General features: G+C 39.6%; 1 protein-coding gene across 3 annotated transcripts; it reads left to right on the forward strand.

The window, feature by feature from the left end:
* Positions 1-7,020: 7,020 nt before the first annotated feature.
* LOC115340728 (desmocollin-2-like) lies at positions 7,021-33,995 on the forward strand. 3 transcript variants are annotated; one of them, XM_030012703.2, is made up of 17 exons: positions 7,021-7,262; positions 9,888-9,972; positions 12,586-12,788; positions 13,261-13,386; positions 14,631-14,786; positions 15,730-15,874; positions 17,107-17,273; positions 18,946-19,080; positions 20,344-20,529; positions 21,989-22,248; positions 22,466-22,608; positions 24,365-24,580; positions 26,205-26,438; positions 28,475-28,596; positions 29,896-30,132; positions 30,749-30,794; positions 30,879-33,995. In XM_030012703.2, the coding sequence occupies exons 1-16, from the start codon at positions 7,224-7,226 to the stop codon at positions 30,782-30,784; spliced, it is 2,490 nt and encodes an 829-aa protein (XP_029868563.1). In that variant the 5' UTR covers positions 7,021-7,223; the 3' UTR covers positions 30,785-30,794; positions 30,879-33,995. The 3 variants fall into 3 exon arrangements, with proteins under 3 accessions (XP_029868563.1, XP_029868560.1, XP_029868562.1); XM_030012700.2 differs by lacking the exon at positions 30,749-30,794 and having other exon boundaries at positions 7,026-7,262; positions 30,879-33,989; XM_030012702.2 differs by lacking the exons at positions 7,021-7,262; positions 30,749-30,794 and having other exon boundaries at positions 9,914-10,162; positions 30,879-33,989.
* Positions 33,996-72,089: the final 38,094 nt, after the last annotated feature.

Below are 72,089 nucleotides of genomic sequence, written 5' to 3' on the forward strand. Positions count from 1 at the left end.
CAGATTATAAAAGCTCTCCAATGTGTTAGGGGAGCGCTCTTGTTCTTTTTAAAATAACCTCTTCTTCGAGTGATTTCTATCTAATTGTTCTCTTACACATAAGTATATATGGATATAGGAAGTTTCAGTTTTGATACCTGGTGTGAGTAAAAAGGAGTCATAGGATTAGTAAAGATAGTACATGAAAAAAAATTTGATGAATCATACTCAAGCAACTCCCATATCAGCCCTTTCTATGCAATTTTATTATGCATCATTGATGCAAGACAAAATAAAGCTGTGCATAACAAATATTCAACAAGCTATTTCATTCTGCTATAATTTTTTTCCATTTAGATATACTACTTTCTTAAATAATTTTCTTAATATGTAACTAGGAAAATAGAGAAGAAAGCATGATACGGAACTAAATCCAGACTTTAAATGTGCCCTATGAACTTTTTAAAAAGCAAGAAATCACATTTGTCTCATATCACTTAACACCCTTACCTCTGCTAGACTTCTAGGAAAATTCAACAGACAGACTTTATGAGAAGAGAATAAAATCAAACTGCTTTACCACATCCTATTGAAGGTCCATTAAATTCATCCTATCTCTCACAGCAGATAGTTAACTGATGTTTAGGGGGAAATTATAAGAAGCAAAGCGTGTGTCGTACGGTCTTTTCCCTGTATGCTCTCCAACTACGCCCATCAGTATTTAGGGACTTCTACAGTCAAGGGTTCAGACCTCTGTCTGTAGCAACCACTGCTGAGCACACCCTCTGTTACTTTTTTCTTATCCTTTTTCTGATGTATTTATGCTTCTGTCCTCCATAATATGACAGCAGTGAGTGGCACCATTTGATTATTTACTGTAAAAATAATTGCCTGCTTTTATTTATCTCTAGTGGCTGATCATTTCCTTTGATACCTTCTAAATTCTCTGCTTGCAAGAAACTGTGACTAAACGTTCTCTATTTTTCTCTATATGTCACTTCTTACACTGCAAATCTCTGTTATAGTCCTTTTCCTCACACATCTGACCTTCCATCCACTGTCTTCCATTGCTGATACTACCTTTAGTTTCATATATGAAAACCACTCATTTTTATTTCCATTCTTGACAGCTTCTCTACCTCCTGTAGGTGTTTTCTGAGATGACTGGACCAGCAATGCAGTATTCAAAGTGTAAATCTGTGGATTTACATAGTGGCATGACTGTGTTTTCTATTTCGCATCCTCTCTTCGATACCTAATAGTTTTTAAGATTCCACTTGCTTTTCAAATGCCCGAGTCATGACTTAAGATTTTCTGAGAAACAACAGTAAACTTTACTGTGAGGGGTTTCTGCACTGAAAGCTGTTTATGCTCTTTCTTCTAATTCAGGACCGAGCGTGTACACTTCTAGAAAACAAATACTTATACTTTGGTAATAGTGAAGATTAGTTATAAGTACCATTAGTTCTTATCATACCTACCACTTGACTGTCTAGATCGTATCACCTATGGTAGATCTTTCTCTGTCATTTCCCATATCAAAAGAAAAGAGGAAGAAGCAGCATTTAGAGGAACTTGTTTAACACACAAAAAAGCTCCACTGAATTTCTTATTTACAAGATGTATTTTGACTCCTGCTGAATTTTCTCCATTAGGTTAATTTATGTCACTTTGTCACCAACCACCTCCTTTTAAATTCTTTTGTTTTGGACCAAGTTTTTGATCTAAGTTTGAAGAAGCTACTTTTAACATGAGCTCTTTGCTTCCTTTTGTTCTTGGTTTTGGCCTGAACATGACAAGAAAAACTTTAATATTTCCTTTATTGTCACTTAGAGGCAGAATATTCTGGTTCCTCGCTTCCAAATAAACTGGCCAAATAAACTGACATGGCAGCCACTATTTTCCTGGCCTTTCACCTGAAGAGACATTTTTTTTATCCAAGTGTTAAATATGCCCATGCAATATTAAATATTTTTTCAATTTAATTTAAACATTAATTATCTGTATTTAAACTGATTTTATTAAAACAAAAACATTTAATAAAATGTATCAATTTCTACAAAGATCTTTTTATATAAAGATCTGGAGGTATATATATTTAAATGGCAAGGAAAGAAATTATCTAGCATTTGTTTGAAATAGCAGAATGAAATATCTGATTATTTCCCACTTCCAAAAAAGAAAATCAAGATCTGCTGTGACAATAGGTACACTGAAATAATGAAAAGCGTACCTTCTGTTAGGCAAATAGTGGTTTTCATATAAGAATAATAACGAGAATTATTAAGCACAAACAAGAAAAGCTAGCTTAAGTACAGAAGGTGCATTTTATTATTCTGTGATGTAAAACTTAATGTTTAGACAAACATTTAAATGAAAGCAATTTTAGTATCAGAGATTTCATCTTAAATTTCAGAGTATGCTTGCATTTTATTATGAGAAAAAGAGAAGTGCAAAAGCATGAGGCTATAGGCTCCAGAGTCTTATTCAATCCAACCCTGGTATGGGAATGAGTAATGTGTAAAGCTTCAGACCACTGATAATAATTATTCTCTAAATTAAAGATGACCTTTATCCCATCTTCTTTGATGATTAAGAAAGCCAAATTTTCAAAGCTAATTAGTTTCTCAGTTAGGGTCATTGTTGTTTATTGTTCAGGCACCCTTAAGGTAATTAGTATGTCTGACCTAAATGAAGAACATCTAGCACATTTTATTAACAATGCACAGTAACAGAAACCCCTGACCAAAATACGTGCTGGGCCTCTGTCTTCTGAGGTGGCCTCCCAAGGAAGCAAATTTCACATCCAAGCATGCTTCCAACATAAACATCTGGCTGGAGGTTCTCAGTTACTTGACTAGCATAGGTTGCACCATCGCGCTGCACAGGCAAAAGTTGCCTCCATGTTTTCCCAATCCTTTGTCGGTGTTCTATTGCTCCATGTGTTGTGAGGAGTTGAGCACAGCCAGCCAGGAAAATGCTCTGAACTACCGAAGGAAGCAGTAAGAACTGGTTTGCTCTTCTAGCTCAATCGTCTGCTGCCCTCAGCAGCAGAAAGTAGCTGATTTTTAGAGAAAAGGAGTAGAAATCAGAAAACATTGAATGTTCCTTCCTATCATATACCCTGCCAGCTTCCAACAATAAGGATTTTATAACTTTCTGAACCAAATGTGGCACTGCTTTTAACATCCATGGTCTAATTATCCTGGTACTTGGATTATGAAAAACAGTAAGCAGTCCTTCCCAACTCATCTTCTCTGTATCATTACCAGTTGTGTAGACCTCTATCATACCACTACTTTTTTCCAAGCTCAAGAATCCTGCTCCACTTAGTCTTCCTAACCACAATGTTTTCTTGTTGCTTTTTTGTACCGTTTCTGCTTCTACTATTCCTTTTATGAAATGGGTTACTAGAATTGCAAACTGTTTTTAATATATGAAGGTATCTGTTGTTACAAAGAATATATAAAATTAAAGAGGTTTGTGTTGTTTCTTTCCAAATAATTACTGCTGTTGTATTTCTCTTTGAGTGACATTGGTCACTAAGCTCATGATATATATTCCCAGAGAACTATTCCCAAATCTATTCTCAGCGAGGCAATGGCAAGGCTAGACCCTGTCATTCTGTTCTTACCACTGTAGTTAATCTTTCCATTATTACATTAATTTAAAATTTCAGTTACCAATTTATCACCTGTTCACTCAATATGGTAATATTCTTGTGCAACTTTGGGTAGTCATACTTAAGATTTTGGCTGTCATGAATATGACTAATTCTCAAATGTTACTGTGTTACTATTAATCTCCTTTCCCACATCTTTTATGAATATATGGACAGGTTCCAGATGTCAACCTCCCCTACAGCAGAACTTCCCTAAGTCTTCCTTTCCCCTTTTTAAACCACCTATGATCACAGTAATACCTCTCCTCCTATTGCAACTGTCACTAGGATTTTTCTGGTGATGGGCTTTATCAAACTTTTCAAAAAGTCTCCTGCACTGATAAGGTGAAACTTAGCAACACGTTTATTGAGTCCAGCATTACACTGCAGTTGAGTTGTGAGACATAACTTTCCTCTACAGCAGCCACACTAATTCTTCTCCAATATTTCATATGTATTCATGTGCTCACTGAGCCTATACTTTAATAATCCCATATACTAAGTGTGGTCCAAGCTAACCAAATTGCAAGTAACTTTTTTTTTAAATTTTTTTTTCCAGGTCTATGATGCATAACGATATCAAAGTTTGACTTAACACTGTTGGAAGATTCACTCTGCAATCATGTCACTCTGTTGTGAACATTTGTAGGGTCTCTGTGCCTAAAGTAGCATGAAACGAAGGATTGCTTCTCCCCTCATGTTCTTGTTCCTTGGCTCTAGCCCTAAGAAGGCACTCACAGGAACTTTAAATATAAGCATATCCATGCACACCCGTGGTCAAAAGCACTGCGAAGGAAGAAAGTTAATTCAGAGCTCCAGCTATGAGAAATTCCTCACGATCAAACGAAAGCCTTGAAATGTGTCCATAAGCTCACGGATACATAGCAAATAGGGCAGGGATTTACTGCAGTTACACAACAGAACTCTTCCGATGGGCAGGCCAGCCCATTTTCAAATACCTCTCTGCTGCACAAATGCTTCCTGGTGATGAAGAAGGCATGAATGACTCTAAAAGTGCTGCGATGGAAAGGCATTTACTCACTCGGGTGGAATTTCCAACTGGATTTTTGAACAGCAGAGCAACTTTGATGCTACCGACACTATGGAAGGCTCCAGATTTTCTGGGAGAAGCTCAGGGAAGCACAGGAGCACATGAGCGACCAACCATGTCGTGTCAGACCCAACGGCCTATCCAGCCCAGCGTGCCTTCTCCAGCTGTGGCCGTAAGCCGATGCACAGGAAAAGTAAGAACAAGGCTGCCAGCTGTGACGCTTCCAGCAGCCCTGGGCTGAGGATACCGTGACCCCATCCCGTTGCTATTCCTGCCTGGATCTCTCCTGCCAGTATTTGCCCAGTTTCCCCTTGAACTCCTGCAGGCTTCTCGCAACCACAGAAGGAGATTCACGTTCGCTGCAGGGGTCCAGTGTGTTACTGCAAGCACTGAACGGCATGTGGGGGGAGGAAAACACGAGTGGTACAAAGCCAGGCCAGAGTTTTAAGATTGTTAATCAGGGCTTTGGAATAGACTGTCTGGGTCAACCGACTCTAGGCACCTATTCTGACAGCTGTGGGTTTGTCCCACACTGACACTAAACAAAGAATTAAAAAGCTCAAAAAATGAAGTTCTGACCACAAGGTTAGTATTCTGGGTTATTACGTTTGGAAGTTATTGCAGGTTCAGACAAATTCATTCCCTTTCCATGTCCACAATTACTGGAACGGAGCATAATGAATTAAAATATTTAGAAATTAGGCCCCGTGCTTCCCACCTAGCTGCGAAACCCACTACGGCAAAGTGAAGGGTTCGGTATGGCTGCAGGGGACTGCTGGGGGCTGTGGGCTCTCGCAGGGTGCTTACATGAACACCTGAGGTGGGACACGCCAGGTTAAGCTAACCGAAGGCCAGGGGTACGAGGTTGCTTCTTGAGACAAATCAGGCTTTACCAGTTCAAAGGAAAAAATTAAACATTGCAGCTGTTTTCCCTCTGCTGCCACCGAGTCTGTACAATGGAGTTTGCTGCAGTGTTGTACGTTTACGGTGCGACAATCAGCAAAGCCAGCCTGCAACACCAACGTGCCATGGGGTACTGCAGCACACAGCTGCAAATGTTATCACAGGTTAACACACGTTACCACAGGTTATCACACTGCCCTGTGCCCAAGGAACTCTTCCAACGCACCTCTCGCTTTCCCAGCACACTGAGCCCAGGATGCACTCGGTTGTAACCAATCCATAGGACACACACCTCTAGAGGGTGGGGGGCATGGCCGTGGTTTTGGCCATTCCAGCGTTTCCTGTGTCTGCACAAACGTGCAAGCGTCCCACCGCAACCGCCTGATGGTTACACCTCTCCCTACCTCCTTGCCGCCTACAGTATTGGTGACCTCAGGAAGTGAATGTCTCACGCTTTCAGATGCAGCAAGGCCATTGATGCCCCTTATTAGCTTGAAATAGTGAGAAACAGGAAAGGTTTTTTCGGATTTCTCCTTCTTAATTGTGCATTTAAACGTAAACTAATATTGACCTGTATCCAACAATCCACTTGATCTCCTTTTTGACGTGCTTTGTGATCGGCAGATAAAAAAGGTTACAAATCAGTGGTAACCATTTCTGAAGCAAAGCGTGAAATACAAATCCCTGTACCTACTACCTTGCAATAGAAACACCATTCCCCGCTCAGGCTGAAAGGTTTTCCAACTGCAGGGTGTTTCCTTAGAAAGCCCACCTCCAATGTGCGCAACCAGGTTTCTCCGTTTATTTTTGCTTTTATTCATCTGAAGCCGCTCCGAAACCGAGGAGACGCAGGTGAGCACACGCTCCCTGGAACAAAGCAGAATACCCCCCCCCCCCCCGGCAAAAAAAAAAAAAAAAATAAATTCGGCCGAAAAAACCCGAAGGGTTCGCCGGCGGTAACCCCCCCGCACTCCTCCAACCGGCCTCCCGACCCGGCCGGGCCTGCGTGCGCGATGGCGGCCGGGGGCTGACACCGCCCCGCCGCGACGGGACCCGCGGTCGCTGCGCGCGTTGCGGCGCGTTGCTCCCCGCGCAGCGCGGGACGGCGGGGCGGGGCGGGGGCCGCGCCCGGGAGCTGCTCACCGGGGCAGGCCGGCCGCGGGCCGCGGACCGCGGCGGGGGGACGGGGTCGGGACGGGCGGGGATGAGCCTCCCCGGGCGCATCCCCGCGCTGCTCCGCGCACAGCCGGCGCCGCGGCGGGGCGGGGCGGGGAGTGGAGTGGAGGGGCGGGGAGGGAAGGGCCAGCGCCTCGCCGCGGCGGTGGGCGGGCAGGGCGTCCCAGCGCCGTGCCCGGGACAGGCATTACCCAAAAGGTGGAGGGGAGGGGGGGGGGGCGGTGGAAAAAAAAAAAAGAAGTAATTAAAGTCGCCGCCGCTGCGCGCGGTCCCACCCTCCCCACCGGCCGGCTCTTCTGGCAGACGGGAGGGGACAGAGGGAGACGGCCCACCGCGGAGACACGGCACCTCCGCCTCCTCCGGCACCGCCACCGCGCACTCGCTCGCTCGCCGCGGCAGCACCGACGGCGGCGGCTCCCGCCTTGCGCACCCCCTTGCGCACCCCCGCGCACCATGGCCTCCGCAGCCCCCCGCCTCGTCCTCGGCCTCCTGGTGAGTGAGCGAGCGAGCGAGTGGGGCGAGAGGGTGGGCGCCGGGGGGAGCGGAGCGGAGCGGGCCGGCGGCGGCGCGCGGCCGCGCAGCCCGCGGCGCTTTCCCTCCGCGCGGTGACTTGCTTCACCGCGGGTGCGCAGCGCCGAGGAGGAACTTTCGCGGGGTTGATCTCTGGCTCTCTGTCGCCAGGACGCTTTCCCCTCGGCGGGGTCCGCGCTGGGTGCGGGCGCAGGAGCGGCCGGCAGCCCGCGGCCCGCGCGGGGGAGCGCGGTGGCTGGGCGGCCCCGGGGCGCATCTCGGGGTGCTGCAGCCGGGGGGGACGGGGACGGGGGCGGGGGGGGGGGGCCTCGGCGGAGGGAGAGGACCGGTAGGTTGTTGGGTTAACTCTGGGAGTGATGGTCGGGCGGCTCTTGGCGTGTGTCGTGAGGTTACGCGGTGCACACATGCTCCGGTCGTTCGTGCTGCTTCTGGTCATTCACAGAAAAAACTAAACCGCAGTTCATTTTAGTTAAATCTTCCTCCTCTGTTTCCCCCCCCGACGGTTGTCCCTTTTCCGTGGGAAGGGTTGTGCGTATGGTGTGGAGAGTGTTAAGCTCCTCTGGAAGAGTTAGCTGTGCATTGAACAATTTCAGGGATTTCCTTTACTTTGAATTTACCGTGTTTGTACGTAATTATCAGCTACAGAAAGGCCATCGTCGGGGAGAGCGGGGGAGTTCTCTCTTTTTTTTTCTTTTTTTTTTTTTTTTTTAGTGGATGAGTGATTTGTCTTTTGTTTCTTACCCCCTTCCTTCCCTATTATCATTGCGCTCACGAAAAGAGGGCAGGTGATCGTTTGAGCCGGAAAGAAAAATGCTCGGTAGTGTTGAAGCACTGAATTTATTATTTTTATATTAGTTATATATGCACATTTTAATGAAGGTGTTACTATTCCAGACACTATGCATGCCTGCCTTTGCTAGGATATTAATAATAAAACCCAAAGAAACCCAAGCGAGTTTATTCATATATGTAATTAAAAAAAAAAAAGTGAAAGAAATTCCCCTGTCAAGTAGAAAAAACCAACACCCAAACCCAAAAAACTGCTGAAGTGCCTTTTTTGTATAAAGTGAAAGGACATCACAGCTTATTTTTACCTGGTGTTTCCTTGTATCTTGATATCCATGAATAACTACCATTTACACTTGTTTAACTCCTCAATAGTTCTTCGTGCTGACATCAGACTAGCTTGGCATTACTATTTCAAAAATAGATGTCATTGATTCTTAAAATATCTTAGAACAATGTAATGAGATGTTGTGATTTTAATAACTTAAAAACTAATGCAACATCTATCAGGAGAGAGTGTCTGTCTAATACATAAGCAGGGATGTTTAAATTGTTTTATACATACATATTTTTGTATCTGTGTATATAAATAACGAACAGTATGAAGAGCTTTTATGATGTAGACACAGCATTTAAATTGCTTTAATGCAATGATTAAATTCCACATTTCAACTTTATTTTTTTTAGGTGGTCATAGTTTTTCTAAAGGTTCCTAATGTCCTAAAGATTTTAAAGTATTTTTATTTAAATATTTTCTTAATAAGAATCACAAGTCATTTTCAGAATTTCCATTAGCTATTTACTTTTTTATACCTTTAATCCTAAAGGTATGTGCAAAATAAAAATTACTTTCTTTTTTGCTAGACTTTCATCCTGAGAGAATAAATGTACTTAAAAGGGTGACTACATTTATTTACATTTCTCTATTTCTTTGTTTAATTGGCTGTGTGATTTTTGGATTACAATTTTAAACATCTGGATAGAAACTAGGCAAGATATATATATACACATACATACATATATATATATATATATATATAAAAATAATCTGAGGTCAGTGCTAAATTGCTTTGTGCTGAGGAAAATCTTTGTACCTCCATATGATTCTTTTTATAAAAATGTCTGGTTATCTACTACTCATTTGAATTTTGAGGAGGACCCCATTTTGTAACTGGTTATATGGGAGTGGACTGCTGTGATACACAACGTTTTATTTATGTCATATCTAATTGGTGAAGCTAGATTTAATTAGTTTGTTGAGAATGTACTTTGAAGATGCAAAGTGATATGGAAGTGCAAGTGTCGTCATGGGGTTTTCATAAGACACTTCTCCCTTTAATGTTAAGCATCACCACAGTTCTAGCAAACTGAGTGTTGATGGATTGAACCTTAATACTTAGAGACGCTGTGTCTAAATTGTCCAAGAATGCTATTGGAGAGAGCGCACGGCAAAGCTGTATTTTACCTTTCCACTACTAAAGTAATAGTGTAGTTGAAATCTTCTAGTCAAAGGAAACTCTTGCTGTTAATGTCAATGCTGCCGTGATTTTAGAAAAAAAACAACCCACAAGCCATGGACAGATCCAGGAGCAGTAGTCAGATCTTGTTTCCAGTTTGAAACTTTACATGCTATGCTGCATAGTACCTGAATTTTTAGCTGCAGTGTGCTTTCCGTGCCATTTCACTGGCTTGTCTTAAAAAACCAAACAAACCAAAGGCAGCTTCAGTGTCTGTAGTTATTATTCAAAATACCGTGTAATTATTATTATTTTTTTCCTGATTTCTTAATTTGTTTTCTAGGTACTGAGTTTGTGCTGTGAAGCTTGCAAGAAAGTAATTTTTCATGTTCCTTCTGAACTAGAGGCTGACACGTTGGTTGGCAGAGGTGAGAAACTGCGAGATGCCTGTCTTAACAATACAACATTACACCTTTGCTGGAGATGCTGTTAACAGCGAAGGAGACTCTTTTTTTTTAATGGAATGAATGGATGACTGGACAGCCAGTTAAACAGCTGGATCAGCCTTTTTTATGAAGGATACGCCCTGTGTTTGTTACGGATTTGAACACTGGCTCCGTGCATCCATTTGACTTTTGCGTAAACAGCTATTGTCAGGTTACAGTATTTATTTTAAAACTAGAATGCCAGTTTAATGTTTTCAAAATTTGGAGTTTAGGGCTTAGTGTTTAATTAAGTCACTTGATATTCCAAAGTGCATCCGTAACCCACAGACCCATATGAAGAAGGCAGTAAGTCATTTGGATAATGGAAAAGAAAAAAAAAGAAGACAAAACCACACAGCCAAGCACCCAGAAGCTGCTGATCTGTGAAGCACGGATGTGACTGCTCAGCGGTGCTGGGGCATTCAGGGCACGCAAGGGGACACGTTGCAAATGCGCATTCGGTTGGGAGGGTGGTCCTGTCTGACTGGATGGTCTGTCTCGGATTAGGGCAATGTGCAAGTGACTGAGAGGAATAGGGGAGACCAGAAAACAGCCCACTTTTTTTTTCAGACCAGCCTTTGAAAGGCAGCTTTTCAAGATGTGGCATAGGAGCTGCTCCAGGGTTCTGTACTGCCTGAGACTGAATTTGAGAATTCAGAGGTGCCCTGTGAGAGTCCTAGGACAACAGAGCAATATGCTCCAAATCTGCGATCCTAATCCATATTCCTACAGAAGGAACAAGTAAAGTGGATTGGTAGTTCATGATACTACAAGTGCTCAGAAAATCTAGCCTTAAAAATGAAAGTTCATTGAGCTTACCATGAAATTTTAAAATGGAAGGTTGTTACAGTTGTTTTTTCAGCATGTTCTCAGAAACTTTAGCATTTCTCTGTGTAAATAAACCTGATTTATATAAAAAGAAGGCTTCATGTTATTACAGTGCTGTGAAAGAAATTGCGTAACATTGAACTTAAACTTTTTTTTCCAAACATTGAACAAAATCTTTATAGTTTGAATGACATTAATTAAACATTTATTGAGAAAGCATAATATATTTTGCATTGATACAAGAGCCATAGCTTGACAATAAAACGAGTCGGGATTTTTCTGGTTGTTGTAAGATTTTTTTATATTTCTGACTTACATGATGTATATGAGAGGCTGTAAAGAAAAAAGGTCCCACGAAGCTATGGCTAACTGAGCATAATGTTGACTCGCATAACCATCAGAAACAAAATCTCCAGTTTGGTATGTTTGGAAATGCAGTGCTGTAATATGCAGCAGTATGAGACACCTTTAAGTGAGGCAGTGATACTCTCTTCAATACTAAATTTTCATTGTACAGATTGACAAGGGGGAGGAGTCACTGCTGCACTACTATAGAAAGCCTAGGAAATATTTAATTGAACAGTTAAAAGGAAGCCTTAAGAAGAGGAAGGAAGAAATCACATCATATTTAAAATTATGCTTCCCATCTGTTCTTGCATTCTTGAAAGGGAAATGAATTTTAGTTTATTGAAAATATCATCTACATATATGGGGTGAAATTCTGAATCTAGTCTACTCTGGGAATTTTGCAATCAGCTTTCACAGAGCATGGTCCCATCCACTATGATATCGTTGAACAAGTATTGAAAAGTTTTGATTTTGAGAACATGACACTGACACCTCTTGTACTCTGCAAGGATCATTAGTTTAGAGTTTAGGTCTCTGGCCTTCATCTTTTTCAGGTGCCAAATCGTTCTTGCTTAGTGCTGTGGTCCTACTGCAGTTCATAATGATTATTCTGATTTTGCTTTTTCTCCAGCTTTAGTGCTGAATTACTCGCTGATGAACCAAGTTTACTGAAGTGCATTAAAGTGTATTTCAGCCACAAGTGATAGCAAATGCAATAAAAATACCTGAGAAGTACGCTGAACTTACCTGGTACTTCCTATAAAGTGCATGGGATTCTATCATGTACATATTAAAAAATTGTGAATCGTTTGTTCTAGAGTTAGTCTTTATCTTTCTCATCTGTCTGCCTCATAATTTAAAGGCCTTTGTCCTCCCAAGACTATTAAATCACATAGTACCAGTCAGTGCTTTCCTCCTGAGGGCAAAACTTCCAAGTTGTAATATCTCCATTGGGCATTTGCATTAATTAATCATCTTCACTGATTTTGTGGGGCATGGAGCACAAGGCAAATGTAATAGCTACTGATCCAATCATGAGTGTGTCAATAATGTTTTTTGCATTTAAATGTATTAGTTCATCTCTGATGCTTCAATAATTTTACCAGTGTAACAGTGTCTTGTCAAAAGATATCCATGAAGCACCCACAGCCTTTAGGAAACACTTACAAACACAAGAGTGGAAATTCATGTAAACTTGGTCAAATTTGAGTGCATAAATGGGTTCTAGAATCTATATTTGTGATGCTTAAATACTGAATGACCAAATTTTTGAAGACTCCATGTGTCAGTAAATATAATTTTTACTTAGGGAATTTTTTTTGTTTTGTGAGGGATGTTATTGTTTCGCTGTTTGAGTTATCTGAATATTTTTTCTTACAGTTGATTTGAAAGAATGCCTTCAGTCTGCAGAGTTTATCAGTTCCAGTGATGGGAACTTCAAAATTCTAGAGGATGGTTCTGTGTACACAACATCTGCTGTTTCTTTGTCTGCTGAGAAAAAAACTTTTACCATATTACTTAAAGACATTCAAGAACAAGTAGAAGAGAAAATACATGTTAGCTTGGTGGAAGATGAAAAAAAGGTGAGCTTCTCATTTAAGATACCTTACTTATTTGAAATACTGTTTCACAAAGTACAGCTTCATGCTGGGTAACTGAGTTGAGTTTTGGAATTCAAATAATCAGGCAAAGCACTCTGGTGTAGAGTGTATTTTTATTTAGCAGTTGTTGATTACTGTGTCACTTAAGTCAGCAGACTTCCTTTCTGAAATGGGAGATGCTAGCAAGGAGCTTAATCAGGAGTGCCAAGAATCTTAAAAGCCGTGTTTGAGGAATTAAAGCAGATTTTATTCGTGCAAAGTATTACAATGAATGGAAAAACTCTTGGAATACTATCACAGTTATAATCAGAAGTAAAGACCTTGGAAAAACAAATGGTCAGTGGGAAAACTGGAATGGAGGGAAAAAAGTTGGAAACACAGGACAGTAGTTAAGCAGAAATATACACAGTTAAGAATATATGTATATATTCTTACCTGTCTTTTTATCTTATAGACCCAGACACAGAAGACTAGGCATGCTAGAGATACAGTTCTCAAGCGAACCAAAAGAAGGTGGGGCCCTATTCCATCTGTTATGATAGAGAACTCCCTGGGACCTTTTCCACTACAAATACAGCAGGTATATTTTATATGTATCCTAATTTTATGACACAAGCTATTTTTGCATGTGACTTTTGTCATAAAAGAAGAACAAAAGTGAGCGCTCTGATACTACTGATGCCATTCCTGCTGTTATTCCTCTGTCTTGTTCTGTCTTGTTCATTGTGTATCTTGTGACCTTGTAGCTGAAATAACTTGTGATCATACTTGTTGGGGTGAACTGGAAATGTGCAAAAGTTGTAAAAAGGAGGGAGGCATGCTATCAGACGAGAGCTATTTGGCCTGGAAATCAGCGAAGTGTGTAATTAAAAAAACCAACAAACAACCCTCCCCCCCAAACACTGCTTAGAAAAAGGTTTTGTAGACATAGAGTGGGGGAAGTCTTACCTGCATGTCTGCATCCTTTCTGGAGCTTGAGGTGTATACCTGTAGCATTGAAGACTGAGTATGGCCTATATTATTAAGAAAAGTACTTACTGTAAGAAAGCAAGTAGGCGTGAAAGAGAAATGTAAGAACTAAAGTTATCATAGGTCCATCTAGCCTTCACTAGATTACAGAGTGGCTGGTAGCAGATGTGTAGAGACAAGTGTAATAACAGAGTCTGTGCAGAGCAATCATTTTTCTACTATCTTACCTTCCTAGCTTCTGGCATTCAGTAGGTAAGGAAGGTATTTTGGGAGGAGAGTGTTTATAAATAGATAACTGCTAATGTTACCTCCTTGGTGCTTGTAATGAGATGCAGAGAGGCTACCTGAATTAGCATATCTCTGGACTATACTCTAGGTGGTCTTCTTTCCCTTCCCTCTCTTTCCCTTCCCTTCTTTTGGTTTTTCTTCTCTAGTTGCAAATCACATTCTCAATGAGTGCACTAAAACCAAAATCTCTTGAATGGGGACAGAAATAATAAGCCATCTGTATCTGAATGTGCCTTGTATGTGCAGTATTCTAGAGAGATTAGATTTCAAAATAATTTTTTTTATGCACACTGTCATTTCTTTAATTGTTCGATAGTCCTAAACATTTCTGAGTTTGAATTAACTACTCCTTCTCATGTGCATGCATTATAAAGGAAGGCAGTTACATAGCAAGCTGTTCTCCTATTCTGTGAAGTTTAAGCTGCTAAAGAAGTAGAATTAAATCAAGTTTTGTTTTTGTTTTTTTGAAGAGTTTCTGCTTGTGCTAAATATGATCATGAAAAGGGGAAAAATATATTAGAATGATGCTGCTATTTTTCCTTGGGCTTAAAAATGTGTTCTTTATAGGTCCAGTCAGACACAGCTCAGAACTACACCATTTATTATTCTGCAAGTGGACCGGGAATCGATCAAGATCCAAAGGGTTTGTTTTACATAGAAAGAGAAACTGGAAACATCTTTGCTACTCGTGCAGTAGACCGTGAACAATATCCAAGCTTTCAGGTACAGGCCTAAATTGTGTAAACACAATTAAATCTTTTTTTTTCCTGTCATGCATATGTTTGAAAGCGGGGTTACAGGGGAAACTGGGAACAGACAAGATCTGGAATCAGCTGTCTGTTCTGAGTAATATCTTTGGTGTTGTAGAGATGAGATCAGTGACAAATAAAGAAATAGCTGGCCATCTCGATCTTGAGAGTAGTTTTGCTTTTCACTTCTTAGACTCTAATTGCATCATAAATGTAGCGAGGTATTGGATTTGTATCACTTTTGGGAGGAGTTTGAAGTTATCCCAGAGTTTTTCAGGGAAGGTTGGAAAGGTCTGCATAAAAACAAAATCATGAGAAACTCTAGACGGCTGTGGTTTTTTGAGCCTCTCTTTCTCAAGCTGTTCAGGTTTAGTAATTTGTTAACAAGGTACACTGCTCTCTCTACTGGCTGAGAAGTGTAAGAAGGCAGTTAGTAGAAACAAACAGCTTCTAAATAGTTAGGTAATTTGCAGTACCTGTTACTGCACTTTATTAAATTATGTTGTAATGGGCAAATAGTTTTGCTGTTGCTCTTGATTTTGTTCTAATTTGCAATATTTAAATCTGAATTTTTGGTAAGGCTGAGAGTGCCTCATAGACACCTGGAAAAAAAATGTGTTCAAGAGACTTGGCAAAAGCGTTTGACAGAGTTAGGGGAAAAAAAAAGAAAATGATTCAAATACTTGTAGTGTGAGGAATGGAAAGGGGAAAGATTGGAAAGCATTTAAAGGTTTTGTGTTGCTGTCATCGTAAGGTATCAGTCACTTCCCCTTCCATGTGGCTGAAGAGCCTGGTCTTGAGAAGGGTATGCTTGGCATGCTGTATTTCATTTTATTGACTCCTCCATTGAACTAAAAGTGTAATAATACTTCATGTTGCTTAAGCATGAACCCAATTACTGAATTTATGTCTTACAGATCATTTGCTTTGCAACCACTCCAGATGGTTATTCACCAGAGGTACCACTTGTGCATACAATCAGGATAGAGGATGATAATGATAATGCTCCATATTTTACGCAGGACGCTTTTGAGTTTTCTGTCCCTGAAAATTCCAAGCCTGGTAAGAATTGTTTCAAATCAGGGAACATAGTTACCACTGCTCAGCTCAGTTATGTACCAGTATGACTAGGTGTAATCCTGCCTTTTAATGAATTTCAGTGGGATTTCCTAAGGAGTATTTCCTTACAGCAAAAGCTGAATTTGCAAAGAGCAGCTCAAGATTTCTTAATGGTTAGAAATTCAAAAATGCCATCTCAATCATAGTGAAAAGTATTGTTTAAAAAAGAGGTTTTTAAACCCAGATGATTCAATGTTCCTAAAATGGTGTAAGAACTTCAGAACATTATTCTTTTCATTTTATCCAAAAATCACCTGTTTCCATAAAATGTTTTGATTGATGGAACAGCAGTTTTTAACAGATTAGTTTCCTAAACAAATAAATCGGTGGTGTTCTAAGTTGTAAAATGCCTTTGATTAAACTTACAGTACTTGTCTGAGCTGATGAACTAAGGTAGGACTTTTCCTGGGAGAGGGCGGCAGGGGGAGAAAGTCTTGCTTCTGCCCATACCTGTAAAAGGCAGGGATTTGCCTCTTACTGACCTCACGTGTCTGTGTAACAGAGGACAAAAGCAGGGAGAAAGGTGGACCCCAGAGAACAAAGAATGCAAAAGCCACGGTTTGCCACTCCTTGCTCATCTCCTAGGCTAGGGGTATAGAGTGGGGAAAGTCTAACTTGCTTCACAAAAAAGGAAGTAAAGTGTCTTCCCCTTCACCCCAAAACACCAGTTGCATTTCATTCTCTGAGCTGCTCTACTTCTTACTGGGTGAGTTACTGATTTAAAGTGAAGTTCCAAAACCACTTGGGCTATAAGGATGAAGTACAGCAGCACTCCCTGTGAGGCAGTACTGCAGTTTGAACCATGTCAGAAAGCAGCAAACCTCCCCCTCCAGCCCCCGCCGGCAACTCCTCTTCAGCTGTGTTTGGGATGCTCAATTAGAAGTCACTGTCAAAAACACTAACTGAAATCCAACCTTTTCTTTTGATTCTTTCTGACAGCTGCAATAATTACAACTTGGTCTAAGAAGGAAAAAAAATAGACAGAGGATTAAAATAGGCAATTTTGCACTATTATTGTATTTTTACTATTTACTGTGTTCTTAATATTATTTTCATTTAGAGCTAAATGACCAAATAGCTATTTTCATGTATCTAAAATAGAAATACCTGTTCAAATAATTTTTGATTATTTACAGATTTTTCTGGAACTAAAAATTGCTGTATTATGTTCACAGGTGTAGTTGTTGGAAAAGTGACTGCAGAGGACAGAGATGAGCCTTATACTCTGCATACTACGTTGAAATACCGCATTGTGTCACAAAACCCACCAGTAACCCCAGCATTTTCTTTACATGGTGACACAGGTGTCATTGCTGTATTATCACCTCAGCTGGACAGAGAGGTGATCTTTCCTGAAGTATCTTTAGCTGTCATCTAGCACACACAGATAGCTTCTTAACTCTAAATTGCTGGCACGGGAATCACCAGATAAATCTTTCTGTCACCCTTTTTTTGTTTCCTTCTCTAAGGAGCTTCCAAAGCTTTCCAGAGACCTGTAATTGGTCCAAAGAGTTTCTGCATAGATCTGTCATATTCTAGCTAATCTTGGCAGGAGACCTCCCGCTGCTCTCCTATTTGACCTATGGATCAAAAATCCTATGGATTTTTATTCTTCCTCTGTTCATGAATCCCATGAGCCACTGTTTCCTCCTAATCAAGCTCCATTTGAGGTGCTTCTTGCTTCTTTACAGGGAAGATGAACCAACTTTTCTGGAAGTAGTCAGTCATCCTATACTCAACAGAAATATCTCCAGTATCTGAAACCTGAACAGTAATTTTAATTCCTAAAATTAAAATGCAAACCATTTATTCTTATCAGCTAACTTGCAAGTAAATAAGACACAGGAGGTTTTCGTTTTTATTTTATTTGGGGTTTTTTTGTTTGGAGGGGGATAAAATGTGGGCGATTGTTTATGGTAGAAAAATTGACAGGCATGTGTAATGCAAAATAGTATTTCTAGCATAAGACAGTCATTCTAGAAAAAAACACTGCTATGGGTGCATCTGTTTTTGAGGGTAACAGAAGTCATATTCTGGCATACTTGTGTTGCTTCATGGCTGAAAATCCACATTAGCAGTGTGTTGCAAAGTTGTGCACTTGCAAGTACGCTGCTCAACTTTTTTTAACAAGAGAAAAATGCAGTGACTGTGAGTATCACCGTGACTTCTAAGGAAGCAATCACAGTGACTAAGGGAAGGAAAGCTTGAAAAATGAGCCCACTGCCTATCTTTTAAGGATAAACATATGAAGTGGAACAGGAGATTTCTTTCCTTCACCTGAGAAACCTAATGCTACTTTCACGCATTTGCAACTGGAATTACTGGCTTGATTTACAAACTTGTGCGTTTTGTGCCCAGTCCCATCCTGGGTCCCCCTTCCCTAGGTTGTTCAGGTATTAATCAGGCTAAAAAAAGCCTTCAGCTGTCGTGACTCAAGTCAGGGATTTAAGTGGGCTGCTTATCAGTGATCTCCTTGGAACTGATAAAGGCACTGACTCCTTCCTGCCAGACCCTGCCAAATAGCAGACGTTGCCTTGTCATGTATAGCCCAAACAAAGCCTGACTGCAGCACCTTTTCTGGTCATCCTCACTGAAATAAGACACATGCACTGAAACACTTTACCAGCTGGAAACCTAAGGGAATACTCTGTTGCTCCAAAGGGAGACATAGATAGCAGATGGAAGTGCATTGTTTGTATCTTCCAAAACTTCAGGTATTGGAAAATAATGCTGACGTCGTGAGAAGCTTTACTGGATACAGGATATAGCATAGACATTACTAACAGATGCTGAACTCGGTGCTGCTTAGCCACTGAAAAATATTTTACTTGTTTTTATTTTGGAACTATAGGGGAAAAGCCCCAAAGCTAATTGCCACATTTTATAGGAGAGCACTGAATTTAGAGCAGAGTTGGGGAACAGGAGTAAAATATTTAGTTCTACTCTTGTGTGTAACTATGTGATTAAAAAAATGAGTATGTCCAACTTCTGTATGCTTTTATTCATCTTTTCAGCTGGTACCCAGTTACACTTTGTTAGTTGAAGTGAGAGATATGGCAGGTCAGCCTTTTGGTTTGTGCACTACAGGAACAGCTGTCATTAAAATTGAAGATACAAATGACAACGCACCATCCTTTAAACAGTTACAAGTAAGTCTTTATAAATGAAATGTCTGTAAAAAGGTTAAAAAAAAAAAAAAGACTATTTTTATCCCCTTTCTAATTTCTTGATGGGCTGTCCCTCAAATATGAAGCCTAATGCCCTGAGACAGTTAATGCCAATATAGACGTTTGAGAATGCCCTGTTGTTTGTTGTGCTGTTTGGTAATTTGAGCTATTGGTATATTAGTTGTTTTGAGTTGTTTGTCTTATGTCCATTGGGAGAAAGCTTGACTGATTCACTTGTGCTGCAATGCATAGTCTTAGAAATCCCATAATTTAACCATTGTCAGGGAGGGGACAGATTCATTCCTAAGCATTTGTCATGACCTTGTTACCATTTGACCAGCTTTTGGCTAATTCTGTGTTGCAAATGAAAATATTAGTGTCAGTGAAGTAGATGCAAGGATTTTCACTGAGATTTTTATACTTTTCCACCTTTTTCTTCTACAGAAGTGTTATTTAAACCCTTCTTGTTCACCAATAGCTATAACTCAGCCTTAAGTCTTTGCTTATTGCAGCCATCTGTATTGTTCAGGACAGACAGTATGTCTCAATAACCATGTATACTCCTCAAATACCAGAGGAGATTTTGTAATACGAAATTTATGAATAATTCGTTATCCATGAGAAATACATGTGCCTTATCCTTTCCCCTCACTACTGTAGGATATAATCAGTAATATTAATTCAGAATCACTCTTATCTGTGCTTCTTGAGCTTGTGCAGAATAACACAGCTCTTTAAAAAGATTCAAAAATAAGAAAAAATCCTTTCATCCTTTGCCATCCAAGTAGAGATATATTTCACCCGTCTTGGCTTTTCTTCAAGTTCATGTGGTTTGTTTATATATATATTTTTAATTTACCCCAATGCCTTTTCTAATGCTCAGCTTGATCATGTTGTACACAAATTAGCATCTGTAGCTGATATAACTGAAGGGAACTGTGCTAATTTACCTTTCCTGGAAGGAGAATTCTGGACTTAATTACATCAGTGATAGTTTGAGTATATGAAGGAGCTGAGATTTCAACTGTGCTGGCAGGAAAGGTTTACTGTTTCACTTAGGGTGTAAGGGAGGAGTGGAGGAACTATGCTAGTGTGTGAAAACAAAATAAATCATTACAGCAGCTTGGTAAATTGACCCCTTAGGTTTAAGTAGTCTTATTTAAATACAGTGTTCTTCAGTCCTGCATCGTGGAACAATATTCTCTGATTTAAATTGATTTTTTTTTTTTTTTCGGATACTCCAAGTATGAAACACGAGTGGAGGAAAACAGAGTGAATGTAGAAATATTAAGGGTCTCTGTTGTTGATCTTGATGAACCTGGTTCACCTGGCTCAGGGGCAGTGTATGAAATTATAAGAGGAAATGATGATCGGTCCTTTGAAATTACAACAGACAAAAGCACGAATGAAGGAGTACTGTGTGTTGTTAAGGTAAGTAAAAATGGAACTGCTAGAGGAAAATTTGTGTGTCTTCAGGTGTTGCTTTTAAAACCAATAATCTAGAACTCATTTTTATTCAAAGAATATCTGTAGCCATCACACAAATCATGCTTTCTTCCTGACCTGAACTGTCTTCTAGAGCAGATCGCATAATGCACTGCAAGTGAGGCTTGTGTGTGGTACGTACCCTACAAAAACTCATCTTCCAGACTGCTCCTCAGTTTTGTGTGCACAGATTTCAAGGAATTCCCTTTGGTTTGTCATTTCAGAAGAGCTTGGTGCTTTTGCCTGATTCCACAGTTGGGAATTGTTTAGACTTTGGGATGTAACTGAGGAATGCTTCATGGCTGGGTTTTTAACAGAAATGGGAGTGTGGCAAAGGAGCTGAGGGATGAGCACCTCCTCCAGTCTTGTTCTCTCTGGGAGTTGTTTAAACTTACTAACTCAGCATAAAACTCTCCAGGTTTTATTTTGCCAGGTAGTGGCTTTAGGTTTGCTTTTCTGGGGTGTGAGGGAGTCCGCATACACACAAGACTATGTGTTAGTTCAGTTACTTGTTACACCCGGTACTTTACAGATGTGAGGTAAAAGGACCACTGTACCTGTGCTCCAGCATGTCCCTTTGACTCTTCGTGCCTGTTTTTCATTATCTGTTAAAACTGCAATAACAGGCAACTTGTAAGGAGCAGAGAAGATTGATATTAAAATTTGAAGTTGTAAATTGTAAGGGTAGAGATGCCAGTTAAATTTGGGGTTTTTATTTATTATGTTTTTTGTTGCTGGTAATTATTAGAGCTTTTTCTAAAGCTATGTCCCTGGTATACAAACCCAGTCGAAATTTCTTATATTTAGTATAATGCTGTAATAGACTAGAGAGTATTATGACTTCAGGATATAAATAGCTCTATTAAAGGCATACCGTGACCTTGGAGAAGTTGTCTGAAGAATAAGTGGTAGATACTTTCTGATCAACCCCACAAGTTCAGATGTATTTGCAATGGGTGAAGTCTTACTGGGAAATAAATGTAGGTGCTAGCAAGGAGCATGATTGACTTGTGCTGGAAAGGAAGTATACGTAACCAAAAATAATGGCCGACTAGATATGGGAGGAGAAAATCCCCCACCACATTTAATTCTTATCTCAGTTCTGTTAGTAATTGACTATCAGAGTATTCATCTAAAATTCTACAGTGGTGCTGCTTACCTTATTAGGGATAGTTCCTCAGGTTCTTTTCTTTGACTAACATAGAACTTAACTTTTTTTTTTTTTTTTTTTTTTTAAATCATGTCCCTTTACTATGTCTCAACCTGGATATTCCAGAAGGATAGCTGACTTGATTTGTCAATAAAAGTGGTACAGTTTTATCTATTTAATAATTGGGCAGTGAAACCAGTACCAAGTTTTGTATTGGTTTGAAGGAAAAAAACCAACACCCCACCTTTGTTACAGGGACTGGACTATGAAAGCGCCAAGCAAAGGATCCTCGTGATTGCAGTCAACAACGAGGCACCCTACATGCTGGCACCACATTCACAACAACTTTCCCAGAGCACCAGCTCTGTTACAGTGCATGTTCAGGATTTGGATGAGGGGCCAGTGTTTAAACCCTGCCAGTTACGCCTAGACGTTAAAGAATGTGAGGAGATTGGGACAAGTATCGGGAGATACCTAGCAGAAGATCCAGAAACTGGAAATAGTGAAGGCATAAGGTATGAAACAATGTTATCTACTAGTTTATTTGGAGTACAGCATGGGCAGGATATCAGAAGGGGGAAATAGTTGTTGATGCTGTATGTATATGTGTGTGTGCATGCGTGCACACACGTTAAGTGTATATGAATACATGTATCTATATATGTACCTGTACATATACTTGTGTGTGTGTATTTGAGGTCTTTAACTAAACAAACAAATTATTCTTGACAGCTACCGGATACCACCTGGCCAATGTAATTGGATCGGTATAGATGAAAGAACAGGTGAAGTCAGAACCATTAAAGTCTTGGACCGAGATGTAGGAGAAATGAGACGAGGTCAATGTAATATCACAGTCCTCGCAGTAGACAGAAGTGAGTACTGAATGTTGTCAGTATTCTTTGTGGTCTGTAACAGATGTTTATGTGCAAATTTAGTGTGGGGACAGCTATACTGGTTCAGACCAGAGGCACACCTAATCCATTGTCTTGTCTTTGGGATAGCTCTATCAAGTGCTTAGGGAATATTACACAGCAGGGAAAGCATTTAAGAGATCAGGATAAATTCTCAATGTTTTCAAAAGTTATCTGCTCCCACTTAAAATCCTTTGTTAAGTTTTAAATTGAGAGATTTTCCTGTGGACTGTATTCCTTTTATTTCCTGACCATTTTTTTTAAGTGGTAGCACCTGGCAGCTGTGAAGTTGGCAACAGAGAAGTATGGAGAGAGAACTTTTTTGGAAAAAAGTTGTTGACCTTGCAACTCTTACTGTTTCCTCCTCTGTTTGACTTCTTGGTGTCTTGTTTTGGAAACCCTTAATTTAAAAGGACCTCTTAAGAATAGCTGTATGCATTGCTGTATGTTATTGCGCTCTTATTCTCAGCCATCTAGGTTCTGTAACAGTGTTCACACTATGTGTGGCTCAGGTGACAAGTGCTTATAATTACTGTGATAGTAAAGGAAGGGTTGTACATTCAGATTCTCATTCTAAAACACGTTTTTGTTCTGATTTAATGTGAGTAATCATCTATTCTTTCTGATTAATTTGGGTATATGCATTAACTGTAGGAAAAGACATAGTTTTACCTCAACATCATCTAGCCAAGAAGATTAAATACACCTTTCACTTCCCAAATGCTAAATGTAGCAAATGGATTATCAAAGAAGAATGTTTAGGCTTATAGGTCACACTTTTAATTCTAAAATATGTATCTTACATTAAAAAGGAAAAATGGACTGCCTTTATAAATCCAATGGCAGGATTTAGTTTGAACCCTTATGTGCTTAAACATCAGCGGAAGTAAAGAGCAGACTTTGGGAGGTTGCTTTACAGCTAGAAATTCTGACTGTCCAAAGCTTGGATATTAAAATTAAATGTAAATAATATGAATATAAAGTGCTTAGAACTTATGTTGCGTATAAAGTAAATATGATATATGCATCTGCAATCAGGTATTTCAAGAGAAGTTTTAAAAAGTAGACTTGATGGAATTTCACTGGAATGCATATACAAGCATTGACCATTCCTGTATTGGAAAAAATGTAATTAGGAGGGAGAATTCATTCACTGCTTGCATGTAGACTTTGGTGACATAGTATGTGTCACTGCTGAATCCTGCTACCATGGTGACTCAGAGGGAAGAGGACAGAAAGAAGGCCACTGTTTCTGAAAGTGTTCATGTTCCCAGGGGAAGTGAGGGTAGGGAAAGTGTAATTTGTTTTCTCCTTCCAGAAGTGAAAAGGCTGGAGACCTTCACTTTCTGCTTTTGACTCCCAGTTTGGCTTAGCATCCTTTACCCCTACTTTATGGGCTCTTTCTCCTCTCATCCTCCTGTTAGAACAGTATCTGTCCCCACACAGATACACACGCTGAACAAAATACATTGTCTGCACATGCAGAATATGGAGCTTTGGGAGCTGTTGATCCATTCTACAACCAGCCAAGCAAAGAGAAGCAGCCGAGAGAGCTGTGAGAAGTCCCTCACTTTTTGGCTGAATCAGCAGTTGCTCTCCACCCTACTTCTAAACTTGGATATTACAGTTGATGATATTTCATTGTGAAAGCTTGGACTAGAAATAAATATGTGAATGTTAGAAGTAAGTGCTAAAAGTAGTTATTTTTATCTCCTAGATGGAAAAACAGGCACTGGAACAATTCAAGTTTTCATCCAGCCTGGTAACAAGAATTTCCCACGAATCACTAAAACCGACTATATAATGTGCAGAGACAGAAAACCAATCTGCCTTACTGCACAGGATGGTGATGAGTCTCCTTACAGCACACCCTTTGTATATCGCATAACTGACCGTAGCTTGGCTTCCATGTGGAAGATAACTCGACACAATGGTATGTTAAGACTTCCCTCTCCACACTTAGCTGTAGGTTGCCAGAGGAGACTTTGCTACTTCTCCCTTGGGTGGGCTGTAAGAATAGATTGGATGAATTTATGTTTGGAATTGGTGTAGTCAGTGGGGCTAACAAGGTAGCTCTGATGGTCTCTAGCGGTTCCTCAGTTTCCTTTGCCTTACAGATCAAGAGTGTGCCAGAAATAAGGGGGAACAGCTAAAGTATTCTTTATCTTGACTGTCCTGGGTTTGAAACAGTTTGCAGAAATTAAGAAGGTGGGAATGTTGGTATCACAAAGGCAAGGAGAAGGATATTGTATTCCGCCTCTTAAAGTGTAAACAAGAATCTGTCCCCAGCGTCCTTGTGTCAGCAGTCATCTGCTGTCTGATATTACGATGTAAAAAGATTAGGTGGGAGAACAAAAGCCGATGTAATGCATTGCATCAACACCTCTGGAAAAGGAAGTGTATGTTCGTAATTCAGAAGGAATTTAAGAATGAAATGGCTAATACTCCAAAGAAAAATACAACTTTTCTTAGGCTGCTATTATGGTGGAGAAGTGGAAAACTGAAACTTTACCTAAAATTGATTAGAGGCTTATTAAAAAAATCCTGGCAGTTTTTTTTCTTAGTACGGCTGTCAGCCAGCACATTTTTGGTGAAGCTGAGCTGGGTGAAAGAAAGCATTACTATCTCCCTTAATATATTTATATTAATTTTTATAATGTTGATAAAAGTAGATAAAGAATTTATTACCAAATGAATCACTGTTTCCTAAAATTTGCTCGTATAAAAAGTTATAGCCAATGGTGGTTTCCTGGTGGCTGCTAGATGATGGCAACAAGAGCAGCACATACATTTGCTACTATGTTGTGAATTAGCCTGAAAAGCATCTGATTCTGAAGTGTTCAGACAAACATTCACTAATGAAAGGCAAAAGAGAGCAAAATCTGAGAGCAAAGACATCCAAGAGTTTCAAGGTTTATATTAGGCAAATTGAAAAAACATTTTAGATGGTACATGTTGCTTCATATACCTCATCATAAAGCAACCATTATGTACACCAGTGCCTGTCTTGTGCGTATTTTTTACAAAGTATTTCTTTCACCCTTTAAAACACGTAGTCACTAATCATTGCCACTTAGCAAGGCAACAGATTAAATGGATTTTACTTCCCACAGGATATAGCCATTCCCACTGAATATAGGAATTGAGCTAAAGAGTGGAAGACGTATAAATTAAGCTTATGATTAATTATTCCAATCACACTACCAGAAGTCCTCTTAATAAATGTTGGTTTAGTTGATGGTCTTTACTAGTAAGCCCAAATAGTGTCATTTACTGTAATAAACTGAATCAGCTTCAGAGTTTCAACTCATATGTTATCAGAAGGCTATATAAGATTTGCTTTTTCAGTTCTAACATTTAGAAGGTGCTGAAAGTATAAATCCTTCCAAGATGTAGTTTTGTGTCAACACACTTCAGCTAGCTTTAAACTAGCTAATGTGGAACTGGTAGCAGTATAGGTGTAAGAGAAGGGAAGTTCGTGATTACGGTCGCTTTTGTGACAACAGAGTTTCAGGTATTGTTAACATTAGATCTGGTTTTGTCTTTTTTTTTAACAGATAATTCTGTGTATCTTTCACCAAAGGGTGATATTCCATTTGGAACATACAGTATTCCTATAAGTGTGATTGATAATGGAGGAAAGGTAGGAGAGAACCAGGTAACAGTTAACCTCTGTGACTGCGTTACTCCAACCGAATGCAATAGCCAGATCCGTGTACTTCCTGGTGGAAACGTTACTCTTGGTGTATGGGCCATCCTTGCAATGATCTTAGGATCACTATTATTGCTGCGTAAGTATGCTTGGTTTTTTAACATGAAGTGCAAAACAATTTTAAAATCAGCTGAGAGAACCTGATGCAAACTTGATTCAAACATTTCTTTTTTTTATTTAGGCAGTTGTATAGCCCTCATCACTAACTTAATGTACCTGCTCTGTTTGTGTCGATATCACAGGCTTTTTGCTCTCATCTTGTGCTGTAGTTACTGCGTGTGGATTTTTTGTTTTTTCTTTTAAGTAGATTTTATGTAAGATGTTCTGTGTATTCATGTTAGCAAGGCCAAAAAACCTGCATGAACTGAAAGAGGATGAGATTTGTAGTGCTTATCAGATCTTGTCTTGAGGCAAGCATAGTGAAGTTTGTGAGTTTAGTGCTGGTTTTGGGATGCACATTTCTGTTTGTAGGAATGCTGAAATCAGTTTCCTAGAGCTTTTTGTGACCTTTCTTGTGTCATGGATTAAAACATGGAGTATCTGAGACATTGAATTTCACAAGGGATTTTACAAAAGCCAGTGAAGGCCTGTGTTGAAGGACAGGTTGGATACTTCCACAACAGACCAAACCCTCGAATACATGTTGTGTTACTGCAGTTGCCCAAAGATTAACAGATTCTCAGCAGGTTAATATTGCTGTTAACCAGTGAGGCTGTGACAGTGGTACATAATAGCACAGTCAGGTCATTTTTTTTTTAATTGGAATCAGACATAGTCTGACTAACAACATCTTTAAAAACCACCAGAGGACATGCTACAATAACAAATACTTCAGATTTTGGGGTTTTTTTTCTTCTTTTTTTCTTCTTTTCCATTTTTTCTGTTAATGATCAACCTGTCTTGCCTGTGTTCAGTCTTAGCTAGCTGTTCTTACTCAGGTAGATAGAACACTGGGACCTGCACATGTTTTGAAGATTAGGTAGGTCCATGTTTTATCTAAACAGGGCAGGTACCCAAATTTGCGTTATAGCCCAGAGGTGGAACTTTCAGATGTGGGGATACTCAGTAGGGGGACTGTGTGAAACGTCAGCTAGGTTTCTGTCACTACCCCTTGACTGCATTCCTCCCAGATAGACCCATTATTTTATTGTGGCTAGGTGTTACCCTGTGTATTCTCTGCTCAGTGCTGTCATGGATGTTGTCTTCCCATCTGTCAGCATCAGTAGGTGATCTGCTGTAACCACTGATGCAGATCTTGCTGATGGCTGAGCTGCAGAAGCTAAATGAACTTGAAAGTGGCTCTTGGCCAATTTCCACACAAGTTTCTGTGTTCAGAGATCAGATTGCTCAGTGGGCAGTTAGGCAGAACTGTTCTATTCCTTGTGGGCTTCCTTATTCTTAAGCTATCAACTTGAAAAGAGAAGGAAAGAGTGGTTCTCTGAATGAAATGTTCAGTCCTTTGTTTAGGAGAGGTATTAGTTGCTCATGATTCTTTTATACAAAGTCATTTCTGGCTGAGTCTCCATGACAACACAAAGTAGCATTATAGGAGGAATAAGCTGAATACAAGGAATTAAATAAGATTGTTCTGCAACATAATGTTTGAAGTCCTCCAGGGTTCTGCTGACCTTTCTGTGAAGCAGAAGTTTCTGGTATTGGGACCTTTAGCTTGCATGTTAGGTCATTATGATATAATTTGACATCTGTGTATTCATACATGAAAAATGTCTTACGTACAACCTTGTTGTAGGCATAAGACATGATTTTTTTTCCCTGGATTTAGTCTAAATTTTTTATTACTGTGAAATTTTGCAGTCACAGTGTTTTTATAAAGGATGCTTGCATTTCTTTCAGGGAAACCAAGATGCGTTTTAGAAGAATGAAATAGTTCAACAGTGTAGTGAAAACTCCATACAATATTTGAAAAAATGTGTAGATATATATATATACAGTTTTGAGTGTGGGCATTTTTTGGAAATAAATTATGTTTTTAAACCATACTTGATGCTTAGGCATTTAAAAAGGCTAATACAACAAAATTCATTATCAGACAGAAGTAGATACCATTATGAGGTAAAGTTCATAGTATCTTCCTCACTTATTTCTTTTCCATAGTAATCCTGATCACAATTTGTGGCTGCTGTGGCTCTGGGGTAATGCACAGGCATGTGACTGATGATTGCGCCAATCACAATTTAATCATTTCAAATACAGAAGCTCCAGGAGAGGAAGTGATGGTATGTTGTCTATTTGCTTCAATGTAGAAACATGCAATTAAGATGTCCATAGCATTTCAGTTTGAGAACAGGACTACCTGCAAGTGATTTAGTAAAGGAAATAAGCAATAAACGCAGGGATCATTAGATGTGCTTTGCTATTCAACAAGAATTTGAAAATTCTTCCTTTAGGCAGAGTTGGTAGTACCATATATATTTAAACATATCCTGTAGCTGTTAGCCTGGCTGCTTATAATTATAATTTGGTTGGAACTTTGAGGTGAACATTTTAATCACTTGAGATATTTTCAACAATGAGATTAGATAGAAATTTACTATTTTGCCTATGTTGAATGTGTGCTTATGGCAAAACCTTATTGCTTTTCCTTGGAGAAGGATTTTTAAATTTAGCAGATAGTCGTTGTAAATTAGAGGTACAATTTCTGCCCTCCCCTGAAAAATGACCCCAAATACAGTTGATTTTTGAGCCAGTGGTAATTGAACGGTCCATGTTAGTAAAATACGTTCTTGCTTTTGGCATCCAAACTTTTTTAAGATTCAGTCTACCATGAACAGAGTCCAGACCAGGACTGCGTTCATATAGGAGGACTTAGCTCTTCAGACTCTTCCCCTTCTCCTCTGTCCCCCACACCCTGACTTTGTCCTCCCCAAGAAAAGGAGATTAGTTTAAAAACCATTGAGTTTACTTCATGTTGAAAACCAAGAAATCCTAATGGTGACAAATGTCAAATTTCTTGTTGCCTGTGAAGCATAATGTGGTGCCATTATAAACTGATAATGTAGTTTTTAATGTAGTTAGTATGATCCCATACTAGTTTTTCCATATTTCACTCAGTGCACAGACTTAATGTGTGAAGAAACAGAATGAAATTTATCCATATGACTGTATATCTGGCTTAATGGGTTACAGGTTGTTGACTTTGAAAACCAAACATTATTTTCACATGATAATTTAAGAAGCTAGCATGCGGATTATAGTACAGCTTTCACTGGGATAAGGATTCAGTTTTTGGATCTCATATCATGTTTAAATGCAGATTTATTCCCCCCGCCCCCTCCCTTGTTGTAGTATCCTTTCCAAAGAACGCTTATTGACCTTTATACACTAGGTACTAAGGATAACTTTTTGTTCAAAATATCACGGTGCAAAGCTGGAGACTTTTCAATTTTCAGTATTGACAGTTCCTGAATGCTGTTTCATCTTTTGAATGAAAAAAAAAAAAAAACCAAAACAAAAAACCACTAAAAAAAAGTAAAAAAAAAAAGTAAAAGTATCCCCACTACTCCATCTCTTTTCAGGATCACAATATAATTCCTCTACAAAATACAACTGATCAAGGAGGATATGGAATAAAAACAGGAGATCAACAAACATTTGAAATGGTAAAAGGAAGAGGGCATACCTTGGAATCAGTCAAGGGAGGTGGACATCAGACTCTGGGATCGGTTAAAGAAGGAGGAGGACAGGCTATGATGGATACGTGTAGATACTCGTACTCAGAATGGCATAATTTCACACATCCTCGTTTAGGTGAAGTAAGTATTCTGAAACTTTTTTTCTGGAGTGTAGGTTACGGTCAATATATGCAGACTTTTCAAGGAAGATATGTGTTTGTGCTAGAAAGGTGGCTTTCTGGTTTTGGTTTTGTTTCGTTTTTCCTCTCCTTTGCTCCCCTGCATCCCCTTTGGAATATTGCCCTTTCAAAAAGTCATCCTTTACATATTTTAGACCTAGGTGTAAATGACTTTCTTCTCCTGGCTTAAACTATAGGCAGTATGCTATTTTTCATTTAGAATAATTACTTTTGTTAGTTTTTCTGAGAATGTCTATTTGTTTTTATTCTAACTGCTTGCTTTGTACTAATTTAAACCTGGTATTTATCTTAGCAATGGTGCAAGAATGAATGTACAGCATTAGAAATGTAGTTACTCCATGCTTTGGAGATCAAAAACTCTCACTACTTGCCTAACTAGTTATGTGTAAATCAGTCTTTTAATTTCGAGTGGATTTTAGTTGCTTGACAGGTTATTTAAACAGGTTCTTCCTCTTTTATTGTTACATACATGATTAGTAGAAATGATTTCTTTATTAAATAGTTATATTTTGTAGTCTTAATGATATAGACCAATCATGTGCATTTTTTGTATGTAGGAATCCATTAGAGGACACACTCTGATTAAAAATTAATCAATGAAAGGTAAATCAAAAGAAATTATTTTTATGCAATATGTTTAGGATAACAATTTAAGAAAATAATAAGGTGTGTTCTCTTCCTATGCAGAAGGTGCACCTTTGCAGACAAGATGAAGAACAGAAGCACTCTGAAGATTATCTCCTTTCATATAACTATGAAGGAAAAGGATCCTTGGCTGGCTCTGTAGGCTGCTGCAGTGATCAGCATGAAGAAGAGGCGCTTGACTTCTTAGATCAGCTGGAACCCAAGTTTAGGACATTAGCAGAAACATGTGTAAAAAGATAAATGTGCCTTTCACAGTGCTGAAAAAACCTGTAAATAAGTGGCTGTCATACTTTTGTGATATTAGGTATTTTGGAATTGAGGGGGGGCAGAGGCTTGTCAAAATGAATATAGACTGGTGAGAGTGTAAGTAACTTACTTTAAATTTACAACAATTTTTTTTAATCTCTGCTAGACACAGTCCATCAAAAATAAGGGATTAAAAATACTTTTTCTTTAGACTATGTTAATATAGTAATGCTAGTTTCTACTTAGATTACATTTCCTATTCTTTGTGATTCCTTAAAAGGCAAAACTTGGTATTGTCCTTTTAATTAATTATTCAGCTTCAAAATTTTATTGTATTTGGCTTTGGAGAAGGAAAGCTTTTTAACTCACTGTTTCTTTGTTTTCTTTTAATTCTGTAGAAATAAAAAAAAAGCCATTACTGGTAGACATCAAACACCTTGTTAATTTTTAACTTATATGAACTGAGATACAAAACACTTTTTCATTTTTCACATAAATACTGATGAATACATTAGAAAACTTTATATTTTGATTGAAAATTAAATATATATATATTGTATATATGTAAAATAATATAAAAAAAATATATTTTTCTCCTAATGGGTTACCACCCATCAAACTTGCTATCCTAAGGGATTTATGGCATCACCACATAGGGTATCAGCATTGTATGCGAGTATATATTTTTCTTTTAAGGAAATAAAAGATTTAAAAAAAAAATATCAGGAAATAGGGGTAACTGTCATACTTCAAATGAATGCAAGACAAATCTCATGTTTACTTGACATAAGTTTGTACCTCAGTTTCTTGTGAGTTTTAACATAGTTATCATTGCAGAAATGATGAATACTGCCAAGAGTTTTGTCCAGTGTAGCTACCACAACCTTTTTTACTTGCCTTGTTACAGACTTCATTAAACTGTTTCTGTAAGTAGAACTTGACAGAAGATACAGCTCAAATGGATTTAGCATACACTGCATTAATAATGTGTTTTAAAGATAGCTTTATTTGGGATGCAGAATTACACTGGGATAAACTGTCTGTTTTGAGCGTATTATGTGGTGGTTGTAGAGGTAAGCATTTACACAGATCCCTGGCAGAAATCATCTGAATCCCATTTATTATTTTACTAGATTAAGCATACATATACACTATATATATATATATATATACGCAAAACTCTGAAATACCTTTGGCAGATGAGAGTAGTGAGACCTGAATGCTGCCATAAGCTATTTCTGGAATTCAGCCTCTGCTTCCCAGGTTTTATATATTTTTAATATTTGCACTCCTGGTTAAGTAATCTGTTCTCTGCACTCTGGGAATTCTCTTGTGCCTTAAAAGAACTCTTCCTGCCTATGAGAAACTTGTGCAATTACTTATTTCTGTTGCTATAATTCTGCTTTTAGGTTTTGCTCTGTAAACACATGCCTTAGGGAGATAGTTTTAAAAATTTACTATAGCTAATGATCTGTAAAAGGAATTATTAGTAACAACAAAGAGTCATGCTGCTCTAAATTTCAGTGCACAGCTGCTGCTGACTTCCAGTGGTTGCAGTTCATTCCACACAAATTACAGTCAGTGAAAACGCCATAATATTATAAAAACTTACCAAAGTTATAAAATAGTACTTTTAAAGCCTTCTGTTTCACACTGTAAATGGGCTTCAGAATCTTTCTGATAAGTAGCTGTGGTTAATAACTTCATAGACCAATGTTAAATGTATTCTAGTCTATTGTTTGAAAGTGGTGATGAATTCATCCTGAACTAGGTACACTGCCCATGGTAAGAGTGACAGTCACCAGCAGCAAAATACTGGATGAGAACCAAGGTGTTACTAACTAACTTTATTTAAATAATGCATACTAACACTACACTTCTGAACACTACTCTTCTTTATCACTAACATAAATTAGTTTTGCTGTACATGGATAGGCAGATCTGTGGCTGCTGTAAGTCAGGATACTCCTGCTGATGCCAGTGGAGCTATGCTGACTTTATGCCAGGTGAAGATCTGTCCCCTAGTGATTTCCTTGCTTCTTTGTGCCTTGCATCTTTACTTATTGGCTATATGCTTTTTAAGGTAATGTTAATGTCTCCCCCCACCCCCCACCTTTTAATGTTTGGTGGGTTTGTTATTTTTTTTTTTTTAAATTATATAAAAATCCTTTAGTTCAGAAGGACCTAGGATAAATAACAGAATGCACTCTTTTGAAAATTACTTGGGGGGTGGCATAGAGAAGCCTCTGGAAATATGGTGTTTTTCCTCATGAAATGTAATAGTAGTACTGTTCTAAAAGAATAGACCAAATTTGTATGAACTTTAATTGAATTGGCGTTGGCTATTTTAAGTAGATGGTCACCATCTGGAGCTAAAATAATAACTTACTGAAATCAAAATAACGTTTTCTAGTCTAATTCACCTTAAAAATGTTTTCATTTTTTTCTTTTACATTTCAACAAACATAGTTAATTAGTTACTTGCATTTTTTGTCCATTTTTAAACAAAGCACAAATTTGGAATCACTTCTACTTGTTTGTCTCATTTAAAAATTAACGTTCTGAACTGAACCAGCTATTTCTGTAAAACCAAGAGTAGAAAGGTAATTGAGATGCTTTAAAAAAAATGAACTGTAAAACATTATTTTCATTGTATCTTCCAATCATGTGAATGAAAGCTGTGTAAAGCATAAAGGTTTACAAATACTAAGTACCAAATAACATTTGTGTAAAGCTTTACAAATGAAATGTTTTAGAATGTGTAATTCACTCGTTGTTACTGTCTTGAATCACCTTAAAAATTGTGAAGATTTGTTCTCTTCAACTAGTTAACTTGCAAACTATCTAGTTGTGTCAACATTATCTTAACATCATGTTTTAGGTATATTTTGTACAACAGTGAGTAATAAATTTTTTGCAAAATAAAAGGAACTTCTACAAAAACTGTTTGTTTCTTGTACATGAGCTAGTTTATAAAGATAAGCATGCCTATTTCTGAAGGGGCCTGGATTTTTAAATTTTAATTGGAGTGTTTTTGCAATGTTACACTGCCATAACACTAGGAGTACTTGTCCTTGCAGCATGAGCAGTGGTGACTTCTAGCTGAAGTTTTATAGCACAAACTGGCCAGTTTTCTGTGGGGCTTTCTTAGTGCTTCTGAAATGATCACAGAACACTTGATGAATTCAAGATCTTAAAAGTATAAAGTGTTACTCTCATCTCCCTGATAAGTTGCAAAAAATACACAGTGCCTATTTCCAAAACCTCTTAAGGAAAACCAATGGCAGCAGATAACCCAAACTTCCACGTGTTTGGCAGTCATAAACTGCAGGATATATTAGTATGGCAGGGACTGTATGATCCCTATGATACTATGATTGAGGGACCAGTGGAATATCGGCTTTGGTTATCTGACTTCAAGGGAAGAGGTAAATGCAGAGAATGGTGGAGGTTGGAAGGGACCTCTGGAGGTCATCTGGTCCAACCTCTCTGCTCAAGCAGGTCCACCTACAGCTAGTTGTCCAGGACCAGATGGCTTTTGAGTATCTCCAAGGATGGAGACTCTACAACGTTTCTGGGAAACCTGTTCCGGTGCTCAGTCACCTTCACAGTAAAAACATGTTTCCTGGTCTTCAGATGGAGTGTCCTGTGTTTCAGTTTGTGCCCATTGCCTTTTGTCCTGTCACTAGGCAGCACTGAAAAGAGCCTGGCTCTGTCCTCTATGCACCCTCCCTTCAGGTATTTATATACATAATAAGACCCCCCCTGAACCTTCCCTTGTCCAGTCTAAACAGTCCCACATACCTCAGCCTTTCCTCATAGATGAGATGCTCCAGTCCCTTCAACATTTTCACGGCCCTTTATTGGACTCCCTCCAGTATGTCCATCTCTCTCTTGTACTGAAGAGCCCAGTACTGTGCACAGTACTCCAGCTGTGGCCTCACTAGTGCTAAGTAGAAGGGAAGGATCACCTCCCTCAACTTGCTGGCAACGCTCTTTCTAATGCAGTCCAGGTTGCCATTAGCCTCCTTTGTGACAAAGGCACATTGCTGGCTCGTGTTCAACCCGGTGTCCACCAGGACCCCCAAGTCCTTTTCTGCCAAGCTGCTTTCCAGCTGGGTGGCTCCCAGCATGTATTGTTGCATGGGGTTGCTCTTCCCCAGGTGCAGGACTTTGCATTTCCCTTGTTGAACTTCATGGGATTCCTGTTAGCCCATTTCTCCAGCCTGTCAAGGTCCCTCTGAATGGCGGCATGACCTTCTGACATATCAGCTACTTATCCCAGTTTTGTGTCATCAGCAGACTTGCTGAGGGTACACTGTCCCATCATCCCAGATGATTGATGAAGGAGTTAAACAGGGCCGGACCCAATATTGACCCCTGGGGTACACTGCTAGTCATTGGCCTCCAACTAGACTTCGTGCTGCTGATCACCACCCCCTCGGCCAGGCCTTTCAGCCCATTTTCAATCCATCTCACTGTTTGCTCATCCAGCCCATACATCAACAGCTTCTCTATGAGGATCTTATGTGATACAGTGTGAAAGGCCTTACTGATGTCCTGGTAGACGATGTCCACTGCTCTCTCCTTATCTACCAGGCCAGTAATTTCATCACAGAACTTTATCAAGTTGGCCAAGCATGACTTCCCCTTGGTGAAGACATGCTGACTACTCCTGATGATTTTCTTGTTGTTCATGTACCTGAAGAATGGTTTCCAGGATGAGCTGCTCCATCACCTTCCCAGGGATTGAGGTGAGGCTGACCAGCCTGTAGTTCCCTGGGTCATCCTCCTTGCCCTTCTTGAAGATAGGAGTGACGTTTGCTTTCCTCCAGTCTTTGGGCACGTCTCCCAGTCACCATGATCAATCAAAGATTGTCAAGAGTGGCCTTGCAATGACATCCGCCAGCTCCCTTGGCACTTGTGGGTGCACCCCATCAGGGCCCATGGACTTATGTATGCCCGGTTTGCTTAAGTATTCCCTGACCTGATCATCTTCCACCAAGGGTACATCTTCCTTCAGCCTTTCCCCTTGGTCTGTGTGACCTGGGATTCCTGAAGGACAGTCTTACTAGTAAAGACTGAGGCAAAGGTGGCATTCAATACTGCAGCCTTTTCCATGTCCTGTGTAACCAGGTCCCCTGTCCTGTTGAGCAATGGGTCCACACTTTCCCTAGTCTTCTTTTTGTGACCTATGTACTTACAGAAACCCTTCTTGTTGCCTTTGACATCCCTGGCCAGATTCATTTCTATTTGGTCTTTAGCTGTCCTAACTGCATCCCTGGATGCTTGGATGTTGTTTCTGTGCTCTTCCTACATTACCTGTACTTGCTTCTACCTTCTGTATGCTTTTTGTGTTTGATTTTTTTCCAGGAGCTCCTTGTTCATCCATGTAGGCCTCCTGGCATTTTTGCCTGACTTCATATTCATTGGGATGGAGCTCTCTTGAGCTTGAAGCAGGTGATCCTTGAATATTACGGAGCTTTCTAGGACCCTCTTCCCTTCAGGTCCTTATCCTGTGGGACTCTTCCAAGCAGATATTTGAAGAGACCAAAGTCCGCTGTCCCGAAGTCCAGCTTTTTGCCCTGCTCTGTCTGCTCAGGATCCTGAGCTCCACCATTTTATGTTCACTGCAGCCAAGGCTGCTGTCGACCTTCACATCCATGATAAGACCCTCCTTGTTGGTGAGTATGAAGTCCAGCAGAATACCTCCCTCGCTCCTCTATCACTTGTGTAATCGATGCTCTCCAGGAACCTCCTGGATTGCTTATGCCCTTCTCTGTTGCCCCTCCAGCAGATATCAGGGTGATTAAAGTGCCCCATGAGGACCAGGGCCCGTAAATGGGAGGCTGCTTCTAGCTGTCCATAGAAGGCCTCACCCACTTGTTCTTCCTGCTCAGGGGTCCCGTAGCAGACACCCACTCCCTTGTCACCCATACCAGTCTGCTCTGTAATCCTTACTCATAAGCTCTCAGCTGGCAAGCAGCAAACTTCTCTAGACAGCAGGTGGGGTTGGCAGGTGTGGGTGTGTCCGTCCCTTGCAGCAGGGAGTCTCCCACTGCTGTCGCTCCCTGCTTCCTCCGGGTGCTTCTGCACGGCTCAGGGTCAGTCAGCCCAGATGCTTCTCTTGACAGCACACCTGATTCCTCCTCAGCTCTGAGGGCAGCAAACCTGCCTCAGTATTCACCTGCCGTCCATATTCAGGCAGTGGACGCGTTTCAGCTATAGCTCATACAGAGGGTTCCACTCCTTCCAGCTCTGCGTTATCTGATGCTGTGGGGCCTGTAAGGGGAGGAGGAGTGTGGGCACACAGGCAGCGTGGAGGGGGTCCGTGTGTCCTGGCACTCCAGGCTGCCTCGTCGAGCAGCAGGGTGTCAGAGGGCTGAGCTCAGCGTTTGTGTGCTGGCCATACTCCTGAGACGGAGGGTTGTTACAGCCACGGTGCTGAGTGCTGGGGCAACTGAGCTGGGAAGAAACTGGCGGGAGGGGAGAGAAAAAAGGCCTGAAACTGAGTTGAGTCACCTCAACCTCAGCCAACCTCAAGTTGAGGCTGTAACTAAGCACCATGATGAAAAAGCGATTTGAAGCCTCCCACTGATCTTGCTTTTTTTCCTGGTTTTAAGTATTTTTCCCAGGGGGAGGGTAAGGGGGCAAAGTATTCTTTTATCAGTAGGCTATTACACAAGGTGCTGTTCTTGCTTCTTTAGTCCCACTCAGCCTTCTGAATGCATCTAAGGCAAGCTTTTCAGATTAAAAGGACTGTGTTATTAGAACAGAAGTGCACCTGAGATGAGAAAGGCACCAACTTTTCTAATAGAGTTACTTATACTGAAAATAGACTACCATGAAGTCTATCGTTTGCCATGGTTTTTGTTTTGGCCTTACGACAGCAGATTTATTTTTCTTAGAGGACAGTGTGTTTTCCCATGAACATTGTTGATTTCTGCCCAAATATTCATTGATTATTACCCTTGAGTATATATCCACTTCAAGTGGAACAATAGGAATATTCATTCAAACCTCTGTAATATCTTCAGATAACTCTGTGACATTAAAAAAAAGGTTATGTAGAAAAATCAGATTTGCTAGATTAAAAGTTGCCCGGGTAATACTGATGATCAGCAAACCTAAGCAAGGAGACCTACAGAAGTGATACATTGTTTTGCACAGTTTTCAAACATCTAGAGTCTTGTTTTGGCTGGAGCACGTTGAAAACTCTGTATGCAGTGCTTTCCATCAGGAAGTACCTTGAAGAAATCTGCAACCCCAAAGTACTAGCTTTGTATGTTTTGGAGAACCAACATTATTTATGTTCAAGTAACTCACAAAGTGATTTGTATTGTTCTCTGAGCCCAGCCTCCTTCCTCATACAATTTCAGGTCTTGTCCTCTTTAGCTCTAGCCTCCAGATTCCTCTCTTACCCTAGTTGTCTCTTCCCCTTTGCTTGCTTTGTTCTCAGCCCTGGCCCCAGGACATGTCTCTGTGTAAATACTGGTATCATCTCTTACCTCCAAAAAGGTCTCTATATTTTTTTTTTTATATGTCAAACATCTTTGTTGCAATTTACCCTCTCTTCTTCCAGTTCAGCTCCTGTGTCATCTGCATCAGAGTGGGCTGTCTGCATACCAGGAGAGGTGGTACAGGGTATATGAGGAAAAAGCAAGTAACTTCACGTAAGCATCTAAAAATGTAGACATCTACAAATGACTTAATCATCCTGCAGGGAATTTATAGTTAGCAGAGATTTAGACAATGGAGTTTTGGATCATGATTCATTTAATCTGAAGATAAAGGTCTCTATTTGGTCAAACTAATCTCACTCGTGTACCTAATTTCAGTTATGAAGCCTATGGTTACAGTGACAATTGAAAGGAAAGCCTTGGTCAGCCTCAAAGATTCTTAGACGAAACATGCTTCAGAAAGGTCATTCTTTACATAGGAGCCAACAGACACTAATGAGTTATTTGCAAAGTGCAAATCAGACTCATGATTTGATCAAGTGTGACAGGCATGATACCAATACACATATACCTGACAGTAGAGTAATCCTTGGGAAATAGCCAAGGTTTTATTTAAAAAGCTAGAGACACTGAAACTTTTGAACAGGTGGGTTGTGTATGTGATGGTTTTTATTTTATTTTTTTCACTTTCTAAGAAAGCATTGTATTTTTGAGCTAAAGGTAAATATGTTGTTGAGAAAAAAATCAGCCTCTGCCTGATCCCAAACAACTTAGATTTTCAATGCAAATGATCTTCAACTGTTGATATCATTATGAGTGACTGAAAGTAGTCTTGGGCAAACAAGGAAGCATTATGCAACTCTTTAAATACAGGTAGCTTTGCCGCATCAACCTATAATTAAGCCATCCCATAACTACAACCAAACCACTACAAACTTATCACATAAATGTTTAAACAGATCAAATAGGCCCATAAAGACCCATCTCTTTCCTCCCACTGTAAGAAGGCTATAATTTGACAAGATCAAAGAGTATATGATGAGGTTTTATGCTCCACCTGTGCTCCAGAACACAAAAGCAGTTGGCACCTTTTCCTTGCCTCCCTGCCACACGGTTTTAAGCTCACCTTATAACTTGGGTTTTGTTTTGTACACAGCTCAAGCAGTCACTACATCAGTAACAGAACTAAGGGGAAGAAGTTAAACTTGTAACACTAACATAAAGCAAATACAGGAAACCTTTAGATAATAATCAAAGGATACATGATTTTCTCACACTACTGCTGAATTCTGTAGTAACACAAAAGAGCCTTCGCTGACCATCAATGGCTGTATATGTTACTGAGAGTAAAATTTTAGTTGTTTCCTCGCAACTTGAATTAACCAAATGATAGCTAGAACTCCAGAGTCACAGTACTTTTAAGAGCCAGCAAGCATTTACACAACATAAAATTTTTACACTTAAAAATGGTGAAGGAAATAACAGTATCAAAATGAAAATTCAAAGATCATATCATTATGTGAGGTGGCTCTAAAGACAATCATAACCTCTGCGGTGTTAGCTTTATTAGTTTTTATCTATTATCTTACACAAATTGTATGGGAGGAAAAAAAAAAGTTTGATAAAATATTAAGCCTAGTGTGCAGCATAGATTCAGGACAAAAAACCCAAAACTTCTTCTCTAACTAGTGGTGTTTTGTATAACAAGATTGTTTCCTAGGACAGCTGTCTCATTCTTTTGTGTACTGGTGACAGTATAGCATGAATCACACTGGTCTGTAACATGATTAACAGGAAAAAAGAAAGCCTGGTTCACTCTTACCAGAAAAATAGTGACAGGAAGACGTTAGAAATAGTTGTGTCCTCTTCATTCACTATAAGGCTCACTTATCTTTGAATGAAGACAGCTGTAAACACTGACTGATGAAAGTCTCTCTCCCTCACCATTATTATTAAAATTATTTCATTTTGCCAAAGTCTGTTCTGAATTCTGCTGGATGTTTGCATTGACACTCTCTTTTGGTACTGCATTTTCATGTGTCAGAGTAAGGTATAATACACAACGTGAAAGATCTGTGAGCCACCGCTTTTGGAGGAATATGCATTTCTTTTGAAGTACCCCACAGAATGCTTAAAAAAAGTGACTTCTGCTCTTTGTACTCCTTTTATAGTATTCACCCATTCAAATAGGAAACGTGTCAGAGGACGGGCCAACTGAAACTCTTACTCAAGTATGACCTGCCGGCAGGAATGAGAGTTTCTGGCAGCAATATCTGCCTCATTTCTTGCATCCTTACCTGTAGCAAGGGTGCATGAGGTGCCAAGCCCTGGAGAACATGCCAGGCCTGCTCTGCTCTGCATCTTTTTTCTGGAAGTGGGTTTGCAGGGAAGAGCCAAGTCCAGCCAGCGATGCAACGCATGCCTGCCAGAAATGCAGCACTATAAATTTTTTGAAATTTGGTACAGTTACAGAAAGGCTGGAACTCACTCCTGAATATCATTTGACACTAACATCTCCTGTGACAGTTTGCTGGAGTAAACTCCAGTGATGCCCTTCTGACAAATACAAATTTTGGAACTAATTTTCTAGACCTTTAAACACCTTCTATATTTTTTGGGGAGATATGCATGCACATGATAATATGTATGTAAAAGAAAAGGAAAATATGTAGACAGGATGAAGACTCTGTTTGATACAATTTTAACAGGGAAGATGAACTTTGCAAGCTGTCTGACAGTTAAAGAGTTCCAAGGCAGTTACTTGTGCTTGAACAATAAGAGACGGTTTAATCGGTCAAAGCAAGGTAGGTGTTGTAATAAAATAAGCTACAGTTTGATTAGTTGTTATTGCAGCTGAAAAGCATGGTTTGATTTAAGCAGGAGATAGCCTGTGTAATCAGCTGATCCTGGAAGCAGCAGTTATGTTTTCAACTGCATACTTGTAGCAAGGTGTCAGGCAGTGGCTATCAGTTTCATACACATTTAAGTACATAAAGGTCTGTGAGTACAGAGACTGACAGAGCTGACTGACAGAATACTCCCTTCCCTGCCATTTGTGCATGAATCTATTAATGCTGCATTGTTACCATTAACAAGGACCACGGCTACAACTGAAAGCTGGTTTCATTAATGATAGGAACACGAGTAGGGTAGAAACAGAAACTGCAAAAGGCAGTCAACAAGAATGGAAACAGAACATCATTTAGCTATTGGTATAATGATAGAGTATAAATGGCCTATAATGCATGTAAATTCAGATAAAAAATGGAAGTAATAACTGACTCTTTTCGACATTAGAATAACAGATCAATAGTCAGCACATCCATCCCAGGCTATGTAGAGTATGCATTTCCTCTCTATGGCCCATGATGTGATGGACATTGCAACAAAAAATAGGTGAATTATTCAACATTTATGCCTTCCTTAATAAGGATCTACATACAATCTGTTTTAGAGAGAATGAGTTAGAGAGAACATTGATCAATACGTATCATGAGAACAGACCTAACTTTGAAACTATGGTTTAGTCTTTTACTGAAAGTAAACTGAAACATTTTTGCACAAGTAAAATTTGGAATAAGTTAATTACTGCAAGACAAGACTAAAGTGGAGTAGAAAACAAGTTTGGAAATGATGTGTTGTCTGCATAGATCTGTTTGGTTACAAGGGAGCAATCACTCCTTTTTAAAACATTATTTAAAACCCAGGAGTTGGGCCATCGCAAGATAGTGATGGAAATTGCTAGCATGAGGTGGGTTTTCCAGAATCTCCCTGGACACTCCATGAAAGGGTGACCAAAGCCCCAAAGGCTAATCCTGCAGGGGCTGTAGGAGTCTCAGGCTACTTTTACATTAGCAAACAATCTGGCATACCAACACTGGATCGGTAGGTTAAAGCACTTGGTGTCAAGGCCTCTGCTTATACACCAAAGATGGTTAGGGCAATTTCAGTTGGCCTCAGTCAAGATATAGCCTGGTTGCCTGACCTGAATGTCCCCTTCCTGTGATTAGAGGCCATTCAAAGGGCTGTTCACTGGCTGAAGCTCTGTGTCTTTGTTAGGGGTTATGAGTGTGTTTAATGAAGAGAGCTTTTGACTGAGTTTCCTCCTAAACAAATCCAGTTTGCTGGTATCAAAGCTGGTCTGAGAACTGCCCAGGCATGCAGTAAGTGGGGATGACTGGGACATTCACTTCAAAATGCTCTAAAGCAAAATGCCAACATAGACACTGCTCCAATGACTGGAGCACTCTTGCCCAATGCAGGGATTTTATGACCCAGCAGCTTGTCAAAGGAATGTGAGATCTGGGATCTGCTATAAACCTCTCTTCTGTCTGACACAGTAAGAAACCATCCCTAAATTAATATTACATGAGGTTCTTCATGGACTTCTTATCAACTTTCACTAAATTTAAAGATACATAGGGATATATTTTTCTAGTTGCCTTCAGCAACAGCTACCATATTTAACTGTGGCACTTCACATGGAAAGACAGGCTCATTGCAATAAAAGCAGAAAGGAGACAGGCTTAATATTATAAAAACATCAAGTGACAAATTTGTTGATATCATTTAAGTCAAGGTCATATGCACCCCAGGGTGTGAAACTCAAATGCACAAGGAAAACAGGATTTGTTTGTCTGGAGCAACTAGTAAGTCTATAGCTGTGCAGGAACTGGTGAACATCTTGCTAGTGAAGCACAGAAAACCTTTGATGACATAGTAGGTGCAGAATCTGGGACAACTGATAGCATCATACTAAGAATGAAGAGAATATTAAAAGTAGTTAAGATCAAGGCAGAAGGCACATATCAAAACTAGTTAGCTTAAATGTAGATAATGGCTGTGTGAATATGAGTTGTTCAAAACAATTTTCAAGCCAAGTTTCAAAAAAAAAAAAATATTGAAGCATTGCACCAACTACATCCTTGGGCTTATATAAAAATTGTTACAATTTTAATGCACTGAGAACGTAATTCTTCACCTTTACAGAAGGAATACCATCTTCATCTCCCGGTATTCTGAAATGAACACTTTCCATTTGTCAAAATGGTATTTCTGATTTGTTTGTCTTTGAGATTTGCATCAAATACTCCTTTCCCTTCCAGGCAAACACAGGAAAGAGAAAGGCTATGAGAGGAAATGAGCAGAGCCATCATATATTCCAGCAGCCCCTTCAAAATGCTAAAATTCCTAGTTGCTCAATGAATAAAATTTCTGAAGAGAGAAGAGAGACAAGAAAGAAGAGACAAATATATTTGACAGTATTGCTTCCACCTATGCATCCATCAGCAGATGTACAAATATCCCATTTACATCAACTTGTTTCTTAGTCTCTATTTTGGTCATGCAACCTGTTTTAAAAAGCAAGCTGAAATTCATACATCTGTTCCTGAGGTTTGCTACTTGATGTGATTTGACACTGTTACTGAGTATTGCTCTGCTGCTACAAGGCAGTCTCCTCTTATTGTCCGAACATGTCTTACCAAGATGATTTAATTGGCTCTCAACAAAATTACTATGATAATAAAAATTGTCAAAGAACAATGATTGCAAAATTTCCCACAACAATTACTCAGTCATGGACAAGATCAAACATAAATGCAATAGAAGAAGAGAGATATTGAGCAACTAAAGCTGACTCCTGCCACATGAGACACTCAGTAAAGCTAATTTTGCCAAAAGTCATATGACTCTTTAGTTTACTCTCCTGGAAAGTAACACTAAAATACAATGCCCTGTGAGGCAACTGGGCCAACACAATCATCAGAAAATCATATCTGAGATTAATTTTAAACTATAAGGAAAATTAAACTCGTCAAAGTGATTTTTCTATTACAGAACACCAAACTACAGACATGGTCAGTGAACCCTGGAAGCAGGAGTTCAGAAGTTGGAGGGGGTGGATCTTTATTTTAGCTTGCTTAGGTACACATCATCAATATAACCTCTATTTCTTGCTTGTGAAAGTTCTTTGTTCTTCCATTGTATCTTTTTCATTGTCCTGTTTTTGGCCCTCACCTTGAAGAGTGAAACACACAGCAACACACAACCCATAGGATATATATATATAAATTCCCCTGAAACACATGCAGTGTGGACGCTGCTTCTCAACATCAGTTAGTTTGCTCTACAGATCTGTTCCTATTTGTCTGCACTCTGCTATGTAGTCGGAACTACTATGATGTTACTTATTTTCGCCACTTATTTTGGTCATAATCAAGTGCATTCCCAAATACTTTATGATATTTATATGTAAAATAATAATATTGTAGTATAGTAGCTATCAGAGGAAATGCAGACTAGAAGCAAAAGAAACAGTGGCAAAAATGCCTCCTGGGGATAAGTAGTAACCCTTGAGGTTCACAGGAAAACTGAACCAGGATAGAGTGCATAGACTTCACTGCTATCTAAGATATAAACACAGGGAAGAGCAAATTGGCAGCACTTCTTGCACTTCTTTAAGTTTTGTGCCCTTTCAGACTTGCAGCATTCATCTCTTGGGATGATTCGCAATGAATCTGCATCAGTAAGAATAGCAGGGTGAAGTACCAGGAGCTACTTCGCTGGGTGTGGAGCACATATTCTGTCACAGACCAGGCAGGTGTCAGTTCTGCTCTTGGCTGTGGGTGAAGAGCTTTTTGGAGGGACAAAACAACATGGGCTTTTTTGTCCTAAAATTGCTGGAATGTCACCTGCTTCATGGATTTAATAGTAAGCAATGTTCAGTTTTACAGTGGCCAGTCACCTTTTCACAGACACATGCCCATCTTAAACAGCAGTGTCTCAGGAGCAGATTTTTTTGGGGTACAAACAGTTAAACCTTCTGAAAGGAAGAAATGGAAACAGTTTGCAAAGGCACGAAAAACATTTACACTGTGCAAAGGGGGCAAGATTTTACCTAAAGCCAAAGGCAGCTTTGTATTGGTTGTCATTTCAGTCCAATGCACTGACTGTCTCTATATAAAACAGAATTAGTGTTATAAGTAGGAGTGCTACTATTGTAATGCGAAATATACACATACTACACAGGTCTTACTGAAAGAGTTGCACTCTGCAAGACATATCAAGTTCTCTTGAAATCCCCCAGTCTGCATTGATACCCTCAATATTCAAATTCTCATTTCATTCTTAGGGATGAACCAGTTGGTAACTTTTCTGTCAAGGCAGAGAACTTAGATGGAGAGAAACCCAGGGGCTTACACTGGAGAAACACTGTCATAGTCACCCTAGTATAATCAGTCGTACCTCTGGACAGATTGTTCTCCTTGGTGGTTTGGGATTTTGGAGTTCATTTCTTATAATAATTTAGGTGACTCTTACATCCTGCTCCCTACTTTTAAACCCATTTGCTTAGCTGGCAACAAATACTAATTTCTTTATATATTCCTTCAGCCACCTAAGTTGCTCACCTTTAGTTAAATATGTGGCTGATAACACAGTGAAGTACTTTAATACAGACAGAAGGAGACCTTTGTCCAATTCCCCATTTTAACATAGTGTAACTTTTCTACAGTCTATCCAATAACTGGTTTTATTATTTTTTTATGGCTGAGATGTCTTTTGTCGAGATGTTAGTCTAAACTATTCTAGCTGCATGAAAAACATTAGGAAAGGAACTGACACCACTGAAATGAAGGTTGGAGTAAAAAAGTATAATGGTGCTACATGCTGGAGAAACAGTGTTTGTGCTCTTTAGATTGCAGCAGATGTTTTTCTTTACCTCAATCTTTTATTCCTGTAAAAGGGCTGGTACCAGCCTTGTAGCCAAAGACTTCAGTGTCTTAAGTAACTCCAGTTAACAGTAAGAGTCATAGGTCAGATGTTCACTGTGCCTAACCTATACAAGCAGATACCAAATGAGAAGAGCCTACACTACAAAGTGTATACTCTAAAGAAGTTGTACTGGTTTTGGCTGGGGTAGAGTTAATTTTCTTGAGAGTAGCTTGTATGGTGCTATGGTTAGTATTTGTGATGAAAACTGTGTTGGTAACTTGGGTGTTTTAGTTATTGCTGTGCAGTGCTTACACAGCGTCAGGGCCTTTTCTCCTTCTCATCCCACCCCACCAGTGAGGAGGCTGGGGGGGCACAAGAAGCTGGGAGGGGAAACAGCTGGGACAGCTGACCCCAACTGACCAGAGGGATATTCCAGACCATAGGACGTCATGCTCAGCACATAAAGCTGGGGAAAGAAAAAGGAAGGGGGGACGTTCGGAGTGATGGTGTTTGTCTTCCCAAGTCACTATTAGGTGTGATGGAGCCCTGCTTTCCTGGAGATGGCTGAACACCTGCCTGCCGATGAGAAGCAGTGAATGAATTCCTTGTTTTGCTTTGCTTGTACATGCAGTTTTTGCTTTCCCTGTTAAACTGTCCTTATCTCAACTCATGAGTTTTTGCACTTCTACCCTTCTGATTCTCTTCCCCCAACCTGCTGCAGGAGTGAGCGAGCAGCTGTGTTAGCTGCCTACTGGGGTTAAACCATGACAGAAGTGAACCAAAGAAGCGTTTGATTGAAAGGTGAATGTCGTGGTTTAACCCCAGCCAGCAACTAAGCACCACGCAGCCGCTCACTCACTCCCCCCCCCACCCAGTGGGATGGGGGAGAAAATCGGGAAAAGAAGCAAAACCTGTGGGTTGAGATAAGAACGGTTTAATAGAACAGAAAAGAAGAAACTAATAATGATAACACTAATAAAATGACAACAGTAATAATGAAAGGATTGGAATGTACAAATGATGCGCAGTGCAATTGCTCACCACCCGCCGACTGGCACCCAGCTAGTGCCCGAGCAGCGATTCCCCGCCCCCACTCCCCAGTTCCTATACTAGATGGGACGTCCCATGGTATGGAATACCCTGTTGGCCAGTTTGGGTCAGGTGCCCTGGCTGTGTCCTGTGCCAACTTCTTGTGCCTGTCCAGCTTTCTCGCTGGCTGGGCATGAGAAGCTGAAAAATCCTTGACTTTAGACTAAACACTACTTAGCAACAACTGAAAACATCCGTGTTATCAACATTCTTCACATACTGAACTCAAAACATAGCACCGTACCAGCTACTAGGAAGACAGTTAACTCTATCCCAGCTGAAACTAGGACAGTGAAGGACAGCATTATCAGATATACAACACTGCCTAACACAGTTGGCTGCTTCTCCAGTCAACAGATGTAATAGCACTGCAGTATTCCACCTGATCGTATGATGCTTTTTTTTATGCTGTTTCTCTTGTGTACTCATAAAAGTATAAATATTTGCATTCATCTTACAATGGAAAGCATGACTTTTTTTCTCAGAATGATAATTATAGTTTTTGTAAAACACATTCACAAACTTCATGTTTCTTAATTTATTTCATGTTACTGTAAAGGGATGGAATTTTTCTGTATTTCAGCTGAGTTCATCTGTACTTCTCCTCTTTTCCTAATATTCGTATGTGATAACTGAGTGTCTTTACTGCATAGATTTTCATAATTATACAAGTTTCAACAAACCATTAATATTTTAATTATAATATTCTCACAAAACTGTTGCAAGCTGTTTTTCTCCAAGCTCACTTCTCAGTTGATTACCTGAGAAATCTTCTATAGGTAATAACTGGATTAAATCACAAATTTGCTTTAAAGAAAAAAAAATTAATTAATGCAAATCTAGCTGCATATACTTACAGGCATAAAAACCTCATACCAATTCATGCTTAAAGAGTATGTAGTATTTCCAGAACTGACTTCCACTGGATCTAGCCCTTCAAGTTTTCTCCCAAAAAACCCTGCAGAAAACCATTAGAATTCCATATTTAATGCATTTGTGTTTATAGAACCTCTAAAAAGGGTATCTAGCTACAGGCTGTATGTATTCTTGGCCTAACTTAAAATCACAGCATAAAGATACTGAATCAGTTTTACAGTTCAATGTACTCCACAACAGTAAGTATGGAGAGCTTGGAAGTTTTCTTTCTCCTGCCCCACAACTTTCTACTCCTACATTTCACTCTCCCCAGCTGTCAACCCCCTGGGAAGAAGTTTAGCTGAGCTTTTTCAGTGTTTCTTGAAGATCCTAACAGCAGCTATTTCAGAATCATTGAGAGAGCCCGGAAAACTTGGGTCCTCCTGCAGAAAGTGCATGTCCTGAAGCTCCGTCCTGTGCCTCTTGTCAGTAGAGCTCCATCCTGAATGTATCCGCTGTTCTTAAATATTGTAGTAGGCCACATGAAGACAGGCTCTCCCTTATGCAATTAGTTCTAAAGCATTTAATGTTTTACACAAAGAAGAAAACACTGCAGTTACATTAGGGAGGATGGCAGAGACAACAGTTAAATCTATCATGTTTCAGACTATAAGACCAACACTAGTTGAAAACAAGCTATTTCATTGCTAATAATAATGAGTTTTATGCTTCATCTTTTAAAATGTTTGCAGTCGATTTTAGAAAAACAATACAGGACTACATTAACTACTAGTCCAGTCTATAACATGACTCAGTTGACGTTTTGACTCCGATTCTGCCTATTGGGCCAAAGCAGAGGATCTTGCTGCCACACAGGAATCCATGGTTGAACAGAGGAGTAAATCTCACCTTACACCCAATTTTTCACCGATTCTGCCACGGTGAGTTGTAATAGAAACTTGTGTGACTCAGACTGTACCCAGAGACATTCTTAATTGCATTCCTTGAGAAACAGGGGAAAAAAAAATGGAAGGAGAGCAGGTGCAAGAATTACTACCTAGATCACCATTTCCAGGAAAATGATGTAATAAAATAGGTTCAGCACTCTCCATGACTGAAATGACATGGATGAGAGGAGATGAGGAAGATATTGCATGTGGATTCACAAAGGAAAGAACCTATAAAGGTTCTTACTAGTTCCGTTAACTATTTAAGCTTTTTGAGTAATCATAAAAATATATCTTTCCGGTTTCCCTCCCTCCATATTTCATTGCTTAACTTTAATATTAAGTTTCATTTCAGGGCTTTTTTCTTATGACCAAAACATACATTAGAAATAGCATGCAGCTATGAAGATAAAATACTTATCCCTCAAATTCTAGGACAGCATTCAGGACTCAAATGTAACAGGTTATAAGTTATACACCACTTGCAGACAGATAATCTATGAGTCACAAAAGGCAAAGAATAATTGTGTCAGGCAGAATTATATGCATCTAGTGAAGGAGAACATCAAATGAGGCTTCAATCATAAAAATAGTAATTAGCATGGTTTCAAACCAAAAATACAAACCAAAAGTACAATAGAAGCTCGTGTGCTTATTAAAAATGAAATTTAATTTGCCTGCTTGGAATGAAAATAAAAAATTATCTTGAGCTACCTCTGCAATTGCAATGATTATAAATAGACTCAAATGGTGATCTGGAGTTATATTTCACTAAGCAATGAAGCACAGAGTATGTGCAGTCCGGCACAGCCAGCCCGTGGTTTGCACGGTTTAATACGCGCTGCAAGAGTTGGCCTCAGGATGGCACCATACGATGGCAGTAAAGCGAGAGTTTAAAATACCTGTTCCAACCCAAAACTGCATCCTGGGCTACTGCAAACAAGCAAAATGCAGACTAAACACTGCAGTAACTCTTAAACTGCAAAAATGTTCCACAAATACTTTTAGGATGAAATAGAATTAAAAGGCACTACCATATCCAGATAAAGTGATTTATCCATTTTTGTTTCTAGACCTCTATTTCAGTTTCTAAGCATTCTGGTTTTCATAGTTTCATTTATTGCGTGTTTGTCTACTATATACTTAATCGTTGGCAGATGAAAAAGGAGCACAGAGTCAGTTGGTCAGGATTAACCTTGGACAGAAAGGAAGCCAAAAAAAGAAAAGGGAGGTTGAAAAGGCAGCAGACAAGGGCACCTTGCTCAGCTTTCAAACTCATCCCTATGTCCATCACAGCTCCCAAGCCTGCCTTCAATCAGGTAGCAAAATTACAGCCTATTTTCCTTCTTGTGGCCCATTCTACTTTTCCTTTTGAAACCTGAAATTTTTGAAATGGTGCCAGACACAGCTGTAGGTGGAAAGCAAAGATTTCTGCTAGAACCAGTCTCTGCCTTCAAGCATGCCCTGCCCTGCTAAGCTGTAACCTTAGGCTTGTGTGGCTGGAGCAGGTCCCAGAGTGCAGCAAGTGCATCTTGAGTTCAAGAAATCACTGTTTAAAGAAAGCACAGAAAATTTGGGGCAGTGGGAAAGTAAAAGAAGGTCACTGGAGATGGTAACTCCCTATAATTCTGAGCAGAAATACCTATACGATCTTAAGAAGAGGGTCTTTACTGGAAAAGGACTCTCCATAGACGTGAGCAGTGTACAGGAAAAGCTCAAGTTTGCACTTTGCAGCCAGTTGCGTTCAGCCATACTCTACCCCTCCCGAGCATTTGCAAGACAGGAGAGTCGACATTAGTTTATCTTCTCTGTTTGTCCCGGTTACTGTGTATAGCAATTCCTTTGCATTTTGCAGCCTGTGCTGCCATCATGTGGCATGTTAGGTGTTCATTCATTGAAAAAGAAGAAGAAAAAAAAAAATCATGTGTTTTCCACCATTTCTTTCTTCCCCTTCTATTTGCTGCTGGCTCAGCACTGCCTGTCAGGAGAGAGACTGTAGCGCCTTGAATACCTGTAGCGCCTTGGAGTTTTCTTCAGATTCTTTCCTGGTTCTGTCTTTCGCTTGCAAAATCAGCAGAAAATCCAGCCTGTCATGCCAGTCAATGCTTGCTAACTGGTAAAAGCCACAGAAGCTTCTGAGCCTTTGATATTGAGTTGTTCTCAGCTTCACTGGAAAGCCTTACATACTAGTGACCAAAAGGAAATGGAAAGAAAGCTTAAATCTTCTACTAATCACCTTTTTTTCACCTATGATGAAGGAAACTTCTGTCTTTATTTCATAGCATAGTTTCACTTTCTATGTCAGTTTACATAAACAGTATGTCCTTTTCACTGTTATCATAGGAGAAACTGGAAAAAAGTCCTCTCTTCACCCCCCCAAACCACAAAAGAGAATTGCCTACAGTGTTTTGTCTCATGCCTCCATAGTAAAATGAGAGGACTTCATATTTGTAGAAAAATAGCCACCTAAGAAAACCATTTTTAGAGGATTTTAGCAATTCATTCCAACTGTGACTAACTAAACTAACCCATCTCCAGTATTTGTTTTCTATCCTATTATCTTTCATGCATATTGGTAAGTACAAAATTTAATGCAAATCCTACTAAATGCAGTGAGAAGATCACATAAATTACAGTAAGTTTTGGATCATATCTCCTGTAGTCAGGAAGTTTCTTTGCTGGTTAGACAACAGGAGTTGCTAAAATTAATTTCTTAAGTGGAAAAAAAGAAAACCCAAACCATACATGTGCATGAGCTGTGATCGAAATGCCTAAAGTCATATAAGCAGCTTTTGCTTTTTTATTAAAGTGATAATTAAATAGCCAAGCACTGTTCATTAAAACCCCCAAATTTCTAAGCAGCAATGAAAATCTAACTATAAAACAAAACTGATTTATTTTGTACAGTTTTATCAATATGACATATGGTTCCACTTTACATCTAGACCCTGCAGAGTCTTCCAAGTGCTCAATGAACTTGCTCTTCTGGGAGTCTGGTTAGAAATCAACAAAAATCCTACTGCCCTTGGGGAAACACTTAAAGGAAGTGTTGTGTTGCTATTTTTTTTTTTTTTTTTTTTTTCTTCTTGGCTGTCCATTATTAGGTAAGTGACACTTGGCTCCAGCCAACTGTATCCCTCCAGACAAACTTTGTTTTTGCTGTCAACAAGACTACTGAATGATACCAGCAACTATTTAACCTAAAATCACTTTCATGTCAGGTTTCAATTAAAATTAATTTTATCAGCTAAGGGTTAGGTCCAGCAAAGAACTAAGACTCCTTTAAAAGCAGGAATTACATACTGAGCTTCTATTTGCCTTATTTACAGTATAGGGCCAGGATCCTGAGACAAGCATGTATGCTCCCTGTGTAAGTGTCTACCACTCCAAAAAACCTAGTTGTTGCATGAAGAAATAGCACAGAATGCTCACCTGGGGAACAGGAGCGCCCTCATCAGTTCAGTGCACATCTTCTACTGACAAGTGCCCTACTGAATGGTTTCTTGGCTCATGCTTTCCTTCCATTGAAACTGATCTGCCATGAACATAAAATAAAAGGAGCAGCATGCCCAACCATGAACCTAGAACAAAAAGGAGAGAATAAAATTTCTGTGCAGCGTTTTTGTTGGCTTGGTCTAGCTTGCATTTTTGGGCCCCCTTAAGGGGTGTTTTGTTTACATGCAACAATGATTGGGATGGATGCTGGAACCATCCATGGATGGATATGGGAACCTCACAACACTTCCCTCTTCTGGGGTTTAGGGCAAGCCCCAGTTCCCTGGACACACCAGTCTCCTCCTTCTCTTTCTTTCCATGATGATCTGATTTCCATGCTAAGGAAACTTTGACCCATGGCATGTGAGAGCTGCAGAGTACTTTTTGACCAAATCCTGATCTGGGTAAGTAGCACACCAAGACCTTAATTGGTCCCTAGTTCTGGATGCTAGGAGCCAAAAAAAATAAGCACTGCAATGCCTCATCTGTAAATGCCTGCATTGGTTTTAGTCTTCCATCAGACTCAATAAATCCACAGGATTAAAACATGTGCGAGGGAAAGGGCTGCAGCTCTTACTACCTGACTCTTGTAGGGGCTTCTGTCATAATTTAGGTCTAGCTCTAATTAAAGTTTTAGGTCTGTTGATAGAAAATTTCTGTTTGTAGCTGTCAAGTAATATGTGAACAAAAGCAAAAAAAGTGTTTCTAGAAGATGCCTTCGTTGTCTTAACATTAAGATCTTATGGGAAGTTCTCACACATTTCTTAATGGAACTTAGCAAGAAGAAAATATGGCCCCAGAAGTTATTTTCTACTTGTTAGAAAGGTACAGCTGAGCCGAAGTGACTATTTCTGTTGTCCACTGGAACTGGTAAATTAGCTCTTGCAAAGGTCTTTCCTGACTTCATATATTATGTCTAGACAAATTTTCTCATCTTTCAAATAGATGCTGAATGTAGTAAACATCATGTTAACAGCTTGAGTGTAAAAATGCAGTCACCCTATCAACTGTAAATACTTAGCTACGATCATCATTTCAAAGTGTGTTTAATTTCCTTCTGCAAGAAAAATGTACTATCTGCATAACAAAATCAATGTGAAATGAAAGGAGTAAACAACAGCTTGCAAAATAAATATCATGAAGTAATTCCCCACCAAAGCTTCAGTAATTACTATATGGACTAAGCTGCCCTTAATACAACAATTAATTAATTTTTCCAAATGAATTATGCAAGCCAATATTTTTTCTTCATTAATGTTTTGTTGGAGTCATTAAGTTCCATTAATGAATAACAAAGAAGCAATTGGAATTTTATTCTAGCTGATGTGTGCTAATGTGCTTAACTTGAACTAAATGTGTTTCCAGTATGTAATCAAATTTGAATCAATCAAATCAATTTACCACAGAAAGTCCTTTTGGAGCTGCAGCTGTTTTATATGGATGTCTCTTCTCAGAGAAAAATACAGACAAAACCCCAAAGACTACATGGCTCTGGAATGTATAACATTGTAATTAGAAACGAATCTGTCTGATTTTTGTTAGAAGGATACTGTCCCCACTTCAAGCTCCATTATAAGTCAAAGTGGCTAAATTATTTCCTAGGAAGAAATCATCTAATGAATTTAGATTTCATAAAGCTTTGAAAGCTTTATGAATTCTAGCTGATTTCTTTCTTTTTTTTTTTTTTTTTTCCTCACAAAGTAGCAGAGAGTGAATAAATCAGCTGATGAAATAACTGGAACTTATGCAGCCTATATATTTTTGCCTACACAGTATTGTTTTCAGGGATGACCAATTCATTTAAAAATTGATCAACAATGACCAGTGCATATTATTATTATTGGCAATTTTCATGAATGCCTTTCTTCATGGGGTTCTAAGGAGTGCTACTATAATTACCTGATCAGAGGATACAGAGAAGATGCTTTCAGACTTTTATTGGAGGTGCAGAGTAATAAAACAAGATGTAATGGACTGTGGTGGGTTGACCCTGGCTGGACGCTAGGTGCTCACCAAAGCCAATCTCTCAGTCCCCTCCTCAGCTGGACAGGGGAGAGAAAATATAATGAAAAAGCTCATGGGTTGAGATAAGGACAGGGAGAGATCACTCAGCAATTACCATCATGGCCAAAACAGACTTGACTTGGGGAAAATTAATTTAATTTATTAGCAATCAAACCAGAGTAGGATAATGAGAAATAAAACCAAATCTTAAAACACCTTCCCCCAATTCCTCCCTCCCTCCCAGGCACAACTTCACTCCTGGATTCTCTACCTACCCCCCACAGCGGCGCAGGGGGATGGGGAATGGGGTTTACGGTCAGTTCATCACATGTTATTTCTGCCGCTTCATCCTCCTCAGGGGCAGGACTCCTCACACTCTTCCCCTGCTCCAGCATGGGGTCCCTCCCATGGGAGACAGTCCTCCATGAAGTTCTCCAACGTGGGTCCTTCCCATGGGCTGCAGTTCTGCAGGCACAGACTCCTCCAGTGTGGGTCCCCCGGGGGTCACAGCCTCCTTGGGGCATCCACCTGTTCCGGCGTGGGGTCCTCCACGGGCTGCAGGTGGATATCTGCTCCACCATGGACCTCCCTGGGCTGCAGGGGGACAGCCTGCCTCACCATGGTCTTCCCCACGGGCTGCAGGGGAATCTCTGCTCCGGTGCCTGGACCACCTCCTGCCCCTCCTTCTTCACTGACATTGGTGTCTGCAGAGTTGTTGCTCTCACATATTCTCACTCCTCTCTCCGGCTGCAATTGCGGTTGCACAGTAACTTTTTTCCTCTTTTTAAATCTGTTATCCCAGAGGCACTACCACTGTCGCTGATGGGCTCGGCCTTGGCCAGCGGCAGGTACGTCTTGGAGCCAGCTGGCATTGGCTCTATGGGTCATGGGGGAAGCTTCTAGCAGCTTCTCTCAGAAACCACCCCTGTAACCCCCTCACTACCAAAACCTTGCCACGCAAACCCAATACATGGACACAAATTGCAAAACAGGAAATTCTGATTATTTTTTATTATTATTATTAAAAACATACAACCCCCTCACCCCCCAACTCATGAGGGTGGTCAAACATGAGGGTGCCTAGAGAGGTTGGGAATCTTAGAGACGTTTAAGGTGCAACTGGACACCACCCTAAGCAACCTTACCCGATTTGACCGGGGTTGGAATTGATGGCCTTCAGCAATCCCTTCCAACCTAATTACTCTGTGATTATAAAAGTTGTTTAAAAAAAATATGTATCCACCAGTAATCTAATATAAACAAGGTGGAACTGATAATATTGATACTGTAGGCATGTCCTTGTTAAAAATAAGCTATTTTGACAACTCTACAGACTAGAAGTTGGCAAAAGCATAGAAGTATCTGAACTTTGCATCATTACCTCTTCTGAGGTACCTTAGACTTAAGGTACCAAAGAGACACCTATAAATAAAGAGAAATATGACGTTGTAAGACATCTCTGAAAAAAGATGAAAAATCTTCTCAAAAGTAGTCATACTACATTTTTGACTTATGGACATCCTCATAATGACAACTGAAGGAAAAAAAAAATAATCACAAACTTTCTCTACATGTTCTTGTGACCAAAATTCCTAAAAGGAGTCTATCTGAGGTCTTCAGTCACACCTCTAAAACTTAGTTTTAAAGAAAGTCTATATTCCTATCAAACATCATTTGAATAAGCTTGTCACAGTCATACTGGTTCTGTAAAAAGATTTCCAGTATACTTTGTTAGATGGTTCACTGTACTGCAAGTATGTTTACTTACAAAACCACGCAAGCATACTTGATAAATAATTGAATACAAAAATTGCATGTGTGCTTTTGCTTTTAAAAAAGATCTTCTCTAAATAAAACTGTTTCTGACTTCATCCTGTCCTTATTGGTAAGAAATATGATAATAAATCTCAAAGGAAATAACCAAAAAATGTTAATCACAACTATTTTCAAATAGTATGTGAGAGTAAAATATTATACTGTTAATGCTGTATAGCATACCTTCACTGGCTATATTGGACTGTTCTGGAAAGCTGTGACAAAGGTCTTTACAGACATCTCTTAAAACAGCCTTTGAAGAGACCCTGCACAATCCTTTGGAATATGTATGAAGACAGAAAGAGAAATTCCTGTTTCAGAATTGCTGCAGTGCTTCAGAGTACTGTTACTGTTTGCAGGCTTTACAGAGACTATCGGCTATCAGCGAGAACCAAACATAGTCAGATACTTAGCTTCCTATAACAATCCCAGGCATAATCAGGTTAAAAGGAAAGGCTAGGGAATATGGTAAAAATGAAAGTAATAGCATTTGCTTTCTCAATTCTTTTCTATGTCCGAAAATATTGGTGTTCTCTTTTTCACCACCTGATGCTATTTATTTTATGGCACTCAGGAGGATAAAGCATCAAATTTCTTTTCCCTGGTGTTGTGAGCAGAACCTAAACAATTGATTGTATCTATGTCTTGGAAGGGAGAAAACGATTATATACAGCAGTGCTTTACAGATTAACTGCAGACTGGCAAATGAAAAAAATTAAAAAAACCCTGAGAACAGAAATAGCTGCACTGAAGAACACTATAAATAACATCCTTTTTTCCTGAATTTGCTTAATGTTCTAAAACCATGTTTCAGCATTGTATGCTATTAAAAAGTTAATATGAAGAAAACAGTTTATAATTTAAGATCCCTTAAATGATTTTACTTTAAACCAAGCTGTATGTTAATAAGCTTTTTTTCAGTTACTTCACATAGTTTGGACTAATCAAATAATATGATTGCATTTACTGTTGTATAAATGTGACTATAAATGCCAGATATTATCCTATAGTATCCATTGGTAATAGTTATATCACAGTTTAAAGTTAGTTCTAATGATAAACAGTGATAAGGAAAATTAGGTTTTCTATTAAAATATCCTTTGGCATATGTTTGTGGATGATTAATAGACAGTGATCATAATGAAGTGAACCAGTGCCATAATCTGAAACTTGAATTTCTTCCTTTTGGAGATAGAGACTGACCAACAAAGGCCCATAAACTTCAGTGGACTTTCAAGGCAGTCTACACTGCCCAGGGTCTGGCAAACCTGCCAGTGCAAAACTAGAGAAAAACCTCCATTGCTCCTGCTGATCCATCTCTGGAATACATTCAAGCATTAACAAAAGCTTTGGGGAGCCTTGGATGAAATACAATGCACAAAGAGATTATAAATCTCACCACATGCAAAATTAGTTTAAGTTCAAACAAAAACATTTCTCCCCCAGGTCAGTCCTGTATGCTAGCATATAACACTTAGGTGTAGTTTCTGTGTTCAAACTGGATTCCTTTCTTGCCCTTAGGTGGGAAAGCAGCCCCTTGAGAAATAAAGCGGTTTGAATTCCCTTCATCTGACAGCAGGAACTCCATTACTAAACCTGTAGGCAGGGTCCCCTTCAATGTCTACAGTTTGCCCACTGTCAGCCAGCCCTAGAGTAAGCTGAACATATTTCCTTTTCTTTTTTGCCTGTGTCAAGGACCTTTTGTGGACATTTCTTTCACTCATGATCAGATAGAAGTCAAAAGATGACATATTTAAGCACCTTTTTTGTTAAATTGCATGACTGTAGTTCTCTAATCCTAGTGGAAGAGTAATTAGTATTGTGGAAAGGTGTTGTGTTTGAAACTGTGAACAGAGACATTTAGATCCTTATTACACTGGAAAGAAACAGTAGTTAGTCACTTGTGTTACTCAACTGTTGCTGCAACAGTGGGAAGAGTAGATGAAATGTGTAAGACAGTGAGTATAATTCCTAGCTTTATCCATTGCCAATGTGCATCAAGTCTGACAAGTGATCACTTGCTATTCAAAATGCAAGAAGAGCTTTACTCAAAACTCTTTACAGAATTTACTGATAGCTAGAAAAATCTGGCTTTACATGAAGGTAATGGTACAGGAAAAAAACCAATAAATGAATGGAATTTAAATCTATACACAGATTTGCATTGCAACTATGAGGATGGGAAAGAAGACTATTTGTATGCTTATGAAAGCAATGCTCAGGGTAGAGAACAAAGAAACCAGGCTTCTTGCTTGCTTCCCAAACCAACGGTCCACGAAGCAATGTGAATAAGAAACAGTTAATCTGAATCTCAGCAAGTCAATGCAGGTCCAGGGAAGAGCTGAGTTATCATGAAAATGTCTAAGAACAATGAGGAAAATATAATTTGAATTCAAAGTAGTTACTATTCCTTCATGGTGTGTCTGTGGGGGGATCCAAGCCAAATGAAGAATAGGAAGTGTTGAGGGAGTATAAGTAAACAAAAGAAGTTTCCTTGTATTATTGCATCAAAGAGCAATTACTTTGGGAACCTCCTTCTAGAGAGGTTGCAAAAGCACAGAGGGGATCACACAATAAGGTCTCAGTCTTTCCAAAGCAATGTTTGCTGTTCCCCCTAGATGTGAAGCTCTCAGGTTGCAGCCAGTTTGGACATCACTTCTTACATGAGGGACAAGTTTGTACAAGAACCAAATCATATCAGGAGCTGCAGTATGTGTTTCAAAATTGAGTAAGAGAATGTTTTCCTAAAACGAGGAAAATACAACTAAGAAAGATTTGTTAATCAGATATTTCCACTTATATTTCCACTTGTCTTTATAGTACTAGGCCTGATTGGTTATATTCACCTGAATAATCTTTACATTACCCAGGTAAGACACAAGCAAACAGTTAGATACTGACAACATGCAAAGAGTTGTCTATGAATATGTGACCTCCTTAATGGTAAGGCTGCCAAGGCCTTTTGGGGTTAAGATTTGACACCAGCTTCTACCCTGGGAGGCATTCACACTTTTGACAGTGGCCTAGATTTGGAAATTAATCTTCTACTCAGTAGAGACACAGAGTTCCAGAGGACAACTCAGGGCAGGATTTCAACTCTGGTGCTCTGCATAAGCCTCTCTCTTCATGGAGAACATAAGAGCTCAGGTTAACTTCAGATACCTGTAGTTTCCCTATGTGCATACTGCTACCTTTTCTTGTGACCTACCCTGTGCTATGCAGAAGCACACCAAGGAAAGAAGACCTAGGGAAGAGTGAGAACAGAAATAGCCTGTAAACATTTTGCAGCTGTGTCTTGTATTTTACTCCTGTATTTTAAAGCAGCAGTTGATCAAAACCCTCAAGGAGCTTGTGAATGCAATGGACTGATTCCTCAGGGCATGGAAGAAACAAAAAAACCCATCCTTGAGTGAATGTTCTTCACTGTCTTGCCAGGTTGTACTTTGAATTATGTTTGGATGAGCAGCTTTATGTAACTTAAAAGTTGCCTCTGCTTTGACTGAAGGTCCCTTCCAACCTAATTTTTCTGTGATTCCAATAAAAGTGTTAGTTTCATATTTCAGGATACTTCTCCCTCTTATCACATGCTATTAACACTGAATCCTGTAGCACACTCCCTTTCAGAGTTTCCATTCCCATTAAACAAATGGCCACCTGGACTTCTCTCCATCCACTCCATTTGAAAATATACCATTACTAACATTACATTTAAGAAGGTTGGCTTAATTAAAGAACACAGTACAGGTGGAAACAAGTGCTAATCAGCAGGAAGTCTGAATTCTCCTGCACTGCATTTACTGACTAGAGTCAGCATCCAGACTCAAGCTGTGGTGAATCACCGAGCCTGTTTTGGTGGTGACAAGTGTTCCAACTGTGGCAAACCCACTATAGTACTCCCATTTACTACTAGGACTTTACTTGAACTCTTTGCTCTTCACAGAGCAAAGAAAACCACACTGAAGGATAATCCTGTTTTTCAGCTTTTAGCTCAGTGGGAATATAGAAATCTGTTGAGTCACTCAAAAACTCTGCATTTTGCTGCATAACTGAGAAAGTATATCACTTGGAGCACACCGGCACATATTCATCCCTCAGTTATCTACCTGACACAGAATGCATAGGATTCTCTGTGCCTCCCTGTTTTGCAGCTCCTGTCCCACTGCTGCTGGTGGAGTTAAACAACAGCAATAACAGCACTAGAAAATAATCATGTCTTTTCTCAAAAAGCATTGAAATATGTGATTTTTTTTTATGGCTAGCCTCTTCCTTCCACCCTCTCAAACATAGGAGAACAAAATACTTGGCCATGTCCTACTTTTCAATAGAATTTTACAGTTGTCTTACAGCACCTCATCAGGATTGGACTTATGGGTTACTTGAGGAAATACTTCCTGGAAAAATAGAATTTCTGGAGTACTTCTTTACTGGTATCCATTGTAAGAGCATTTATAGTTTTAAAAAAGCAAACCCAGAGAATGTTCATTATATTGATGGAATTTAGAAAGTTATTGTGTTCCTATGTAGTCTCACAGCACAAAAAAAAACCCATTTAATCTTGTCTCTGTGAACCTGAAGGGTTGCAAAGTGCTTTTAGGAAAAAAATGGCTGGGCCAGTAGGTTGTTTTATAGAGTTTTCAGGAGTCAAGGGATAGCATTTTGTGTCATCTAGAGAGTTTGAAAGGGCCACCCTCTGGATATACACAGCTTCTGAAAAATCTCCTCAGGGTTGAAGACAATCCTAGAAGAGGCAACTGAAAGCATAAATTGTATTAAAGGCACTTCTCAGGTTCTCTTTGAAGTTGAAAACTACATCATAAAGTGATTAAAACATTTGCAAGCACACCCTAAAATGGTTCAGATCCCCTTGTGCCAGAGATGTTTCTTATGAACACCACCATAGTGAATTTCGTGGGGGAAGGAAGGAGGGAACCAAAAAAAAAAAGATGCTATTCACATCCTCTTGAGGGCAGAGAACTTTTTCAGGGAACAGATGTTTGTGTTTGAGGATTCAAGGGGTCTGAGTTTTTTGTGTTACGTATTGTAACATACTGGAAAGGTTTGTAAGATAGAGCAGTAAGAGAATATCACAAAATTAGTTGTTAGATCCTTGATCCAGGCACAGCTTACATACTTTTTGTTGAATAAGATAGTGAAATATCACAATTCCTTGGGGAGCTTACACACTAGTCCTCAGGGTACTGTTCAGGATATGAATTATTCTCTCCTCTGCCTTATGGGTGAGCTGAATGCTCTGTCCCTATTTTACTATGCACAGAATAGCCCCAGTCTAAAAAGCTTTGCTGGAAGGCATAGGCTGCAGAAACTCCATGGAGGACAGGTTTCAGATACTTGGCTTTTCTGGATTTCCTGTTGTCCAGTGTGGTGACTGTTGTGAATCAGTATGACAGGTTTCACTCTCTCCATACATGCAGGTTAGATCCTTAAGGTGACACACATCATGAATTTGCCCTCTCAGCAGCGGCAAAGGTAGTCACAACTGAAGTCTTATCCCACTTTAGACCACTTCCCTGGGATTTGTACACCTTTGCAAGGTGATGGCAAACACCGAACTGTCCTCCATGCTGGGCACTCTAAGTACAACACTTGTATGGGCCCAAGCACTATGTAGGCTCCTAGGAAACCTTGCTGGTAAAAATACATTCCACAAGCTATTATACGTCTCCAGAGCTTTATAGCAGAAAGAGGTGTTGAGCTCCTGCCCTGCGGACACAGCCTGGAGTCGCTACTAGAGAGGGCTAGATCCCATCAGGGATGTATAGCTTTTCTTGCATCAGGTGAGTTTAAGCATCAATTCCACCCATCAAGCTTCAGTAGAGGAGATAATGTGGCTTTTACCCTATCTTAGTAGGGGCATAGCAGGCTGCCTAAACCAAACCAAATCAAAACACCCCAGCCCCTGGGCATTATCATTATACAGTGCCTAAATCACAACAGAAAAATCTGTAAGATATACTGCCAAAGCTATTTCAACAACAATGCAGGGACATTGGTCCAGGAATTAAACTGTACATATCTATCAGAATAAACTTGGACTTTGCGAGGAGAGTATTAGTGAGGTGCAGTGCCACTATGGCTAGCCTTGGTCTGTAGCTAAGTTTCTGCTCTGGTCTCCTTCACGCAGTGCAGTCAGAGTTCCCGGGAGGACATGGTCTTCTAAAGATGCTGTGAGTTGTTTGGAATGTGGTGAAAATTGTAAAGAGTTTACTGTTTATTTTGGTAGATTGCTTAGGTATGAGCAGAAGAAAGAGTATAGCCATGGCACAGATTGAGGGAGAGGCTTAGGAATACTGCCAAAACATTTTTGGTAGACTAAAAAATAAGTAAGGAAATAATGTAAACTAAGCAGTGTTATTACAGTGATTTGCAAATAAAATAGAACAAATATTAAAATACCAAAATGCCTCAGCCACTCAAGAATGTGTGTGGAGTTTCTTTGTTTTTGGTTTTGTGGGTTTTTTTCTTAATAGGTGAAAAATTTCCTGCTGCACCCGTAGCTTGGTTGACTATTTCTGTATCAGACTGTAACGGTTTTTACAGTAATTCCCAAGAACTAACCCTGTTATGCCACAGGGAGATCAAGAGCAGCACTAAACTCTGTTCAGCATTGCAGAAAACCCATCTCAGAGGTCTTTTGATGCCCAATACGGAGAGGCCAACTCTTAACAGAGCAGAGTCAGTCTCTCTCCTGGGTCAGGAGTTGCTCGGACTAAGCTCACAGGTTTTGTTTTGCAAGGTCTATGCAATAATCTAACATACTTAATGCATATTGACTTTGAAGGCCTGCCTGAACTGCAGGGTACTTCCCCTTGTACCCTTAATTAATTTACTGAAGATGAGAACGTCTTGTGAAGAGTTCTTATTTTACTCATATAAACATATACTTAGGAAAAGAAAACCAAACTCAAAAAATATTTTTATCATGGTAGCACTTAACTCAGTAGAGTAGAACCTTGAAATCCTTTAGCTCATTGTCATGAAACCCAGATAGCTCTTAAACTCATTCTTCTGACAATTCTTACACATTTTCCTTGATATATGAACATAGAACTGAAACTTAGATAATAAACTGATAAATTAATGGAAAGTCTTATTTATTTATCTTAGTAAAGTGCTAGTAAACTATTGACCACATCACTATTGATGACTGGTTCATAGAATAATAGCTGAACAATACAAGCATTGTGTATCATCTTTATTCATGTGCTTCCATTTTTCTATTATTCTCATTTCCCTTGCTTTCCACTGGAGAATACATGGTACACCTTTTTTTTGCAAATGAGTTCCCCTCACACACTCCCTGAACTTTGCCTAATCACTTCTAAAAAATGAGAATGCAATTTAAAATGCAGACTTCTTTAGAAGCATACTATTTTATGGGCAGATAAATATTAATTATGTATATAATTTAACAGTAAGCATTCATATTAGGAGTCTATTACAAGTCAGATGAAAACTAGAAGCATAGAATCATATATAAGAGGAATAATAGATTTTGGTCTGTCATGACCTCAGAAGACAGGGATTAAAGTTCTATGGGAAAAATATTCAATGATGGCTGCATTTTACAGGTATCAGAAACACACACTGGAGAAGCACTGCATGCCATGCAATTTAACATGATTGAAATGTCTCTTCGAGAAAAGCACAGACTTCACATTCCCTTCAGAAACAATGAGGCTGTTGGTGGAAATGTTTAAAGAAACTCATAGGAAAAATAACTGCATGATACCTAACCTGCTATTAAAACTGAAAGCTGAAGCACACAGGAGTGAATGCGATTCATTGTGCTACGCCATTAATCTTTATGAGAAAAATGACTACAAAATCCTGTGGGGAGGGGAAAGCAATTACTTAATGATGTATAAAAATATTCCCATAGATATTTCAGAAAGTACTGCACATAAAGCTGTCTGCATAAAGCCCTTGGATGGTACAAACAGCCCAGTCAGTGGTGTACTTTTAAACTGTAGGAGAGTTATTTTTTAATTTTTAACTCTGTCCCTGTCACTGTTTAACATTCTGTGTTCACGTACTATCTACATTGTTAAATTGCCCGCAACTCCAGAGCAGTCAGGCAGTACTCAAATTAAGCCACAAAGTAATTAGTTTTCAATCACTGAATATTCACAGCTCAATTAAATTATTTACAGAGATGTAGACAATTCTGCAGCAAAGACAAACATTTCTATTGACACTCCCCCAAACTGTAAAATAAATATATCCTGATGTGAAGATAAAACAGAACATAGATGTCTCTTCCATAAAGAACCTTTTCCTGCCTCTCCTATTTCAATTTAGAGGTTAGCTGTCTGTAAGTTGGGATATGCATACTCATACATTTACATTAAAAGGGGAGTTTGTTTTAGGGTGGTGAGGTGAAAGGGGAAATCACCAAAAAAACCCCAACCATCAATGTTTTTAAAGAGGATTTTTTTTTTTTTTCTTCAATCTGCCATTCTATTACTTGTTAAACAATTTTGGTAGCAAAAATAAAAAGCACACCTCACATTTATAATACTAAGAAATGATCAGTGTCATTCAATTCAATCTACTGAACAAGTCAGCAACCATAGCAACATTGCTCTACTGGACAGAAATCCTGTTACTTGATTGTATTGCCCACACTCAAGGGAAAATCGGAGCAAAAATTTTTTTTTAGCAAAAGAATGATACTGAAGTCAATGCATGCGTGTTGTTCTCCACTTTGTGGCTGCTGAAAAGTACAAGGACACAAGTAAGTGAGGTGTTCAGAGCTGGTAGTATTTAAAGCTGTACTGAAAGAACGTTACCTGAAATTTTGTTGGAGAACAGCAAAAATATTCATTTAGACAAATAAGAAAGTGTAGGCAAGAAAAGAATCAGCCTTATTCCAGTTCAAGTCCACCAGCTTTAATGAAGCTAGCTCCAAATGAAGTGGAAGTCTGTCATGTTTTGATTTTCATTTACTTGTTTTATGGACACTTATACACCATCGCCAGTGATCTGTCCCCATTAGAGAATGGCAGTTAAGGCCCAGTTCTTCAGAGTCACCTGGCAGTTATTAACTCTATCGGTACATTTGATACTCTGCAAAGGGTTACAGTGTGAGATGCCCAAATTAGCAGAGACTTAAGCCTGTTTTAGAAACACAAACTCTCAATATTTGAGAGACAGGAATTCAGCAGTTCTATTCCTTGTTAAGAAACAAAATACTTCAGAAAATAGTGCGGTTTTGGACAGGTAAGTAAATCAGATCAGACCTCAATTAGAAAGGTTACCTGGAGATAACACTACAGCTACAATATACTACCAAACAAGAGCCCAATTCTGTAGGCATCAGTCATAGTTGAATATAAATGTGTTGCTTTACACAGCTTAACATTTAGACTCAAAACGCCAGTTACTGCTGAAATAAAGGCTGGAAAGAAAGTTAATGGGAGTTTTGTGTTGATGAGTAAGGAAGGAAGGTTTGAGTGCTCATTCAGTATTAAAAACCAAATGGTAACCAGAAATACAGAAAACAAATGCCCAGATAATAGTATACATATATATATATATATATGCCCATACACACATAATAGAGGAAGAAATAAGATAGTAATGAGGTTACCATTATTATCATTACCAGGTTATTAATAACAGGTTATTATAGACTGAAGTTTATTGTAAAGTCTATTGTTCCAAATACATCTCAGAGCATTTCATAAATTAAGAAACAGAGAACAAATACAGCCATCACTCTGCTCTGCTCCACACAAACTACAAACAGTCCTTGAAGTCAGAATCTCTTTTATAGAGAGAAGGTACAGGGAGAGTTATGGCAATGATATTAGATTTGCTTCTTTCAGAAAGGACTCCAAGATCTGCCTTTTGGTGGAAGGAGAGAGAGAGAAAGAAAAGAGACCAGACTCTATGCAGCGCATTCAAGAGAGTGCTCCGTTCCAGCGCTTGTCCTACTACGGGCTGTGTGCTAGATAAGATCCAAAGTCTCAGTGGGGAACTTGAATGCATGTTCTTTCATCCCTCAGGCATTTAGCACTACATCCTATCAAACTGTACTCTACTGTAGCTAGAATCTCTTGCTGTCACGTTTACTGACTCTGCCAAAACTATTTGTAATCTGCTAGTCAAAGCACAGCAGCTCATCTATGAGCAACACAACTGTTGCTTTTACCGACACCTGCCAACAGCAGAAACAACAACTCTTTAAGGCTAAAAGCCATGGTCTCCTCCTTGCTCCCTCAAATTAAATTAAATTAAAAACAGAACACATTTTATTTTTCTTGTAAGAAGCCCAAGAATTTATTTACAAAGGAAACTAAACCGAGCAGATAACACAAATGAAAGCTACAGAATTTGGGAATTAAAGCATCGTTGCCCTTTCAGGCTGGGCCAGGGAAACAACTTTATATGGTACCCAGCATTTGCTCTTTAAAAGAATTTAAAAGAGGGAGTACAAGTCATCTCTTTTCCAGCTGCAGTCAAAATCATGTACTACAACATCATATTATTGACTCACATGTACTGCAAGTCACATATTTTGAAGAATCAAAATATTTTTGAAGCTCAGTTTGAAGACCCATTTATTTGTTTTTTGTTTCACCAGCTCCAGTTAAAATTCAAGGCTGAGAAACACAAGCTATTCCTGTAATTTAATGGATGAAGACAGAACCATTTACTGTGGCACTCAGTGGACACATTAGTGTACGTAAGGCATATTTTGCTGTTAATTAACCTCATGGAGAGATGAGAGAAAATGACCCATCAGCACAGATTTGACTTTTACTTAGTTTTGTCTTGGTACATTCCCTCACTTGTGTTTCCTCTCCCCTGCCCACCACCATATGCTGCCATTTTTCACTACCATTTTATTGTAAAAAGCTAACCAAAAGAAATGAGGAAAAGGCCATGGAAAGATAGTAGTTACCACCTCCCAGATAATAATTATAGACCTGTTATTTCTGCTGCCACTCTGATAAAAACCCCACAACACTCTACTTCCCTTGTTTCAGTGGGAAAATTGAAGCCTTCCTCCTCCTACAGCAGTGGTTTCTTGTGACTGGCAATGCTGATGCATTCATTACCACTAATGCAGGCAGTTAAAGGTCAACATGCTTGAACACTAACACAGCTCAGGCTCAATTTAAAAGAAATAATTTGAATGGAAGATCTAAAAAAAGAGATTAGGTATATTCATAAATAAACACTGAGGAGTTCAGAAGTAATTAAATGTAAGCCCAGATATGACAAAGACAACACATCTACAAGCAACAGATAAGCAAGAACTAGCATAACAGACATCTTCCAATAGGTGAACATCTGCCTTTATCCTTCAAAGCATCTGAAAATTTCTGGTCTTTTTTTTATTCTTGTCTGTCCCTTATTGAGTATGCATCTCAGGTCAAATAATGTATTCCCAGGGAAAGAAAATTATCATATAGAAAACATTACTTCAGGGAATAAAGCAAAATGTGAACTAAGGCCAGTGTATAGAACCTTTTAATTTGCAAAAACATAAGTGCACATCACTTGTTTTCAAAGACTGGTGAAGGAGAATTATTATCAAGCTTTTTTTATATCAAATGCCTTCTGTTCTGCCTATTAACATTCCTACCATTTTCTAAAATATTGTATTTGCCTTTCATTAAAAACAAGAAAGAAAGAAAGAAGAGGCACCAGATGGATATATTGTTAACCACTCTCTATCAAGTTCTAGCACCTGTAATAGGACCAAAAGCAAATTTGTAGTGCTTGCTTTGAGAGCTTTCTGGAAAGAGCCCCCCATCTGGATTCCCACCATTGCTCTCTAACTTTCTGCAGCCTCCAGTCATTAACCAACTAGTCACAGCTCTTTTTCCCTCCATTACACCATTGGGTGCAACTATATGAACAGCAAAAATGGTATGAAGGTTGCTCTCTGTGGTGGGTTGACCCTGGCTGGATGCCAGGTGCCCACCAAAGCCATTCTATCACTCCCCCGTCCTCAGCTGGACAGGGGAGAGAAAATATAACAAAGGGCTCGTGGGTCAAGATAAGGACAGGAGAGATCACTCACCAATTACCGTCACGGGCAAAACAGACTCAGCCTGGGGAAAATTAACTCAATTTATTACCAGTCAACCAGAGTATGGTAATGAGAAATAAAACCAAATCTTAAAACACCTTCCCTCCACCCCTCCCTTGTTCCCAGGCACAACTTCACTCCTGGATTCTCTACCTACCCCCCACAGCAGTACAGGGTGACGGGGAATGGGGGTTGTGGTCAGTTCATCACATGTTATCTCTGCTGCTCCTTCCTCCTCAGGGGCAGGACTCCTCACACTCTTCCCCTGCTCCAGCGTGGGGTCCCTCCCACGGGAGACAGTCCTCCACGAACTTCTCCAACATGGATCCTTCCCACGGGCTGCAGTTCTTCACGAACTGCTCCAGCATGGGTCCCTTCCACGGCACGCAGTCCTTCAGGAGCACACTGCTCTGGCATGGGGTCCTCCACAGGGTCACAAGTCCCGCCAGGAAACCTGCTCCGTAGGCTCCTCTCTCCACAGATCCGCAGGTCCTGCCAGGAGCCTGCTCCAGCGTGGGCTTCCCATGGGGTCACAGCCTCCTTCAGGCACCCACCTGCTCTGGTGTGGGGTCCTCCCCGGGCTGCAGGTGGATATCTGCTCCACCGTGGACCTCCATGTGCTGCAGGGGGACAGCCTGCCTCACCGTGGTCTTCCCCATGGGCTGCAGGGGAATCTCTTCTCTGGCGCCTGGAGCATCTCCTCCCCCTCCTTCTTCACTGACCTTGGGGTCTGCAGGGTTGTTTCTCTTACATGTTCTCACTCCTCTCTTCGGCTGCCGTTTCTGTCTGTCCCAGCAACTTTTTTTCCTTTTAAAATATGTTATCCCAGAGGCATTACCACTGTCACTGATTGGCTTGTCCTTGGCCGGCGGCGGGTCCGTCTTAGAGCCGGCTGGTATTGGCTCTGTTGGATGCAGGGGAAGTTTCCAGCTGCTTCTCACAGAAGCCACCCCTGTAACCCCCCCGATACCAAAACCTTGCCACACAAACCCAATACACTCTCATTTGCTGACTACTTAGGTTAGTAGCAAGAGATGGCTAGAGAAGTTCACTTTTCCTCTAAAGACCCTAATTCCCTGGTCTTTTCCTTTATATACTTTGTTTCCTTCTTGCTTTGCTGTCATTGTTCCTCTTCCCTCCTTTCCCATTCCAACCTGCCCAAGTTCTTGTCTGTTACTAGCTGTGTAGAGTTACCTAATGGTGAAGGTGAGAGAGAAGACACTAGCAAGAAAAAGATATCAGAATAATAAGTTTGTGTCAGACCAAGAATTTTCCCTGCTGTCCTCTAGAACCCACTAGACAGCACTTGAACACACGCTTAGCGTTTTACATATACATGTGTCTGCTTGTTGGCTCAAAGCTTCAGTAATCATAGCTTCCAGGCAGAGACCTCAAAGAAGTCAGCATTAAGAGGAAAGAAAAAAACCACTATACAGAACCTGAAGTCAGGAACCTGGACATTAAAAACTTTCTCTTCATGAAGGGGTAAAAAAGTCCATTGCAGCTAGCCATAAGCAAGTAAAAGCTTCTGAGCAGAGAGACTTTTAACAAACCTGTTAATAAATGCAATACAGGCACCCTAGACAGAGCTACTTAAGGAAGGGCTTACCAGACTGATTTGGGGTGTATGTCCTACAGAAGAATACATGCTAGTTGACAAAAAGCTGAAAAGCTTGCTAGCTAGAAGATCTGGATACAGTTTTTTAGAAATAGAATGCTCCCTGCTAAAAAATTTTCCATGCAGGCCTAGTTCATAGGTTTTGTAAATAGATCTTCAAAAGGGTTTATTGCTTGAGACAAACTGCGTAGCTGAAAGCCCAGTAAGGAAGTCAATGCAGAATGTAGCTCTCCAGATTTCTGTCAGGAAACCTTAACCAAAGCTTTGCTGCAGCTCTGCTATCCTCGAGCACCTCGTTCAATAGCTTTCCCTTTGCCAGAAGCCTTCACTTTCCTCTCTCTGGCTACTGACCCTCCTCTCCTAACTGGAAGCAGGGACAAAAGTCACTGAATTTCCTTTTCAAGCATCTCACTAATAAAGAGTTCAGCAGACCAAAAGAAAGAACTTCCTGGCTTCCTGTCCCAAAACCATACATTTTAGCTGCAAGCACTTACATCCTTGTTTTTTTCCTACAACTGTGCTTTACTCATGCATCAAGCAACTGAATCTTTTCTTAAGGTTATTCTGTTCTGTTTCATTAAAGCTTCCCCTTCCAGAATCAGCTTTAACCAGCAAGTAACCTTTTATGAGCCAGATGCTCACTATCTGCTGTGGAGGCTGCTAGGCAACTAATTACAGGGGGCCAGCACAAATTTATGAAAGACAGTTTTTATAGACCTTGGCTCCTCTTAAAGGAACCTGCTATCCCCTGACAACCTGTAAAAGAAATCAGGTAGCCTTTTTCTCTGCATGAATGCCTTCCTATATGAACAGAATCAGAGCAGCTGTTGTAGGAGACACTGCTAGTCTTCAGGCAGGATTTAATTATTATGGCAGATGTTACCAGGTAATACTATTTAACATACGTCTGCTCAGCCATTCACAGGCAGTACTTGTGCCTTGAGCCTACCAGAAGCCATATAGCCACATACATATGGCACAGAGCCAATAGATCTGACGTTTTAACAGAGATTATTAGTCAGTTCAGGGTTGTACTATCCATTGTCACATGGCTGCTACCAACTCAGAGAGTAAACAGAAAAAGCTTCTTTCTGCTTGCATCCTTCCCTCTCCAAAAAAGCAAAAAACCCAAAGAGCACTAACAAAACGAAAAACCCTTTCCCCATTGTCTCTCATAATGACTGTTGTTGTTAATTGGATTTAAGGATGTTGATAGATAATCTCAGTTATGCAGGGTTTGAGGTAGGGAATGCTATACAAGCAGAGAAAGACTTTAATCTCTATAACTGGAAGGGGTTTTTTTTTTGTTTTGTTTTAGCTAAAGAACAAGATTCTTGAAAGAGAAGATTGTTGCTGTGCTATTTAACTGCCTTTGTGGCAGTGCTGGTGGCTGGGAAATGAAAACAGGCAATGCTTTGAAAATACACAGATGCCATGTTACTTAACTCTCCCACAGAAGCCTACGCTTCCAGGTTGTGTGCATTTTTCAGGCCTGAAGGAAGGGCGATCATCTTAACATTTGTCATGTGTGTTGTCATTGGAGGCACATGATTGTGCCAGGCAGGGATACTTATCTTCATGGACTGCTTTTAGTTTTGCATGATTTATATGTGCTGATTTACATTTTCAAAATGGAGGAAAGTGTTGATTGGTGAAGATACAGTCATACAACTGTGAATGAATTCGCTATAAACTTGCATATATAGTTTCACTTGGGTTGGAGTAATACAAAACAAGGTTTTGGGGATTGTTTTGAAAACATGCAAACTTCTGCATTTTGACATTGATATCTCTGCTTAAAATAACTTCTACTATTTACTCCTGATTAAAATAAGATTGTTAAAAAGGCTATGAACAGTGTAATATCTAGCATGCAGGCAAAGTGCAGCTCTGTTGTTGTTCAAATCCTCTTACTGTTATTTGGAAGCTGGATGTATACCTAAATCT

The sequence above is a fragment of the Aquila chrysaetos genome, chromosome 4, assembly GCF_900496995.4.
Source record: "Aquila chrysaetos chrysaetos chromosome 4, bAquChr1.4, whole genome shotgun sequence".
NCBI lineage: Eukaryota > Metazoa > Chordata > Aves > Accipitriformes > Accipitridae > Aquila > Aquila chrysaetos.

Excerpts from the sequence above, each read along its gene's own strand:
- LOC115340728 (XM_030012700.2), top strand. The coding sequence starts at position 7,224 with ATGGCCTCCGCAGCCCCCCGCCTCGTCCTCGGCCTCCTG. Across the intron at positions 12,789-13,260 it reads TGGTGGAAGATGAAAAAAAG|ACCCAGACACAGAAGACTAG; the intron begins GTGAGCTTCTCA and ends TTTATCTTATAG. Across the intron at positions 17,274-18,945 it reads CACCTCAGCTGGACAGAGAG|CTGGTACCCAGTTACACTTT; the intron begins GTGATCTTTCCT and ends TCATCTTTTCAG.